This window comes from Prorops nasuta, unplaced genomic scaffold (genome assembly GCF_024137725.1).
Source record: "Prorops nasuta isolate Cenicafe-Biocafe unplaced genomic scaffold, Cenicafe_Pnas_1.2 PNAS00002, whole genome shotgun sequence".
NCBI classification, from domain to species: Eukaryota; Metazoa; Arthropoda; class Insecta; order Hymenoptera; family Bethylidae; genus Prorops; species Prorops nasuta.
The window spans coordinates 11,024,430-11,086,596 of NW_027116799.1; the positions used below are offsets into that span (position 1 = coordinate 11,024,430).

Consider the following 62,167-nt stretch of genomic DNA (forward strand, 5'->3'; position numbering starts at 1 on the left):
AATATCTTTTCAAAAATTAATAATTTTTGAAAGGCACAACACGGTCACTTAATTACTCAATTTGTGTAATCTTTATTCGCGTTATTATTTTAAGTCGTTCAATGTAGACGATTGAAACCGACTGAACGATGAATATATACATTAGCTGGAGAATCATATTATTGTTTGCATTTTCTAATAAGAGATACATAACACATATAACTGGATCATCCTCCTTAAGACTTAAGCGTGAGCCTTTACCGGTATCAATTTGGTGCGAAAGTAAACAAATATTGACAGCCCGTGTAAGGTCTGGTTGAAATAGACGTCTCATTTCCAATGGATCAGCTGGCCCGTCAGTTTAAAGCGTAAGTATTCTAACTTCATTTTGTCCTAAATATTCAGATTTAATGACAAATTTTAATACTTAAAACCAATTTATAATAATATTTTTGTTTGAGTGTTACAATTAAAAATTTTAACTTTAAAATATCAATTTCCTAAAATTTGAGAGATAATCGCTATTCTTATCAAAACAGTGTATATTATTCTTGGTTTAAAATTTCGTTTGTTTTGTTTTCCAGAATGCCATACATAGGGGAAGCCTCAGAAAGTAAGCATATTTATCTCATAATTTAAATAATTTTAAATTATAAAATTATATTCATTTTTTATTATAATTTGTATCATCAATAGACGACAACCGCAGCATTGGCGAACGGCTCCAAACATTAGAGCGAATGGTGCGCGCGTTGCTGGTGCGCCAGCAACAACAATAACAACAGCAACAACAACGGCAGCAACAGCCGCAGCTGGAGTGGCCGGGAGAAGGGCCCTCCCACCCACAAAACAATGTGGGTGAGGGTGTGGGGCAGTCGGTGGTCACAGAAGAGCGAACGCGTAAGCATACATATTTATTAAATTATTAAAATTATCATACCCGCGGTCCACTGGTTGAAATACGTATAGGTTCAGATTCATTCCTTAATGTATAAAAAATTGCAATAAAAAACTGCAGTTGTTGGAAGATTAAAAATTCTTTAAAATACTTTTAGCCATTTGTTAAAAATATTTAAATTTTGTTGAACTCTGTATACATTTATAAATAATTGTACTTAAATAAAAAAGTAAAAATTCTATTATTAAAATAACTGTTAATTTATTACAATTATTATATTGCAGGAACTTCGCGAGGGGGTAAGGCCCGGCGCCATTGGGCGCAAATGCGCGGTGGAGGAGTTGGGAGAGGAAGAGGAGGAGGAGGAGGAGGATCGAGAGGAAGGGGAGGATTCACGGAGGTGGTGGAAGAGGAAGTGGAGAGGAGGAGGAAGAAGGAGGTGCGGGGAAATAAAAAATTTTTATTTCAATTTTTAAATAAAATTTATATTAAAATGTAACCAGGTCTACTTATTCATTTAATCCTATCCCACTGTCGTAATAATTCATCGAATTTGTGAAGGGTAATGAAAGGAGGATTGTTTAGTGGGTAGTGTTTAGACCTTAAAGAACCAGGGAGCTTGAACCAACTTTGAAATAATCGGAGCAATGGTAATTCCTGGGGGTCGTGAGTCCCACACTACCAGCAAAGAGACAAGAATTATAATGATAAGTCTGCTTGTTGGTGTGCATAAAGGCATTTTAACCTCTTTAAAAAAAGAAAGCAAAATCCCATCCCAATAAACGTTAAAATAAATGTAAAACAGTTGGTTAATAAATAATTGGAAACATATATAAGTATCTTCCGGATACTGAAGCATATACTCCTTTAACTTTGAAACACAAAGGAGTTAACAAATATCAATACAGATGTAATCAGAACATGATTGTCCTATAATAACAGTAGATGTCTATGTGTCTGTTGAAATAAATACTTATTATATCCACAGAGCATCAATATATGCATTTATATCTTTAAGAAATGTTGTAACTTTCAATTGTGCTATGTTTAAAGTCAAAATGATTTTCTCCTTCCGTATGTGAATATTAGAGAAGAAGGAATCATTTTTCGATCTATTTGACAGATCAGCTGTTTGATTTCGAAGCAATTACTCTGAGTTCAATAGCCTTTGGTTTTTGCGGCATTTACCCGAATGTTGTGTGTTTATCAGTCTGTCTTCTTCTCGCACTTTAAATAGCGGGCTCTCTCTCTCTAGCGCACGCTTTAGTTTACCTGTTCGCTGCATAACACAGGCTATCTCTGTTGTACTTACTCAATATGTACGTTTTATATTCTGATAGCCTTTTAGTACAGTATATATGCTATATAAATACTTTGTTTGGCTACATCGTCTTAACTCTGTCAGTCATGCGCGTTTACTTGTCAAGAACGATGAATCGTTTTTCTATAAATGAGCTATTTAAAAATAAATTGATTGCAATAGAAATAATAAATTAAATCCCAAATACAAATCTTGGGTTACTTATTTTTAATTCCACAGCCATCAAAAATATTCTTCGTAATGTTGGAGTCACTTTTTGAAGCTACAGCTGTTAAAGTCATTAATGATTAGAAATATGCAAAAAAAATATTTTATTTCATTAGGAAAAGACATACGAAATAAATATATATACCATTATAATTGATATTTTATTCTGTAAATTGAATTTCATAGAGAAAGCTTCCATCGCTCTAACAGGCCACTAAGCTTCTAAGTTAAAAAGTGCGTCTCGTAGCGCAGATGGTAAGGCGCTTGCTTGCTACTTTCGCGGACTCGGGTTCGATTCCCGCAGATTCATGCAAACTTTTTTATTTTTTTTTTCGTCATGAATTTTTTTTTATTACCATTAACCTACTAGATTAAATAATAAATTAAGAAAATAAAATATTTTTAACAATAATACTTTACATATGAGTCTTAAGAAAACTGACCAATGTTACGTAATATCATCGCATTTCCTTATTTATTATAAAATCTAATAAGTTAATGGCTGTTTGTTTATAAATATTTTATCTTTATATTTACATTTAGCGTGTGGTCAGCTTTTATCATAGCTGGCCGCGAAAAACACATTTCATAATTTTCTTCGGCTAGCTCGGCTTCTCTCGTTTAGGCTCGTTGGCTAAACGAACGAAGGTGGTGGCGCGAGAAAGAGAGGTCCGAGAAAAGTATACCTCTCTTTCTCGTACTCGAAATATACCGGAGCTATACGAAGGAGACCGAAACATGCACGTACTGCAGTAATGGTATGCGTGCAACGTTCGAGAAGGCAGAAGTGGGGTGCTCTCACGGATGCTTCAGTAGCTCTACGTGTTAGTGAGTCTATGGAGGCAGAGTGGGGAAGCATTTTAGACCCAGTCTGGCTTCGCTGCATGTGCCGATACCGCGGTCTGCACTGTATGTACAATGACCGGCAGTAATGGCGTCCCTTGATGCGTTTAGGAACCGCATTTTAGGATCCTTCACTGTATACTCTATTCTGCTAGGCGGAGATAGGGGAATGGAACGCGATAACTATAGTAGTTAGTTTATCTCGCTCTAAATGCGTGAGTGCGAGAGAGAGAGCTTTATACGGCATAGCAGGGCAAGCCAGGCGTCCCGAGGCTTATTTCTATCTGTGCCATTGCCTATGGCTATCTCTCTCGCTCGGTAAGAATCATTCGTTCGTCCTTGTTTAGGTCAGTTCCACGCCAATGGATACTCTCTAAAGAAGATTTTCTCAGGCGACACCATTGAAGACTGCGATTACAGCGGGGATTTTAAAATACTGTGCACCTGTCACTGTCAAACGTCAGTATGAAAGATTATTGTCGCTTACAGCGTTTGGTGCAATTAACATTATAAGTCTGGATTATTATGTGATATTCTGTAATGCACATATATATACATATGTTAATTTACTTTTAATTTTTTAAACCAATAAGTTATTGGCATTATAGAAGAAACTCATTTAAATATAAGAATATACTGGTTTCCTCTTATGTAACTTTTCTTGTAAATATAACATAATTTTAATTAATAAAATTCACTCGTTTATTAATCAGACTAAGAAGAGTTATTTCTTTTAAATTTTAACATGTATAGAATAATATCCTAAACGCGCATACTTAACTAATTATTATTAGAGAAATATTTTTATAATCGTTACACATTGATAATAATATATCTCAATATCCTTCAGTTTAAAATATCATTTACATTGAAGAAATCTTGATCAATGGTCATGAAGAGTTCGTGGCTCAGTGGCTAGGTCGCTTGCCTCGAAGATTAGTTAGAGCGCTTTTGTCGGTGGTTCGAATCCCGCGGGAGATATTTTTTTTTTCGTTTTAAAAGCATTACTATCTTTTCTTTTTGTTAATTATTTGGAAGCATTGCTACTGCTTCCAAACATATTTTGAAAAGTTTATTTTGCCCTGAAAAGGGCAGTTAGTCAGACACGGCTTCTATAATGCCAATAACTTATTGGTTTAAAAAATTAAAAGTAAATTAACATATGTATATATATATGTGCATTACAGAATATCACATAATAATCCAGACTTATAATGTTAATTGCACCAAACGCTGTAAGCGACAATAATCTTTCATACTGACGTTTGACAGTGACAGGTGCACAGTATTTTAAAATCCCCGCTGTAATCGCAGTCTTCAATGGTGTCGCCTGAGAAAATCTTCTTTAGAGAGTATCCATTGGCGTAGAACTGACCTAAACAAGGACGGACGAATGATTCTTACCGAGCGAGAGAGATAGCTATAGGCAATGGCACAGATAGAAATAAGCCTCGGGACGCCTGGCTTGCCCTGCTATGCCGTATAAAGCTCTCTCTCTCGCACTCACGCATTTAGAGCGAGATAAATTAACTACTATAGTTATCGCGTTCCATTCCCCTATCTCCGCCTAGCAGAATAGAGTATACAGTGAAGGATCCTAAAATGCGGTTCCTAAACGCATCAAGGGACGCCATTTCTGCCGGTCACTGTACAATGACCGCCACTAATGGCCTGCAAGATTTTTTTGGTGCGTTTAGGAACCATACCACCCCATAGATTTTTCCCCGCCTGGACTAGTTTCTACATTGAGTGACTGGAAAGAGTATAGGGAGTGTATGATAGGCTATCCTTTTTTAAATGCCTTAAAGAGAAAGAGAGAGCCTTATACCGCGTTCAACGTGGTTTCTCCAGGCCTTCGTTTCTTATTTTCCTATCTCGGACGTCGCCATTGCTCTTCTCTTTCTAACTCATAGATTTCTATCTGCGTTTTTGTCTAAAATAATTCTACGCCAGTGGGTGATTTTTTGTGAGTCTATACCACTGGACCTATCTGTGAGTCTTGTGAGAGTAGTGAAAAGTGCAGAAATGTCAGTCTGACAGCGCGGATTTTTAATCAAACGAGTGTTAGTATAAATTGTTAAAGAGTTTTAATTTGTTGGAAAATATTAATCAGTTATAGTGAAGTTATAAAATTTTTCATGACTTTTCTGGATTATCGAAAAAAACAGGTATAATAAATTTTTTGTACTTCTAAAAACATACATAACGTATTAAGGAAAAATGTAATATAATTCTTGTCAAAATTAACTTAATATATAAATATATCAAACAAATACAGGGTGATTCTCTAAAGGCGGGACATAGGAGATTGGTGTTAGTTGATTATAGCTCTCGGAATGATGATATCCAAGAACCCTGATTGGTCAATATCGTATAGTGCCAACTTAAAATAGGCCATTACCAATAGTTTGATACAAAAAATGAGACCCATCCGCCATTTTGGTTTAAAAGTGTTTATACACTTTTCGTAAATAGAAGTAGAAGGAAATGAATGAGCTGTCGAAAGTAGTGATTCAGATTAATTTGTGATGAGTGTAACTTTGGTAAATAAAACTGATGATTGTAATAAAAAGAGGAGATAGGGAAGAACTTGGTTTTCATAAAATGTGTTATTTAATGTATTAACCATGCGTGACTCAATGAGAACTTAAATATGTTTTTCTTTGATGGAAATGGATAACATCTGATAGGTATTGTGTCCACTGGTATAACAAGAAGTTTGAGTTTGTTGTTACAAAAATACACTTGATTATTAAAGAAGATGGAAACGCTGTAATGTAAGGCTTTGGCTGAATATGGTTTTGTCATTTATTAACATAAAATTGCTTATATTAATTTTAATACAAGCAATTTCATGTTAATAAATGACAAGATCATATTCAGTCAAAGCCTTACATTACAGCGTTTCCATCTTCTTTAATAATCAAGTGTATTTTTGTAACAACAAACACAAACTTCTTGTTATACCAGTGGACACAATGACCTATCAGATGTTATCCATTTCCATCAAAGAAAAACATATTTAAGTTCTCATTGAGTCACGCATGGTTAATACATTAAATAACACATTTTATGAAAACCAAGTTCATCTCTATCTCCTCTTTTTATTACAATCATCAGTTTTATTTACCAAAGTTACACTCATCACAAATTAATCTGAATCACTACTTTCGACAGCTCATTCATTTCCTTCTACTTCTATTTACGAAAAGTGTATAAACACTTTTAAACCAAAATGGCGGATGGGTCTCATTTTTTGTATCAAACTATTGGTAATGGCCTATTTTAAGTTAGCACTATACGATATGACCAATCAGGGTTCTTGGATTTCATAATTCCGGGTGCTATAATCAACTAACACCAATCTCCTATGTCCCGCCGTTAGAGAATCACCCTGTAGATTCATGAATTTAAATAAGAAATACATAAAAAATATTATTATAATTTTTTATATAAAATGCAGATCCTTGCGTATATATTATCATATATAGTTAATTGATAAAATTACTGCTAATTATAAAGGCTCTTTTTCCCAGGTGTAAAGGTTCTACGGAAGGTCCTACCAAGAGTAAAGTGCATACGTCATGCTGATTTCAACCAGAGGAATTAAGCAACGCTAAGGAATGGAACACAGATTCAGATTACGCAGCATGCTCTCCATATCTATAATAAGCTCACCTGTTTTCTTAGATAAGTAATATTATTGATAACCATGTATAAAATGTATTCAAACATGATCCTTTGTTGTTTCTTTTATGTTTCACAGGTCAAATTTTCTAATAAAGCTGATGAGCTGCATTCAATTGGTGAATAAAAATGAGGCCAGGCTATGTGTCAATTCTGCTGCTTCGAATTTAGAATCTCCATGCAGAAACGAAATGAAAATATTAAAAAAAGATTTGTTATTCAGGTAATACTTAAATATGATCTAAATGTATCAATATGGCAATTATTGGCAGTGATTTTTCAAACTTGTTATATCTAAACTTATTTTCTTTACTGTTTTAGGTCCAGTAAATATTAATAGATTTGGCTGTCAGTATTTGGTTTGAATAACTGTCCTGCATTATAAATGGAGACTAATAAAGCTGATGAACTGTATCAAAGTGGTGAAACAAAATGAGGCCAGGCTATGTGTCAATTCTGCTGCTTCGAATTTGGAATCTCCATTGCAAAAACGAAATTGGAAATATTAAAAAAAGATTTGTTATTCAGGTGTTATTTAAATATGATCTAAATGTATCAATATGGCAATTACTGGCAGTGATTTTTCAAACTTGTTATATCTAAACTTATTTTCTTTGCTGTTTTAGGTCCAGTAAATATTAAATTCCGCCTTCAGTATTTGGTTTGAATAACTGTTCTGCATTTGAAACGAAGATGGAAGAAAATCTTATATACAGAAAGTAGGGTACAGGATAATGAATTAATCTTTCAAAATACTTTTCTTTTCTTTATTTAGATTACGTTTGTATATTGTACTGTGAATTATAAAAGATATATCGTAATGGGTATTAGAAAAGATATAAAACGTGAATGAGAATGGGCGGTTTGCAGTTCATTTGATAAAGTTAGCAAATAACTTCAAGAAACCCTTCTACTAGAGTATGGCACTCCATTAATGACCCATCACTCATTACGGCAGCGAAGTGCTAATTACCCGATACATTGGTTGCAAGGTTGCCAAGTGTAGTACTTTCGGTACTACCGTAGTACCCAAAAGCGACATATCCTATAGCGTAGTACTATTTTGGGTACTACGCTATAGTCGCTGCTGATACTACTGGTCGGCGGAAATACGTCAGAGGGTAGAGACTGTAGAGGGACCGCAATATAGATATTTCTAATTACTAATTTCAAAATACATAATGCATGGTCCGTGAGCCAAGACAAATGTTAGTATTATTGTATCGTACATACAATATACATACCGCAAGTTATAAAGAAATATAGTAACAGTTTTAATCTTACTGACAGCTGATATACTGATGGTATAAGTGAATAAATAAAGTGACGAAATTTGTAAAATGTACATAAAAATAATTTTTAAAAGTATATAAAGGACTGAACATTTTAGATAAGTATAACAATAAATTTTATAATATAAAATATAAGATATAAATATTTTGTGGTACTTTGTGGGATTTTATTTCAGATTAAATTATAGTAATGTGTTTACTATGTCACTGTGCTGAGGATGGAGCTATGCGGATTTTCAAAATTAAAATAAAGGAATAGACTAAACATAATGTGGTTATTGTGTCATCGTTGAGATTCAAACTATGTTAATTGAGACGGATAATAAAATAAATGAGTGAAAAAACTGGGTAAATACAATAATAAATAAAGAAGCTGACAAATTAGATATATAATATAAAATGTAAGATATTTTATAGTACTTTCTGGGATTTTATTTCAGATTAAATTATAGTAATGTGTTTACTATGTCACTACTGAGGATGGAGCTATGTGGATTGAACATTAAAATGAAAGGAATAGATTCACCATATTATGGTTACTGTGTCATCACTGAGGATCAAACTGTGTTAATTGAGATGAATATTAAAATAAACAAGTCAACACATTGGGTAAATACGATACAAATAAAGAAGCTGACAGATTACATTTGTAATTTCAAATGTAAGATTTTATATAGTACTTTTTGGGATTTTGTTTCAGATTAAATTATTGTAAAGTGTTTACTATGTCAATGCTGAGAATGGAGCTATGTGGATTGAACATTAAAACAAAAAGAATAGATTCACCATAATGTTATTTCTGTGTCATCGCTGATGAGGATCAAACTGTGTTAACTGAGACAGATATTAAAATAAATGAGTCAGCAATTTAGGTAAATGCAATAATAAATAAAGAAAATGACAGAATAGATATATAATATAAAATGTAAGATGTTTTATAGTACTTTGTGGGATTTTATTTAAAGTTAATATATGTAAAATAAACTTTTTGTTTTCTTTTTACAATTGTATCTATATTAATTACTATATGTTGCAATCTCTTAAAATTAAGCCTCTGCTTTTATTAGCAAACTAATAGTTCCACACGGCAGTGATGCCAGAATCAAGCTTTTAGCAACAAAAATTAAGATAAGCGCTAGCCAGCAGCAGTATAGAAAATTTAAAGGGAAGCGGTACAAACACAACTATGCCTGGAGAGCATAGGTGTGATTTGGACTTCAGGCAACATTGACGTCAGAAGAAGAGCGACTACCGCTAACCGTGACATTTTTACGTGTCATTCGAGTGAAGTGGTGCTGCGTTTACCTAAAAACTCAAAGCAAATAAAAATGCTTTTCCTAAATTGATTTTTAATATTGATAAAATGGTCAAATGTAGCCATTAATTATTTAGATTTGGTAATAAATACAGAAAATGCGTTTTATTATAACAAATGAGTTGAGGTAAAATAAACTCAATGTTTTTATATTAATCTGTTAACAAATGCATTTTTTTATTTATTATTGAGTCCAATAAATTAATGGTTATTAAAAAAAAAATTCCTTGTAATGAAAAAAAAAATGAAAAAATTTTAAACTTCACCAAGACTCGAACACGAGCCCACCGCATGACAAACGGCAACCTTACCGCCTGCGCTACAGCGCTCACTTGATGTACTAAGAGCAAAACAGCCTTTTAAAGACTGACTACAATTCTTTCACTAACTCGTCATAAACGATCAAGAATTAGCTGCGATAGTAAATACATTTATCTCCACAGCATTATTGCACTAAATTTATTATGTTTTTAATTTGAAGCATACATTTTACATGAAGATACGATACTTTAAGGGTGTTCATGCAATACTCTAAATACAAAACTATTCATATGCTCGTTTATCATAGTTATTCGACTATATATAACAAATATTATAATATTACTTAATTAATTTATGATAGTTGAGCATATAAATAGTTGTGTATATAGAGTACTGAATGGTTACCCTTAAATTATCATATCTTCATGCAAAATGTATGCTTCAAATTAAAAACAATAAATTTAGTACAATAATGCTATGTAGATAAATGTATTTATTATTACAGCTAATTCTTGATCGTTTATGACGAGTTAGTGAAAGAATTGTAGTCAGTCTTTAAAAGGCTGTTTTGCTCTTGGTACATCAGTTGAGCGCTGTAGCGCAGGCGGTAAGGTTGCCGTTTGTCATGCGGTGGGCTCGTGTTCGAGTCTTGGTGAAGTTTAAAATTTTTTCATTTTTTTTTTCATTACAAGGAATTTTTTTTTTAATAACCATTAATTTATTGGACTCAATAATAAATAAAAAAATGCATTTGTTAACAGATTAATATAAAAACATTGAGTTTATTTTACCTCAACTCATTTGTTATAATAAAACGCATTTTTTGTATTTATTACCAAATCTAATTAATTAATGGCTACATTTGACCATTTTATCAAAATTAAAAATCAATTTAGGAAAAGCATTTTTATTTTATTTATTCACTTATACCATAAGTACATCAGCTGTCAGATAGATCAAAGCTGTCACTACTCCTTATTTCTTTATTACACTTTATTTTTCCGTATACTAACATTTGTCTTCGTTCACGCCGTTCACGGTGACAGGCTGTGAATATACTATATATAATTTTTGATATATTACGTTCTGCATTTAAGATGGCTACTGATGTATTTCCGCTGGCAGTATACTTTGTGCAGTCTGCATTCCTTATATCAAAATTCACTTACTATAGAGCGTAGTACTATTCAAGATGGCGGACTTGGCAACCTTGATTGGTTGCATTCAGTAGAGACAAATGTTGAGGGATCGGTGTATGTTATTGGCTATTACTCTTAGATCCTATAATTTTATCCAATAGAAGTAGAAGTTTAAAAAGAATTACTCAACAGTTCCGCAACTGTTTTCTTTACTGAATGCAACCATTTTGAAAAGCAATTAGGTAAAGCAAAATTAAATATTCTTTTGTAATCACTGCCAATGAGATGTGCATCTGGAATATCTAAAATAATAGATATTGTCAAGGAAAATAACATGAATCGTGTTGGTAAGTAATTTAATTTGTTTTTTTATACTGACAATTAACAGATATTTAAGAAACTTTCATTAATTACTATATATTGTATTGCAAGATGCAAAGAATTTGGTGCATTAAACGAGGACAAATAGGAAATGTTCTTACTTGGGCACAGGATCAGCGCAAGATAATGGATTTATTACTCATATCGCTGATCAATTCTTGAGACGTTATGCTGATAATGGCGAATTAGAATGTCGTTAATTACTCGAGAATTTAGGATCCTGTGTGCTGGCTATTGAAAGACCCACATTGTTACGTTGGTGAATATTATACTTATAGCTATAGTATCAAAAATAACGCAAATGAAGTATATTTTGTATTGATTTATAAAACTTATTTAATTGCAGGTAAATATTGTGAATATCATCAATAGTATGAAAACGGAGAGGTCAAGGATGCAACGAGTTTGTTGGTCAACCTTTGGTTTCTAATTTAAAACCTATATAGTAAGATATTTATATATAAGTGGTGTTGTTGAACAATTTGTATATCTAATACGAATACTAATAAGCTTTACGTTTCGTCTTCTTTTCTTTCTGGCCTATTCTTTTGATTGACGAAATACCATTATTGGAGGCAGAAGACGTTCTTCTTTCGTCGAACGCGATAGTTTTGAGCTTTACGCTGTATATTGATAATCAATCAAATAAAATTCGAGGAGAAGGCAGATATTTTCAGACTAGTGGCAGCTAGAAATTTGGCGCAAGCATTAAACCTGAAAGGATATCAAGAACAGTATAAAATCAATCCTGAGTATGTTCAAATATATATTAGCTTTTTAAAATGACTCAATACGCGAGCATTAATTATTTTATAAAAACTGTTACTTGTACAAATAAAAGGAATATATTATGTGCCTTCGCGTATAAAGTATACATACCCTTTACGATATATCTTTTATAATTCACAGTACAATATAAAAACGTAATCTAAATAAAGAAAAGAAAAGTATTTTGAAAGATTAATTCATTATCCTGTACCCTACTTTGTATATATAAGATTTTCTTCCATCTTCGTTTCAAATGCAGAACAGTTACTCAAACCAAATACTGACAGCCAAATCTATTAATATTTACTGGAACTAAAACAGTAAAGAAAATAAGTTTAGATATAACAAGTTTGAAAAATCACTGCTAAAAAATGCCATATTGATACATTTAGATCATATTTAAGTAATACCTGAATAACAAATCTTTTTTTAATATTTCCATTTCGCTTCTGCATGGAAATTCTAATTTCGAAGCAGCAGAATTGACACATAGCCTGGCCTCATTTTTATTCACCAATTGGATGCAGCTCATCAGCTTTATTAGAAAATTTGACCTGCGAAACATAAGAGAAACCACAAAGGATCATGTTTGAATACATTTTATATATGGTTATCAATAATATTACTTATCTAAGAAAACAGGTGAGCTTATTATAGATATGGAGAGCATGCTGCTTAATCTGAATTTGTGTTCCATTCCTTAGCGTTGCTTAATTCCTCTGGTTGAAATCAGCATGACGTATGCACTTTACTCTTGGTAGGACCTTCCGTAGAACCTTTACACCTGGGAAAAAGAGCCATTATAATTAGCAGTAATTTTATCAATTACCTATATATGATAATAAATACGGAAGGATCTGCATTTTATTTAAAAAATTATAATAATATTTTTTATTATGTATTTCTTATTTAAATTCATGAATCTATTTGTTTGATAAATTTATATATTAAGTAAATTTTGACAAGAATTATATTATATTTTTCCTTAATACGTAATGTATGTTTTTAGGAGTATAAAAAATTAATTAAACCTGTTTTTTTCGATAATCCAGAAAAGTCATTAAAAATTATATAACTTCACTATAACTAATTAATATTTTCCAACAAATTAAAACTCTTTAACAATTTATACTAACACTCGTTTGATTAAAAATCCGCGCTGTCAGACTGACATTTCTGTACTTTTCACTAGTTCACTACTCACACAAGACTCATATAATCCCCTCAAGACAAAACTGAAAAGTTTTGTATCGCTCCCAGCTGCTGATATTTCTCTAGGGTGATTTTGTATGTGTTAATGTAACACCATTCCAAATTGCTGAATAGATAAGAACGAAAAGTATTTTACACCTTGTCATTTTTCTGAAATATAAGTAAGTTAAGTATTCTGCGAACAGAAAAATAAACTAAGAAACTTTGACAAACCATTACAAAATTAATTTACTAGCATCAGAGTAGCCTGTAACATTGAAAAACTATTTTTCTTCATCTCTGATAGCAAATTATCTTTCCAGGATGACTTAACATAGTATCATAACCTCCAAGTTGCTGTATTGGTAAATGATGAAAGCATTATGTACCTAGTAGTTTTCCTAGAATATGAAAAGTTTTTACAAAGAATAATATTCTCTTTACTATGCAAGAATTCAGGTCTGCACAATAAAAAATTTATTCTTATCTAAAAATGTTCATTTATTCATCCATAACCTCTTCTCTGTACCATTTCTGCTATTCCACATTGTTCCGAAATTCACACCAACACATTTACACAGAAATGTCAACGGAGCAGTTATGTTACAATTTAAGCGAGTGCTGACTGCTGACTACGAGCTGACTCGAGAATCACTCATATACCAAAAATGTATAGATGACCATGGGCAGTCGTTATTTTGGCCTAGTAATTTTTCGGAGAAAATTCCCTACCTATCATACAGTTCCTATACTCTTTCCAGTCACTCAATGTAGAAACTAGTCCGGTCGGTGAAGCGTTTGCGAATGCAAGACTGGAAACCTAAATAATTCGAAGCCAAAAGAACAGTTTTTATGTTCAGGATCTCGAAATGAAGTAAATTAGATAAGTTATATTGTAATTTTTCATTTTTACGTGAAATTGTCGTCTTTAGAATGATAGTTCCTTTTATGGCTTTGAATTCTTAGGTTTCCAGTCTTGAATCTGCGAATGTTTCACCAACCCTCTTAAATTGACCATTTTCAGGTTTTTCGTTTTCTTGTTGGGAATGCTGCTTTCCATCGTAACAACGTCCATAGACGGAAGTTTGTCGCTCTTTTCGTTACTGCAAGCGACAACTATCGGTAGTTAGCGATACCGACAATCATCGCTGGGAAGAGTGGGAAGTTACAGAATCCCAACACAGAACAGTTCAGAAGAGTCGAAAATCAACTATGACATTCAAAATATCAGCAATAAGAAATAATAACTATTGATAATTCTTAGATTTATTTTAATTTTTGTTCAACACAAAAGATTTTTTTACCAAGATAACTTAAAATTTTAAATTTTGAATAAATCTATAAATATACACACTTCAAACCTTCAACGATATGTGCCGTGATTCAGTAGTTCTTAATAAATATGAAATTATCATTTATTTCTTCATTTGGATTTCTGCAGTTGGCTATTCTATTTATAAAGTGTACTTAATAAATACCTGTAAGCATAAAACTAATTACACTGACACTTATGCATTATGAAAATTTTGAATTGATTATGAATTGTTTTAGATTTTGATAACTATTTAGATTTGTACAACGATTTTATTATCGGGTGGTCATGGATAGGAAGAAAAAGGGATGTATCCGATGAAGAGTGGAAAATATGGATACCATTAATGATAAATTTAATTCCTTGGATATGCATTCATCTTTTGATAGGCCAATTATTAAAAAGATTTTTTAATATTAAAGTATGAGAATGACTAAACTATATTTCAGTAGACACATCTAATACTTTATGTTCTTTTAGCTCTTATATTATTGGAATATATTCATTTCTCTTGGTTTTCTTTGCTTTTATATTGGTGTGCACAGCGCAGTTTGCATATTTCTTCAGCCATGCCTTCTATTCTTTTTAACGATTCGACATAACAAATTAGTCAAATGGCTCATCTTTACATCCTATTTATTTATTCTACATTTCTTAAAAATACAAGGTGGTATTTTTCAACAATGGTTGAATTTAAGTAATGAAGAACATCACATTTTAACTATTGCAATGTGCTGGGTACATTTGAGGAGTATCAGTTATGCCATGGATATTTCTACAGATTATGTTTTACATATAAATCAGCTTCCTTCTTTAAAGAAAAATGATCTTCTTTCTAAAATTGCATATTCTTTGTATTTGCCAACATTATTTTTAGGTCCATTAATATTGTATAATGAATTTGTATCAAGCGTAAGTATTGCAAAAGAAAATTTTTCTTAGAAGTACACGTGTCTGTGCAGTTCATATTTTCAGATACATCAATATATTTACTACTCATTTTCAGATGAATAAACCTTTCAAATACTTTACCTTAAAAGATTTGATGTGCTTTGTGACCAATGTTCTTAGATATGCTTTTTGGGGATATTTTACAGAGTTTTGCATGCACTTTCTTTATTTTAATGTGCTGCAACATCATCCAGAAGTAATTTTTTTCTTTTATTTTAAAAAGTATAATTTTATAATTATAAGCGTTTTTGCTTAATTCTCTTAACAATTGCAATTTGATATAAAGCAGGGTACCAGTTTTTAAAATAGTGATCTTAGATTTCGTATGCAAGATTCTATACAAATTTCCTCTTATATGTCTATTGAATTTTTGCATTCGAGATCTGTGTTTACAGTTTCAAGAATTATTACCCAGATGTATTATTATTTTTATTTTATATAGATCTTAAAAGACATAAATACATGGGCATTTTATGGATTTGGATATTGTACTGGCCAGTATTTTTTTAACAAATATGTTATTATTTATGGTTTAAATGGTAGTATCTGTGAAATTGATGGTATAAAAGCACCTTCCAAACCTAGGTGCATAGGACGGATACACTTATATTCAGACATGTGGAAATACTTTGACCGTGGCTTGTATAATTTTCTTGTAAGGTAATTCCCATTGAATACTCTTAAGTGTCAAACCAGCAAATGAAAAGACATTTTTAGTGTTTAGTTTTTATTATTTTCAGATACATTTACATACCAGTATCAAAATCAGCAGTTAAAAAGCTCTTTGCATCATTTTTGTGCTTCACTTTTGTATTTTTATGGCATGGAATGCAAGATTATATATTTATTTGGTCTCTACTTAATTATTTGGGAATAGTAATAGAAAATACAGCAAAAGCTATTAGTAAAATGCGGTTTTATAAAAAAATAGAGAAGAAATATTTTAGCGATAAAAATCAAATAAGAATCTATTGTGCTTTGGCAAGTCCTTTGCTAACAATTTCAGCCATTTCAAATTTTTACTTTTTTTCGGGCCGAGAAATAGGCAATTTATTTTTTATTAGGATAGTTAATGGTAAGCGGTAACCTATAATCATTTTTTATCTAGAAATATTCAAATAATTTTTTAATTTACCACACGTTTATTCTTTACAGAATCATGGAGTAATTTGCTATTTTTACAATTGATTCTGTACTGTTGCTGTCACGTTTCTTCATATATTAAAATAATGAACAATAAAAATACAAAAAGCATGAATTGACAAGAAATTAACAGCAGTATATTTAAGATTACCTACCAAACCATAAATTTTTTTAACCCTTTTAGTTCCAGAGGCCGACATATCGACTCTCGCTGCACTGGCGAGAAGTGCAAGAGCCGATATATCGGCCTGCGCCTTATAGCGCTTTACTATTCGCATTGCGGGAGAATTCTATCTTAAAATAAAATTATAATACGCTATAAATGGTCTAATTTCATTACGAGAGAATTAAAGAAAACAGTTTTTCAGTTTTACTCTTTGTGGACGACGATAATTTACAATTACGTATTTCAGAAGAGATAATCCGTCCGGCACTTAGAAATCTTACAATGTACCTTCGAGTTATTTTTTATTTTTGTTATGTAATATTACTTATCTTGATACACAGACACACAAAATATTTTGGAGATGCAAAGTATATTTTGTATATAATATATAAATAGCTTATATAAAATTATGAAGAAAAGATGACTTTTTGTATGTGCAAATAAGTTTTGTATGAGAGAACTTAACTTTTACTTTCTTTATGATCTTTTATACTTACCTTTGTTATTTATATAAATTTCTATGAGTATAAAAAACTAATGCCATTGTTTTGTTCTCTATTTCGCCTTTAAGGAGGGTTTATAGGCAATCGAAAATTTACGAATCATATGAAATTTTGAGAGATTTTTTATAAAGTAAAAACACAACAGTGCAAAACTTCACCTAAGTTGCCGATTTCCGGGAAACCACTTCAGTGGTTTTTCTATTTTAATGATGCGATTGTATACTGAAAAAACTAAATTTTATTAATCATTAGGTGACGCTACCATTGAAGCTTCTTTTGCGACTAAAGTTTTTATTCATATTACTTATATTAAAGAAGAAAAGTCAAACATTTGACAAAAAAAAAAATTTCCTTGTTTCTTGATAGTTTCGCTGAAAAATGTACAACACAGATTTTGTTCTTCTTTTTCTACAGTTTGGAAATACTTAGAATGAACTACATAAAATGCCAGACAAACGTAAACTGCCTTCAGCTAATATAACAAATTTTATCATAAATGATGGTTGGTCCAGCGGCGAATCAGAGCCCGAGGATGTATAGTTTATCTGTGCTGGGATTCTGTACTTCCCAGCGATGATTGTCGGTATCGCTAACTACCGATAGTTGTCGCTTGCAGTAACGAAAAGAGCGACACTGAAACTTCCGTCTATATGGATTCAGTAACTATTTCGGTAATTGAATCGAGCTACCGAGAGATAACCCTAAGAGCGATTCTGTAACACGAAGTTTTCGATAATTGTCGTTAAAAATGGTAGCATTCAGCAGAGATAAATGTTGAGGAAGCGGTGTATGTTATTGGCTATTACTCTTAGATCCTATAATTTTATCCAATAGAAGTAGAAGTTTAAAAAGAAATCTGGTAACGTTACTGAGCTGCTACCTCTGCTGAATGCTACCAATGGCGGTCGCTACCGAATTCTATCGTTAACTTAACGACGACCGTGATAGGCGTCGATAGAAGTTTACCGAGAAAGTAAATATAATAAATGTCACAAATATTTCTTAAATTAATATTTAGAAATCACAAAAAAGTACTTACAATAAATTTTCTTTATAAATTAAGGCTTACAGTAAAAATCGTAGGAAATAAAATATAATATTTTTCAAATTTTTATATTTAACACTAAACGCACCGAGGATTTTTTATACACGTGTGTTTACATTTAAAAAGGGTCATTTGACCCCGCTTGGTACGTTTAGCGTTAAAAATAACTATATATATATATATGTCGGAGATGATAGGTTGAGAAGTGATTGGTTGGGGGAATAGAGTGGGAGGTAGTTGGGCTATGGTGGAGATAGCAGTAATATGTTGAGAAGAACGAGTGAGCGTTAGGTTCAACGAGATGTAAACAAATCGGAGTTAGTAATATAAAGTGGGAGAGTAAATAAACAAGACGTGGAAGGGAGGGCGGAAGTATGATGCGGAGTAAATTAAGTGACAGTTTCACGGTGGGAACACGAAAAGACGGGAATATTCGGGCGGCGGTTAGAAAAATTCAAGTGTTCTCCGATATATATATATATATATAGTTATTTTTAAATATAAAAATTGGAAAAATATTAAATTTTATTTCCTACGATTTTTACTGTAAGCCTTAATTTATAAAGAAAATTTATTGTAAGTACTTTTTTGTGATTTCTAAATATTAATTTAAGAAATATTTGTGACATTTATTATATTTACTTTCTCGGTAAACTTCTACCGACGCCTATCACGGTCGTCGTTAAGTTAACGATAGAATTCGGTAGCGACCGAGACATTTTTAACGACAATTATCGAAAACTTTGTGTTACAGAATCGCTCTTAGCGATATCTCTCGGTAACTCGATTCAATTACCGAAAGTTGTCGATAACTAGTTACTGAATCCATATAGACGGAAGTTACAGAATCGCTCTTTTCGTTACTGCAACTTGCTTGCAAGCGACCACTATCGGTCGGTAGTTAGCGATACCGACATCATCGCTGGGAAGTTACAGAATCCCAGCACTGAATTTAGCACAGATGAAACGAGAGATTGCTCATGCTGTGTCCCGAAGCAATCCTTGCCGGTAGGCGGCGCTTCGATCCCATCGTTTAGCTTCCTGCAGCTTCCAGATGATTATGCCCTCGCGCCATCTATCGAAACTGATGCGAAACAACACGGCAGAGCTTCGAATAGGGTAAAACAGATCTACATTAGATAATTTTATAATTTAAGAAAATATTTTTATTTTAGCGTAGAAAGATACACGAAAATAGCATTAATTTGTTAACAAACTAAATTAATAAAAGTATTATACATATACCCTACATTATTATTACAATATCCTTCTTAAATTTAAATATATGACTTCCAGAGATGATTTGTTTGATATATATACATATATATATTGTAACGTGGTAGAAACACGTTATAGAAATGTACAGATTTTGTTGTTCTCGTCTCTCCCCATTAGCGCCTCCCGCGCCCCCCCCAGTATGCCTGCTGATATGTGAGTGTAGTATGATGAACCTTCCGTGGAGCTACCATGTAGTTTTCCGCCAAAGGAATATTGTAAGTGTCGCCCACGGAAGGAGAGTGTATGTTTTTAGGAAATGGTATGATTGGGAATTGGGCGAATGTTTGTAGGACTAGTTGTAAATAGGGTTATAGGAATTAAGAATATTTTATTTCAGCTTAAAAGTAATGTTAAGGTGTATCCTCTGCTCCCACATGAGCTAGAAAACTGTTGTTCTCCTATCCTTTATTATTCCGTTCCCGATGTATATGTATAGTGTCCTCTCCTTTCAATCTTCTCGCTGTGCCCTTCTGTTTACGCGACTCTCCTGCCGTCTCCTTACCACGTATCCCCGCTGAGCGCCCACCCATTCCTTCCCGTCACCGCGCCGCGCCGCGAGCGCGCCGAGCCGCGGTCTCCCTTGCCCGCGCTACTCCCCGACCACGCTCGCCGACCCCGCACCTCATAGCCCCGCCCGGAAGCCACCCAGAAATGTAGCAGACGACGCCGCCGGAGAAGAGCCTACGAATACTGGGAACAGTGCGAATGTGGATCGTCGCCTAATATTCCGATCGATAATTGGCTCAAGGATCTTACACATGCGCTGTTGCCCTAATAAAGGAGGAGACAACAGGAATCGGAAAATAGGACCTGGCCGATGACACAAGAGAAAAGTGAGGAGCGGGCCACTGCTAATCTGGACTTTGACTACTCCTGTCCTACGGTTAGGACTGGGGCTGGAGCTATCGCTGGATAAGAGAGCGAGAAGGGTCGTCGCCGAGATTGACAGAGAACGTCGTCTTGTCAATTCGGGCCTCTTCCTCGTGTTCGATAAGTCAGGATCGGAGTGTGGAATCGGAGAACCGGGGCTTCTCGGTCGGAGCGGTCGATTAAGTGTTCCTGTGTTAATCCTGCTGTTCTCTCCCTGGTTTCATCTCTCTTACGCTCGCCCTATGATTCCTTGCCCCTGTTGCCCGCCCCCCTTGCCCCGCATTTCGCCATTATCGACTCCCTTTCCTTTCACCTGTCTCCCCCGTCTTGTGCCCGTCCATCTTTAAGTTAAGTGCGAAATTAGGAAAACAATCTGTGTAGCGTATAATAAGTGTGCGTGAGCATCGCGGGAGGCCCCTACTCTGAGTTTTAGCGAATAAAGTGTTTGTTCCCGGACATTTTTAGTGTTGTTTAAATTATTTGTAGACCTCCAGGTAACAATATATATATATCAAACAAATCATCTCTGGAAGTCATATATTTAAATTTAAGAAGGATATTGTAATAATAATGTAGGGTATATGTATAATACTTTTATTAATTTCGTTTGTTAACAAATTAATGCTAATTTCGTGTATCTTTCTACGGTAAAATAAAAATATTTTCTTAAATTATAAAATTATCTAATGTAGATCTGTTTTACCCTATTCGAAGCTCTACCGTGTTGTTTCGCATCAGTTTCGATAGATGGCGCGAAGGCATAATCATCTGGAAACTGCAGGAAGCTAAACGATGGGATCGAAGCGCCGCCTACCGGCAAGGATTGCTTCGGGACACGGCATGAGCAGAGTTGCCAAGTGTAGTACTTTCGGTACTACCGTAGTACCAAAAAGCGACATATCCTATAGCGTAGTACTATTTTAGGTACTACGCTATAGTCGCTGCTGATACTACTGGTCGGCGGAAATACGTCAGAGGGTAGAGACTGTAGAGGGGCCGCAATATAGATATTTCTAATTACTAATTTCAAAATACATAATGCATGGTCCGTGAGCCAAGACAAATGTTAGGATTATTGTATCGTACATACCACAAGTTATAAAGTATTGTAAAGAAATAAAGAGTAAAGTGACAGTTTTAATCTTACTGACAGCTGATATACTGATGGTATAAGTGAATAAATAAAGTGACGAAATTTGTAAACCGTACATAAATTTAATTTTTAAAAATATATAAAGGATTTAACATTTTAGATAAGTGTAACAATAAATTTTATAATATAAAATGTAAGATATATATATTTTGTGGTACTTTGTGGGATTTTATTTCAGATTACATTATAGTAATGTTTTTACTATGTCACTGTGCTGAGGATGAAGCTATGCGGATTTTCAAAATTAAAATAAAAAATGGACTAAACATAATGTGGTTATAGTGTCATCGTTGAGGATCAAACTGTGTTAATTGAGATGAATATTAAAATAAAGAAGTCAACACATGGGGTAAATGCGATAACAAATAAAGAAGCTGATAGATTAGATATATAATATAAAATGTAAGATATTTTACAGTACTTTGTGGGATTTTATTTAAAGATAATAAATGTAAAATAAATTTTTTTTTTCTTTTTACAATTGTATCTACACTGCCGGTCAAAAGTTTAAGACCACTTGAGAAATTTGGCTGCAAAACAGTTGCTTCTTTAAACGCGCATAGCTTGATAAAGAAGAAAGATAAAAGAAAATTCGAAACACCATTGGAAAGGTGATGAAATTCTGCATACGATGGAATTAGATTCATTTCCTAGAAGCTGATAATTACAGAATTGCAATTAAATAAAAATGCTGCTAAATTAAAAAATTTTAATTTTTCGTTATGTCAATTCAAGCTGCTGCAGCACTTGTAATAATTATGGTAACTATGTGAAACTTTGGTGAGATAAAGCTCAAAGTTTTAGCTTTAATTTGAGCCATCAAACGTAACGATATTCATCGTATTTCCTTATTTTCATAACGTTTTTCTGAGTAATGTCGAGAAAAATGTTAGACCGAAAAACAACTACCCAAGCATTTAAGACAATTTCAGATCGAAGAATCCGTCGGTATATATATTAACGACTTATTCTACTTATTCCATATTGCACTTTTATTCAATTAACACAAAGCACTATTCAATTTTAAATTAAATCAAAAAATGTAGAGTAATAATTAACCAAATCTATTTTATTAATTCGAAGCTTTACAATTATCATATTTCTTTTAATTGAATAAAAGTGCAATATGGAATAAGTAGAATAAGTCGTTAATACCGACGGATTCTTCGATCTGAAATTGTCTTAAATGCTTGGGCAGTTGTTTTTCGGTCTAAAATTTTTCTCGACATTACTCAGAAAAACGTTATGAAAATAAGGAAATACGATGAATATCGTTACGTTTGATGGCTCAAATTAAAGCTAAAACTTTGAGCTTTATCTCACCAAAGTTTCACATAGTTACCATAATTATTACAAGTGCTGCAGCAGCTTGAATTGACATAACGAAAAATTAAAATTTTTTAATTTAGCAGCATTTTTATTTAATTGCAATTCTGTAATTATCAGCTTCTAGGAAATAAATCTAATTCCATCGTATGCAGAATTTCATCACCTTTCCAATGGTGTTTCGAATTTTCTTTTATCTTTCTTCATTATCAAGCTATGCGCGTTTAAAGAAGCAACTGTTTTGCAGCCAAATTTCTCAAGTGGTCTTAAACTTTTGACCGGCAGTGTATATTAATTACTATATGTTGCAATCTCTTAAAATTAAGCCTCTGCTATTATTAGCAAACTAATAGTTTTACAAGGCAGTGATGCCAAAATCAAGCTTTTTGCAACAAAAATGAAGATAAGCGCTAGCCAGCAGCAGTATAGAAAATTTGAAGGGAAACGGTACAAGCACAGCTATGCCTGGTCAGCATAGATGTGATTTGGACTTCAGGCAACATTGGCTTTAGAAGAAGAGTGACTACAGCTAACCGTGACATTTGTACGTGTCATCCGTGTGAAGTGGTGCTGCATTTACCTAAAAACTCAAAGCTAATAAAAATGCTTTTCCTAAATTGATTTGTAATTTTTATAAAATGGTCAAATATAGCCATTAATTAATTAGATTTGGTAATAAATACAGAAAATGCGTTTTATTATAACAAATTAGTTGAGATAAAATAAATTCAATGTTTTTATATTAATCTGTTAACAAATGCATTTTTTTATTTATTATTGAGTCCAATAAATTAATGGTTATTAAAAAAAAAATTCCTTGTTATGAAAAAAAAAATCAAAAAATTTTAAACTTCACCAAGACTCGAACCCGAGCCCACCGCATGACAAACGGCAACCTTACCGCCTGCGCTACAGCTCTCGATTGCTACACCAAGAGCAAAACAGCCTTTTAAAGACTGAATACAATTCTTTCATTAACTCGTCATAAATGATCAAGAATTGGCTGTAATAATAAATACATTTATATACACAGCATTATTGCACTAAATTTATTATATTTTTAATTTGAAGCATACATTTTGCATGCAGATACAATAGTTTAAGGGTAACCATTCAGTACTCTAAATACATTAAGCTGTTCATATGCTCCATTGTCATAAATTAATTAAATAATATTATAATATATGTTACACGTGTAATGGTATAATTTATGATAGATGAGCATATGAATAGTTTAATGTATTTAGAGTACTGAATGGTTACCCTTAAATTATCATATCTTCATGCAAAATGTATGCTTCAAATTAAAAACAATAAATTTGGAACAATAATGCTGTGTAGATAAATGTATTTATTATTACAGCCAATGCTTGATCGTTTATGACGAGTTAATGAAAGAATTGTATTCAGTCTTTAAAAGGCTGTTTTGCTCTTGGTACATCAAGTGAGCGCTGTAGCGCAGGCGGTAAGTTTGCCGTTTGTCATGCGGTGGGCTCGGGTTCGAGTCTTTGTGAAGTTTAAATTATTTTCATTTTTTTTTCATTACATGGATTTTTTTTTTAATAACTATTAACTTATTGGACTCAATAATAAATAAAAAAATGCATTTATTAACAGATTAATATAAAAATATTGAGTTTATTTTACCTCAACTCATTTGTTATAATAAAATGCATTTTTTGTATTTATTACCAAATCTAATTAATTAATGGCTACATTTGACCATTTTATAAAAATTACAAATCAATTTAGGAAAAGCACTTTTATTTTATTTATTCACTTATACCATAAGTACATCAGCTGTCAGATAGATCAAAGCTGTCACTACTCCTTATTTCTTTATTACACTCTATTTTTCCGTATACTAGCATTTGTCTTCGTTCACGCCGTTCACGGTGACAGGCTGGGAATATAATATATATAATTTTTAATATATTACGTTCTGCATTTAAGATGGCGACTGACGTATTTCCGCTGGCAGTATATTTTGTGCAGTCTGCATTCCTTATATCAAAATTCACTTACTATAGAGCGTAGTACTTTGGCAACGCTGCATGAGCAATCTCCCGTTTTATCTCTGAATTTAGGGCCGGTGTAACGGAGAAATTCAGGCAAGCCTCATGTACAACATAGCGAGTAAAAATCTGAACATGGAAATTTGGGTTGGCAGCAGTGATTATTAGGTATAATGAAGTCATTTTTCATAGAATCAGATTTTTGCCAAATGGGTAGTATACGAGACTTTTGACAGGTCCATTTGTTTACATTAATATCTTTTTAACAATGTTAAATGCAAAGCATGTGTTAACAATTGGTGAAGTAATGTATTTAATAATTATCACTACGATTTGTAGCTGACAAAATGTAATGAAATGTTATTACTGAATAAAATAAATTAAACCTTGATTTTGTGTTTTTAATTAAATTAAAACTGTAGATATTGTTATGTTAACATGTAAAAAAAATGGAAGTTGCCAGTTTTGTATAAGAATTATATAGAGCAGTGCTTTATAATTAATTTTGAAGCGGTGTGATAAATGAAAAAAAGTTTAATTTGTTGAAAGTGAATTTTATTAAACTCTTAAAGGTGTTATGTAATTTAAAATTATCTTTTAATTAATATAAATATTTATAATTCTATAGAGCGATAATTACATAAAGGTATCGTTTCCTGGTTTCATGAAGATTTATTGGTGTAAAAGGACCACAATGGTATTACGTCAGTCAAAAGAACTGGCCAAAAACTAGGAATAGAAAAAGTACAGCTTTGTAGTCTTATTAGATATAAAAATTATATATTGAAACCAATAATGAATATTATACTGTTTATGTGTTCAATTAGAACCCAAAAGGGCCACCAATAAGCTCGCTACATCCTTGAACCTGTCAAAAGTCTCGTGTACAATGACCGTCACTAATGGCCTACAAGATTTTTTTGATGCGTTTAGGAACCATACCTCCCCATGGTTTTATCCCCGCCTGGACTAGTTTCTACATTGAGTGACTGGAAAGAGTATAGGAAGTGTATGATAGGCTATCCTTTTTTAAAAGCCTTGAAGAGAAAGAGAGAGCCTTATACCGCGTTCAACGTGGTTTCTCCAGGCCTTCGTTTCTTATTTTCCTATCTCGGACGTCGCCATTGCTCTTCTCTCTCTAACTCATGGATTTCTATCTGCGTCTTTGTCTAAAATAATTCTACGCCACTGGGTGATTTTTTGGTGATTCTATACCACTGGACCTATCTGTGAGTCTTGTGAGAGTAGTGAAAAGTGCAGAATTGTCAGTCTGACAGCGCGGATTCTTAATCAAACGAGTGTTAGTATAAATTGTTAAAGAGTTTTAATTTGTTGGAAAGTATTAATCAGTTTTAGTGAAGTTATAAAATTTTTAATGACTTTTCTGGATGATCGAAAAAAGCAGGTATAATAAATTTTTTATACTTCTAAAAACATACATTACGTATTAAGGAAAAATGTAATATAATTCTTGTCAAAATTAACTTAATATATAAATGTTTTAAACAAATAGATTCATGAATTTAAATAAGAAATACATAATAAAAAATATTATTATAATTTTTTATATAAAATGCAGATCCTTGCGTATTTATTATCATATATCTAGTTAATTGGTAAAATTACTTCTAATTATAATGGCTCTTTTTCCCAGGTTTAAAGGTTCTACGGAAGGTCCTACCAAGAGTAAAGTGTATACGTCATGCTGATTTCAACCATAGGAATTAAACAACTCTAAGGAATGGAACACAGATTCAGATTACGCAGCATGCTCTCCATATCTATAATAAGCCCACCTGTTTTCTTAGATAAGTGATATTATTGATAACCATATACAGGGTGTTTCTCTAACGGCGGCAAATAGGAGATTCGTGTTAGTTGACTATAGCGCTCAGGATGATGGTATCTGAGAGCGCTGATTAGTCAATATCATGTAGTGCCAACATGAAATGGTACGTTACCAATAGATGAATACGAAAAATGAGACCCATCCGCCATTTTGGAGTGAAGAAGTGTTTACATGCTAGTTGCAGCAGAAAGAGGTGTGAAATGGAAAAATGTCAAATAGTGAGGTTACTAAAGTGAAAATGGAAAATAATGAATGGAAAGTTCGAATATTCTTACTTTCCATTCATTATTTTTCATTTTTACTTTAATAACCTCACTATTTGACATTTTTCTATTTCACACCTCTTTCTGCTATAACTAGCATGTAAACACTTCTCCACTCCAAAATGGCAGATGGGTCTCATTTTTCTTATTCATCTATTGGTAACGGACTATTTCATGTTGGCACTACATGTTATTGACCAATCAGCGCTCTCAGATACCATCATCCTGAGCGCTATAGTCAACTAACACGAATCTCCTATATGCCGCCGTTAGAAAAACACCCTGTAGATCTATTTATAAAAGCGTAACTAGTTTTATCTACCATATATACTAGATTGAAATTTTTGTCGCAGATAGCTTTGTTATAAACAAGTTCAGTTTCATTTATGAAACAATATACGTATAGGCATGTAGCATTAATACTCTGTATGAAAACAGTTACCATAATTTTATATTAAACTTTATTCTCAGTGATGTAATAAAGCCTTATTATTTTTTTAATATTACACTAGAGTTTGAAAATAATTATCGATTAAATACTTCCTTTCATCGGCATGTAGAATGTTGTCATTTTCTCTTTGAACAAAATTACAACATGTGTCAAAATCAGAGTTTTGTACAGTATCTGTTATTCTTATTATATTATGCAAAACTGCAGTTGCTATAATGACTGCCATAGTTCTTTCCATTGTTTTAAAACGTGAGCCGATTGAAAGAATAGGGAAAGTTTTCTTCCATACTCCAAAGCATCTCTCTATTATTGAACGAGTCCTAATTTGTGCTTCATTATATAAAGCTTCTGCAGGGTTTATAGGATTTTAAAGAGGTGTCATCAAATAAGGTAGGTTTCGATAGCAAGCATCACCCAGTAACAAGCAATTCCCAAATTCTCCAGAATGAAACCTGGCTTTTATACTTGAATTATCAAAGATTGTTGAATCGTGAGCTGATCCAGGCCAGCGAGCAACAAAATCCAGTAGTCTTAATTCAGAGTCAGCAATGGCCTGTACATTTATGGAGAAGAAACCTTTCCTGTTTCTATAAAATTCGGCATCATTCCCACCTATGTCATATTAAACAATGTTTTCAAACAAGAATTTGAATAAATACTTTTATGTTGAACAAGTATATCCAAGAATTATATTCTTACCATATGATTGTATTCGCACATGTGTGCAATCAATTGCACCTATTGCTCTTATAAAACCAGCTCTTATAAAACCAGCTCTTTTAAAAGTCTCTTGCTGGACCCTCAAAATTTCATTACACTACTTGAAATTTAATAAAATCATTACATAGTGCTGCAATTCGTGGAGAAACACTTTGGTAGGTGCCTTGCAAAACAGCGAGATATTTCTTTAATTATTAATGAAACAGTTGACTGAGAGACGTGTCCTAAATCCCCACCAATAATCTAAAAAATATTAATAAAAAAAATTATATTTATATAAAGAATTATGTTATACAATATTTAAACTTACTTGGAAACAATTTGAGCCATAAAATTGTAATGCTATTAACAATTTATGCATTGATTTTATGAGTAGACCTCTACAATTTAAATTTCCTTCTAAACTGCTTTCAATTAATGGATGTAAAATATTGATTACACAATCCTTACTAAATCTGTATCGTCGTTTGAACTGTTCATTATTATATCATTCAAATGGATTACAATAATCTCTACAATATCTCTTCGGTAATCTTATAATTTGTTCTTCCTCATCTTCAAGAGAAGAAATTGACGAATTTAAAAAGTCCATTTTATAAGTACTTAATTATATATAATTACAGTATAGTACACGTATATGTATAAACTGATATAATTATTATTTTGTTTTTAAGAACTCTGGGTTCAAAAGATTGGTTCTCTTATCAATTACCCATTGCATTTCTAGTACATTAGTATAAACATAAAAAGATAGGTTTAAAATCAAGATTTAATAATGTGTACATAGATGGGAAACTCAAACGTTGGTAAAGAGCCCTCGAGTAAGGGGACCCTCGGCCGAGGGTTGTCTATAAATACGAGCCCCAGTAGCATAAAAACGTAAAGCGACTTGCAGTTTGATACAAGGTGATATATCTGATGGGCTAAAGATCATAAAATACAAATTCAAATACTTGTTAAAAATATATGTATATATTTATTAATGTAGATAAGTATTAGGTGAATATACAGTTTTTATATATACTTGTTACATATAATATGTAAAAAGAATTAACTTTTTCATAATTGTTGTTCAATGAATTAATTTGAAAAATATAATAATTTTAGTTAATTTAGTGTAGGCAGTTGTTTCGCGAAAACTATATATTATATTTATGAACAGATTTCAGCTGTACAAACCATAGACTCAAATTAAAATAATGTTTAATGGAAAAATTAAAACTAAATAACTTAAAGCTCTGTATGCCATTTTAAAATTAACTTTTCATAAATTTTTGTTAAATGTAATTTACTTTACTGTTCTGTTAGATCTCAATCTTGATGCTATTCGATTCAGCAACATTAAAAATTGATCCTTGGATAGACGAAATCTTTCTTGAAATTCTTTATAATTTAAAATATCAAACCAATTCTTTCTCTTTCTTATAATTCTGGCTTCTAGACGTAAACGATGAGTTTGTGTATTTATAAGTTTTTCGTCTTCCAATTCTAGCAACTCCAAAAAAGATTGAAACAACGGGATCATTATTAAATAATTAATTTAAAAAATTAACAATTAATGTAGCTTTCCCTCTATATTTCCAAATCTTTTTCTACTTAATAAACTTCTGAATTTAGCTTAAATTTTGTTTGAAATTATAAAACTCCATGCCTCCAACTCTAGCACAAAAATAATTCTATAGCCTGGTAACTTTTTTGTAGGGTGGTACCCCTACTTAAGTCTGACTTTTCGGCGGAGACACCCACCCTTAATTCCGAACTCAACTGAGCATAATTGCCATAATTCAATGGCGGAGTTGGCAACGCTGAACGGAACACTGCCTATACCACACCGTATTTAATTCAAAATGGCGGAGCTGGTAACGCTGCGCCCGGCTGTCTGGAAGAAGAAAACGTGAGTCGTGTCCAGTCGTGATGCATAGATAGACTTGGATAGACTTGGGTAGATCGCAAATTCGCAACGCTCTTTCTTTAAAACGGCTTGTGTGAAAAGTTACTGTTGCCGGCTCTGAGTAGAAATATGCAATCACTGATCGCAAATGTTTCAAAACTTGATAAAGGCCAAAGGTAATTATTATGTTTACATTCATAGCAGACTAAGATTTATTTTTATCTCCTTGAAAATTAGTTTCAAATGAAATAATTTCCGAAGAAATGTATCTGTAAGTAGGCTCGTTCGTTAATTTTTCGCTAATTGTATATTTTCCTGGCTTTGATTTAGAATCCAACGGCCAGAAAGGAGCGAACCATCATTACATATTTCAGAGTTTCATCTGGTAAAGAGTGGAATATGCAATAAAGATGCCGTACAAATACAAGACTTAGCAAAATCATTAGGCAAGAAGGGCTATCATACTGAAATTAATAAGAGGTTAAATGCAGCTCAGAAAAAAGCGAAAGTCTTATGCAGACCATTAGAAAAGCTAGCAGCTGAAAGAGTAAAAGATTTGTTACAAAATATTTTATATTATTAAATATAGTGAATTTATCATTTTATATTTTAATGCTTTCAGTTTAAACGAATAGTTGGCTTTGAAAATACAAGTAATGAATTAAAGAAGTGGAATGCGATAATAGCTACAAATAGGGTTGCTGAAAATATTATATTTCCTTTAAGAAACTATTTGCCTGTAAAAATTGATCCCTCTACAAGTTTCTTGAAACGTTTTAGAATGCAATCAGATTTGCAAAAAGCATTAGCAGAATTGCAGCCAAACAAGGAGGAGGTGGAAGAGAATGAGGAGAAGTTTTCAATGAAAATGAATGAAATTATGGAAAAAAGAAAAGAGGCGGCTAGATATAGAGCCCAGCAGGTTAATATTAATTAGGTTTTAATTTTTAAAGATGAATAGATACTTATCAGTTGCTTCTTTTTTTTGTCTTTTCTTAGTCTTACAAAGAAAGTAAAGCTCATCGTCAAAAAAAAATTAAAAGTAAAAAGTTCCACCGCATTCAGAAAAAGGCAAAAATAAAGCAGCAATTAAAAGAATTCGAAGAACTTCAAAAGTCTAATCCTGAGGCTGCTTTAGAAAAATTGGAACAACTGGATAGAACAAGAGCCGAAGAGCGTATGTCATTGAGGCATAAGAGTACAGGCCAATGGGCGAAGAATAAGCTAGTTAGAGCTAAATATGATAAACAAGTAAGTTCCTATTTTAGAAAAATATAATTACTAAAGCAAATTATACTAGTTGTAAATTTACTTATCAGACTCGTCAAGTTCTTGCTCAGCAATTATCTATTGGAAGAGATTTAACTCAAAAAATTGGAAAAGAGGACAACAGTGATGAAGAAAATGAGGATCAGGCAGTTTTCAAATTATCATCCAGTGACAAAGAAAATCCCTGGGTTAATGGAGTAAAGTCAACGTCCGAAATCGATGAATTTATAAACGGATATCGAAAATATTGGGATGAAAAAAATAACAATAAAAAAAGTCATTCCAATCTTACTGATAAAATAAATATTCCAAACAACGACATAAAGTATTCAGTAAAATCGTCTATGGAAGGTGAAAATGAAGCGGACAAGAAATGTGTTGAAGAGAAAACTAAAACTAAAATTCAAAAGCTTAATAAGAGCAAAGAAAAATGTATTGATTCCAATTTAAGTGATAGGAAAAATGTGAAAAGTAAGAAAGTGAAACTACTAGCCGCAACATCTGCATGGAAAGTGCAATCTTTAGATGGTGATATTTCCCAATCAGAGTTACCGAGGACTGAAAATATTGATGACATGTTTGATAGAATGGTAGAAAATTTGCCAGTTATAATTGAAAATAAATTGAAGCAGGTGAAGCGAAAATACAATGTTGATATAGAAGAAACTAATAGACCTAAAAAATTGAAGAAGAAAGGAATGGATTCGGAAAATATGGAATTTAAAAATCGCAAACAAAGACCCGTGATTGACGAAGCGATGAATGAGGTTCCTAAGAAAAAGTCGAATTCGCTGGAAAACTCGCTTTCTGAACATATAGCTAATGAAGTAAAAGCTAATTCCATAGTTGGTACGGAAACAACACACACACACACAGACACGATAGACCCAAATAAATATATAACTGTAAGATCGAAGTATCTAAAATCAGCCATGCCTGATACATTTACTGGGGATGAGAATGCTTTGGATGACAGTGAGGATGATGAGGACCATCGTAATATTGTCAGCGAGGCTTTTGCGGATGACGATGTTGTGGGAGAATTTAGAAAGGAAAAAGAAGCGGAAGTAAGAATAAACCAAAGTATTTTTAATAGAGACATGTTTATCATTGAAAAAATACAAATAACATATAATCTAATAATTATAGGTGAAAAAGTCTCAGCTCGAAGATATCGATCTAACTTTACCTGGATGGGGATCGTGGAGCAGCAATGATATGAAGGTTCCGAAAAGAAGAAAGAGAAGGTTTATCCTTAAATTTCCTAAAGATGCTGAGCGCAAAGACCAAAATAAAGGGGACGTGATAATTTTTGAGGGTAATAATAAAAAAATTAGGGAACATTTAGTAAGCGAATTACCGTATCCGTTCACAACTGTTAAAGATTTCGAAGCGAGCATTAGAGCACCGCTTGGCAGAACTTTCATTCCGGAAAATGCTCATAAAAAATTAATCGAGCCAGCGATAAAAACTGAAATAGGTAAAATTATTGAGCCCATGGACGAGGATGTACTGCTGAAAGCCCAAAATATTACCAAAAAGAGGAGACCCGCAAAAATATGTAAAAAACTTGGTAAAAAATTGAAGGAATAGTATTTTCTTCAAATGATATGTTCCATGCGCAATGGAAAGTGCCTTATTGTAAATAAATTAAACTTGTTACCAGTTAGCTAAATAATTTTGTCTAATTTTTACTGACGATATGAAAAACACATAGTTTTAACGTAAAATTTAAAAGGTTAATTTCTTAGGATATTTAAGTAAAATGGAGGCTACGTAATATTGAGCAACACAGAAATTAACGGCTAAACGATTAGCTCGTAATTTGTGTACATTAATAAGCATTATTTGTTAAGGAAAGTAAGTTTTGAACAGTTTTGTGTAAAATACGTAAAAGCCAATCGTGTAGAGGCGTTTTAAGCCGCGCACACATACCAAGAGTCTCTACAATGATTGGCAAAACCATAGGTGGATGTGTTGCGTATGTTTAATTACATTTTTAAAGATAAGAAGTTCGAGAAAAAAACGGGATACGAAGAAATAAAGAGAGTGAGGATGGGTCCTACAGGAATGATTAAAGATATTTATTCATATATACTACATGATGAAAGAAGATGGAATATAAGGGGGGGGGGGGGGAGAGAGCAGAAACAGATGTAGGTGGAAGGTTGAAGAGGGAGAGAAGTGTCGGGCGGGATTGCAGAAAGCGGGGGAAAGGCTTTGGAGGGGAGAGATTGTACGGAGGGGAAAATTCGGACATGTAACGAAAAGAATGGGAGGGAGGGGGGTTCAGGAAGTATATCGGAAGGGGAATGAAACACAAGCGTAATCTAGGCCTAATGTAGGGGAAAGGAGGGTTCAATGAAAAGGATAGAAGAAATTGGCATTGGTATAAAAGAGAAGTTCGGACGAAATGCCAGGCGCGAGCCGAGCCACTGCCGTTCATGACGACTACAGCCACACCAGCACGCATTATCGCATAACGCACGCAATATCAGTCAGTGAGTAGTCAGTAGAGTGTAATAGCTGAACACTGTATGAGAATTGAGACCTGTGAGAGTTGAGTACTCCGCCGAGTCCTCCTCCTCCTCCAGCGGCCAACCAGTCAGCCAGCCAACCTCTTCCCCGATTCCCTCACTCACTTGACTCTGTCCCTCAACTCTCCTCACTGCTCAGCTCAGCTTGGCTGAGGCTCAGCTCAGCTCAGTGAAGCAAAGTTCAGCGTGGAGATCAGTTGATGTTATCGTTGGCTCGGCACAGAGCCGGAGATTCCCAGTTGGAAGCTCGAGCGTAATTAAACTATATATTTCTTCTGCACCTTAGAATCGTACGAGTGAAAATTTGCAAGAGTTAAAAAATGGCAACGACCAAAGAAACCGCGGACAGCGTACAATTTTTCGAGGGCGTGGAGAAACTCTTAGAGATTTGGTTCACCAGCAGTAATGATAAGGATAGGCTGCAGGGAGATCTTCGTATGATTCCCCGGTAAGTATATTTTTGTGACGAACAATATCAGTTGTTCTCTGTGAAAGATTAGGTGAAATTTGCATGAAGTAACAAGATTCTACGAGAGTGCAGAAAAGAAAATGTGGAATTTCATGGAAATTCTTGGATCCCCCGTAGTGTTGGCTTATTGATCGATGACGATTCGGCGAGAAACGGGGATGTCAAAGCTTACCGTTCTTCGCCTCCTGGTGAATCTCATATAACCCATTGGTGAATTCGCCTTTAATCACTTTATTAGACTGACACGTGAAACGCACGTCCGTCTGTCAAAGAACCGGCAAATACCGGCAAGCCATGAGAGATAACTTGGTTTCATTTCTTCTTAACCTAACATTTCTGACGCAAAACATTCTCGACTACTCTCGGTGTGCGCATTGACAGTCTAAATTCTCTATGAAATATTAAAATTTATCTTTCCTCATCTCTTTCCCTTTACCTCTCTTTTATTTTTATTGTGAAAATGTATTCGTAATTTTTACTTGAATCTTCTCGTTTCACCTTGTATCACGTATATCTTACACATTCTCGCCAATAGCTCTCTCTCTCTCTCTCTCTCTCTCTTAACCTAACATTTCCAACCAAAAGAAACTGACAATTTTTTGATAAAAATACACTGACAGCGCAAGTCCCCAGTCGAAACTCAAAATTAGATTCTTCTTTAATATCTTTAAGGATAGTTTTATAATGAATTCTGCATACGGGTTGACGAAAAATTCAATGCTAAAATTTGCGTTCGCTTTCAGCTGGGCTGCCATTGAAACTGCGTAGGTCGGGTAAAGCAATCGATTTCTTTAACGTAATACTAAGTACGATTCATGATTTATATGAGAATTTAGTAAATAGGCTTCGGTAAAAGGAACTTGTTGAATTTAGCATTGACAAATCAGTCATGTTGTTGCCTAAATATTTTTCTTTTATTTTTTAACATTTAATTTATTAAAGGGAGTCGAATTTTTTAGTCTACATTGGATTTTATCGGAGCTCTCCATTAAACCATACAAACTACGTATGGGTCATATTTTCCAAGGATGGATTTTCGCTATCTTCTCGTTTGACCGTATTCCTTTCTGTATATATACAGTATCTTCATTAGAAAGCGCTTTCCACGAATAACGTTATGCTTTATGCTTAAGTCTACCATGCTTTTTAATGCTTTATGAAAAAAAAGCACTATTGAAGAAACAATCTGCGAGAAATAAAAATTTATGCAGACTGTCATAATTTTTTTAAGGCAGCAACAATAATTGCTGCTGCAAAAAGCGTTGGAATACTTAAAGTAACTCACTCGAGTTAATCATTACTGATTATATCGACAATGTGTGTGACGTTATTAATAGTAATTTAGTCGTTTGCAAAAGTTCTTTTCTGATAACTATTACTCTGTCGCATTAAGAATTTGGCTTTATAATTAGATAATTGACCCAGGTGTTGATATTAACATAGGTGCCAGCAGTTAAAATGTAGAAAATGTCCGAAAGCATAGGTGCAAATTGACGTGTATCTCCGTTAACCATTATCGTTATGAAAATTTTACATAAAACCTTTCTTCCAATGCAAGTGATGAGACGCTTGCAAGAGTTGGTATATATGACAAATTTTAATATCTTTTGAAGATACGGAGGTACGTGTCTTTGCGTCTAATATGCTCTCCGGGCCTCCGGGTCACTCTCTGGAGACGCTTTTCTGTCATGTTTATATATATATTATCTTTCTAATTATACAATAAGGCAATTGTTTATCAGCAATACATCAAACTGAAACTTGTCCAGTTTGTAATTTTGAAATGTTGACGAATAAAAGACTAAGGAGATCCTCACAACTATATTGTTCCGAGTGAAATATTGCATGTTTCATGTGTGGCTTATTTGTTTGAAAGAGTAGACTGTAAATAACATTTGGGACGGACGTACATCGATCTCCAATGGAATTTTCGACGAAAGGAAAGATTCCGCGAAGAGTCGCAATATTGTCATTGGTTGTAACTGGAATCTCACTAGACGTTTTTGCGCCTGATGAGACATCGGTGTTTACAATGCTCGAGTTTGCACGAGAGAAGGAAGCTCGATAAATTGTTAGGTTAGCTGCAGTGTTAGCACTTGCACTTTATTCCTCTCGAACGAAAAATATTTCACTCTTTGACTGTTGTTCGTTTCTGCCGATCAAGCTGAATGAATTGTTTTTCCAAGAAATCTCGACACGATCGATTATGGGAATTAAATCAATTGATATATACATATATGGGGAAAAAAAGAAAAAGAAGGCATTGCACGCAAGTACAATGCTATCGCGGTTAGCTTTCATTAGCGAGTATAAAACGATGTAATCTCTCAAGTTGACGAAGAATGTTGCTTTTCAGGAAAAAATGGGAGTCATTGCTGAAGATCGTTCGATGCGAAATAATCAGTTTTTGCCGTAGCGACCAAATCGATGCCTACGTTTTAAGGTAATGAATTTTTCACATAATTCATTATTTCTATTATCCATATTTTTTTTAGATAATGTGCAATTAGCTTATCGTATAATCACTCACGCGTGTCATCGAGCGTCTCGCACGCACACACACTATACGGTGTTACCGTATATAATTAAACAATTTGCGCTTGACGATATTCCACGAGCAGGTGAAATTATTTTTAATGGTTAAGATTACTATAAATACGTCAATTCTCACATGCGCCCTATCATTATACTGTATAGTTTTTTTAATTATTTTATTATTCTCTTGATAGTCATAAGATAAGTATTATATGTATATATATATATATAATATAATTGATTACATGTAACCAGCATGATGTGTGAATAAACGTTATTATCTCATAATTTTCATTTAGAATTATTTTACGCTAATCTCATACGAACCAGACTCGAGGAAATACGTTGGTCGGTTTGAAAAGAAGAAATTCAAAAATCTACTGTTTAATCTTCCTCGGATGCTAAAAATTCCAAACAAACTGTCATAGACCACCAGCCTCTTTTCATCGATTTTGCTCGTTCGTTCGGTCGTTTGGTTTGGCCGGCCGGCCGGCAAGACTCGCGCGCGAAGGATACAAAACACAACAACAGTACTGCACTACTTGCGTACAAAGATTCGATGAAATTTTCATAAACAGTATGCATCTTAGAGCTCGGCCTCGTTGTAAAATCTCCGTATCCTTTTCATTCCCTATCTCTCCAAGACCTATGCCTATACACGACTCTCTTCACCGCAGCACCGTGAACGCGTCGACGCTGAGCGATGCGCTTTCCGTATATCTTCCAAGTTTCGCCATGCTTGTGTATGTGTGTACGCGCGCTTGCAACACGTCAAATTTACAACGTCTCTGAAGTACATTCTCTGATACTCGCATTCCATTCTCGCGTTGATCAAAATAAACAGAAACGTCAACATGAAATTAAGAAGGAACAAAGAAAAATTCGTCTTTTCTTTTTTCTTCGTAACATTCAAACTATATATATTTATATGTGTACGTAGATGCAAAGAAAAGCTCGTTCAACTATATTTTATTAGAGAATCCTTTCTCTCTCGACACTGCAAATACAATTTTCCCGTTGCAAAGATAAATCTCAGGCGCGTTGGGAATAATTATTAATTACCCCTATACATATATATATATATATATAATCCTTTTTAAGAGATTCCTTCGTGCTTTTCGCAGATTATTGCAATCGAATCGAACGATTATTTTGATTGATCGAGCAGTTTGAAAACCTACCGAATATTTCGCCCGTGGATCCAGCGAAAAATTGATCATCGATCCGTTGTGCCATAGATAATTTTACGTTCGACGTTATTATCATATCAATTATTATTACCAAAAAAGCTCAGCATCGTTTGCGTAGTCGGATCGACGATAAGTGATCGACTCTCTCTCTCCCACTCTTATTTTTTTCCTTCGTTTAATCGGCTGCGTCTGGAACTCGGCTCGGTGGGTGACCGATATTTAATCATAATCGATAACAGCAGATAATTCCACAATCAGTTTTTCACTCTTACGTCATTTTACGGTAACTCTATATATATATATATATATAGTGTCATCGCTGCTTATCAGGCGCGTCCCTCCTTGAATTCCCTTCGCTTAACGCGTGTGGATCGAGATTAACACCAAACTATAACGCTTCTTTAAAAATTAATAGCATTATTTTTTTTATTCCATTCGCATTGATTTTGATCGATCAACTGGCCACTGTTTGTTTAATAATTCAATGATCGAACTAGAGTGGGGGATGATTGATATGCGTGAAATGATTTGGGAGTCGTCAATCGGGTCGGATCCGCTCCGCAGACGCGTCGAGCAAGACTTGGAGTGATTGAAGAGTTTCAGCGATTTAAGGGTGAACACCACTTTGACGCGCTTAAAAATGGATATAGAAATAACATTGTTTATTTTAACGCAGTTTATAGATATATGTAAAATAATTTTTATTTCAGTCAAATGCAACATAATTTTATGAATAATTGCAAATGGGTAGAGTTGCGAGCCGTGAATTATGGCTAGCTGTTTGAAAATCGTCGATGGTGGAGCTTTTTTCTCTGAGGCATCGTTTGAAAAATATAAAAAATACATTTCTTCTTATTCAGAAAGGTGCTGGCTTGAAATGTAGCAGAGGGAAAAATTGAGTAAAAGAAATATATGAAAGTGACGATGGTTAAAAAAGAATCAAATTTTAATAAAGAATGTCGAGTATTAAAATGTTATAAAAAATTAGTGGAACATTCGATCAAGAGAATTCTGTGCTACATTGTACAGTTAATGTTATAAAGAATATATGGTAAAAATTTCAAATAAATATTGGTTGGATAGAGTTGGACGTATCTTGCCCTTGTACCACTTTGAAAAAAGTAGTTTTGAGGGAAAAGCATATATCGTCTCGCTAAACCTGTGATGTTGCAGCAGCCCTGTAGCAGGGTTGCTCGCTTGGTTAAAGTCGCTGTACAATTGTGGAACTAGTTGAAATTTTCAAGGCGCGGTCTTCCCCTTTAATTATTGTTGCAGTACGTTGTATGTGGATAGTCATATAGGGGAAGCCCGGGCAAAGCGGGTCACTGTCCTTACACTTTTATTTAAACAATAAGTGTTAATATTTTGATTTGGTGATATTGATACAACAGTTATGAATGTAAATTAGTAGCATTTCGTCGGCAGAGACGTATTCTATAAAAGTAGTGTCAATTAAATCAGTTTTGTTGACGCCGATAAAAATTTTAAAGGTTAGTTTTTTCTAGATCATTTAAAAAGTATTATAATTATCTCTTTATTCTTGATACTATTTCGAACCAGCGTTATTTAGCTTTAAAATAATATGCGAAAATATTGTTTTGGATAATTTTCTTAAAAGTTATAATTATTTAACTAAAAAGTGTACTCTCGGGCAAAGCGGGCCGGGCAAAGCGGGTCAAGTAAATTGATAGCTTTTTTGTTGAATAATTTACAGATGGTGAATAAATACCAAAGGAAAAAACAAATCAGGCGTCTTGGAGTCAAGACATAATGCAAAAGGCAATGGACGAAAGTAAAAAAGTTCTATTAGAACCGCCTCAAGAAAATATAATATAAATTACCCATGCAGCATATTTGACTAAACGTTGTCTTATAGACTTCTTTTAGTCATCCAATTGACTAAAAGACACCTAAAAGTTGTCTTAAAGCTACTAGGTGCTCTATGGGTACTCCACTTTACAAAGATATATCAAAAAAGGGAACTTGTGAAAAAAAGCTCGGTAGATTTCATAGGGTATTCAATGACGCTGAAGAAATTGAATTGTTGAAATATGCGTTGCAAATTACTCTGGTCGAGGATCTTATTTTTGTAATTTTTGCCAAGAATGAAATTAAACTTAGAAACTTCGTTCAATAATATACTTCATGTTACTGTTAATATTCCATTAACTTAAAATTTGGTAAAATAATTATAATATAAAGTCAAATATTCAAATTTGTTTTTTTTTTATGTATCTAATAACATTTGTATGGTTTATTATAGCGGTAATCCGCTTTGCCCAAAAGACTGACCCGCTTTAGGCCTACTTATGGGGCAAAGCGGGTTAAAAACACTTTTTTTATTCTTCGCATAAACAAAAATTATGAAATTAAATGTTGTTGATTGTTTTATTACTTTGTAGTCAGATAATTACCCTGACTAATGACACCGAGAATGTTTGATTATCAATTAAAAACGCAGTTTTCTTGATCTACAAAGCTTAAGTGGCCCGCTTTGGGCTACCTTCCCCTATATATATATATACTTATAATCAGAGTGTCTTTGGCGATCCCAAATAATTCCCTTCTCTCCGATGCGAATTTCACCTAGAAGTGAGAAAAAATAGAGTAGTATGGTCGGGTGAAATAATTGAGATCGCTGATGGGTTGGACAAAGCAACATTGTTAGCCTAAAATGTAAAATGGTGTGTAACTGTTGAATGGAATAAAGTGATGCATATATGTATGCATGTAACCAAAAAGTGTGCAACGTGGCGGTTGAAGGATACACAGCTTAGCAATTTTTCTAACGACGAAACAGCAAATGATTTTTAATCCAGTTATTTCATTACAAAATTTTTTTTACGCAATCATTTTTAATGATATATTAAAAGTGCTGCTAATTTTGCATCATGCATTTTAGCCGAATAACCTTCGATCAATGTTCATTATAAATATCATTTATTCTTAATTGATTTTAATCGTGCACAACGTGTAATAAATATTAAATTGATAAAAATATAAAATTTTCGAGTGCTATAGTCGAGTGTACAACGTGCGAAGTGTGTGAACTACTTTTATCTCGTTGTTTAGGACAGGAGGCTGCGTGTGTGAAACGACGAGTTTGTGCATCCGTGCATATTCAATTCGATTCCTTTAAAATTATCGAGCGACGCCAGTTGAAGCTTTCCACTATATATATGTACAGATATGTTGAATTATATTCCAATTGTGGACGAAACAGGTGTGCGCGTGCTTTCTCAACTACATTCACTTTTTCAATTGTTTCCGAATGAAGCAGCGTCTCGAGACGATGTTGGGGTGATTGTCACGCGAAGAAATTCAGGGCTAGAAACCTCAGAATTTGAAGACAAAAAAGCGCTTTTTATGTTCGGGAGCTCGAAATGAAGATACTCCCAAGTAAAACTAGATAAATTATATATATGATAATTTATATCACCTTCACATGCATGGTATTGGCGTCTACCTAGGATGATTACTGCTTTTTTATCTTCAAACTCTGAGGTTCCTAACCCTGATTTTTTCCATCTCGCACCGGCCCTTACACTCTCCACTCGTTCGATTATTCTCCGCCAATTCAACGGAAGAAGCTCATTTTTCAACTGTTTTCTAAGAAACAAACAATAAAGAGTATACTATGTAGTATCGACGAGTATCAGAGCCGGTATCACTTGAAGTCAGGCGAGCCTCGTATCCAACATACAGATAGAATTCCCTTATAGCCGGACAGCACCTATATATAGTATCAGACACATACAGTATCTCCGTATAAATAAGTAAAAACGAAAAAATGCCTACACAGTAAGGATAAAGGAGGAGAATAATACACATGTACTTCGCGAAACGCTATTATTTTATCATATTAACGAAAGGACAGCCATTAATTGCGATGATACTTCTATAGTAGTTGGATTGTACGGCATAATATTCATTTCCCCGAATAATTAAATAAACACAGCGAATCATATTAACATTTGCTGTTCTAAGAAGCAAATTTTATTAGTATTATTACAGTAAAACTTAAAGTTCATTCAAGCATCGAAACTATCTGTTTTTTATTTTTTATTGTGTATTTAGATCCTCTGGGATTTTATTATTAAGCATAAAAATATGAAGAAAAGAAAATTTTTAGATTGAAAAAAATATTAATAATAAAATAGCTTGTGTAATCTGCCTAAAGACGAATGACGAAGATTGGAATCGATGTTCGAATTGTGAAGAATGGGCCACTGATATTTCGGAGTCATTTAGTGTTTATATTTGTGACGAATGTAAATTTTATTAAGCCTATTCAAATTTAGATTTTTTTCAATTTTTCCGGTACAAGGGGACATACTTTGTTTTTACTAAATTTTTTACCAAAAGTTTATCGTTGCTAATTATTAATATAGATCGAATATTAATAAAACTTTCTTCATATATATGTGTTCGTAGGTTCTTTGACTAATAATTAAAAAAAAAAGAAAATTCTTTTTCCAATTTTTTTGCCGAGCTATTCTTTAAATTGCTTAAGTGTTCGGTTTTAGGAGACTTCCCCCTAAGAAGCAAAATTCTGTAAAATTGCCAATAAAAATGTGCACTTACAGATTTTAGCAGTTACATTCGATATGCAATGAGGCTTGTCAGTTTTTTCAATTGATACCGTCCCTTATTCTATTGTATACGTATAGGGGAGAGTAATCTAATTCCAAGCATTTTTATAATATAAGACCATCCATTCAACTTGTAAGCCATATATTTGTATATATATAAAATACTTATAATTGCGAACACATTAGAAAAGTCTAATGCACAACAGTCCACCACTTGGATCGTTTCGTCTCGAGCATTTTTTCTATAATCATTGCAATGCGATAAAATGTTGAATCGGCGGCAATTGTAAGGAGCAGTCCTACACTGCGCAGTGCTTTCAAGCAAGAAACGAGATATTTATTGTTGCATATACAGGGTGTCTTGCGTAAGACGCCTTAGAGTATAGATACAAAATGACGCGTATTTCTGTAACTGTAAAAGATATTAAATTTTTACATAGGACCTTTTCGAAACCTCTTGTAATTTACCTTCAAAAAGGTCATATGCAAAAATTGAATATCTTTTATAGTTAAATAGATACGCGTCATTTTGTATCCATGCTCTGGGTCGGCTTACGCAAAACACACTGTATATATGTCTAGAATGCAAATTTCTTTTTATTCAAATGATATTTTAATTAATACAGGCGCAAACGATCAATATAGTACCACGTGCAATTTGTTGCATTCAATCTCACATATATGTTTCAAAATTGTAGCATTACCGATTTTGCAATTGTAACATACCTGCAATTCTTATATAGTGTATGGATATAAAAGCAATTGATGATACTTCGATAAACCGGGTATGTTATCTAAAGGTTAACAATGCATTAAGAAGTGACATTTACTTGTAAATAAACAAAATAATCACGACTGACTGTTTCATGAAAATAATACTCTTTTTATTCACAATAATATTATTTCTTGTAATATTTGAATATTTAATTTATCAGTATTCTACTTATTGCAATATGCAAAGAATTCTTGTTAGCGTAACAAAAGAATCCACCATTTCCCTATTCAATTAGCACGTTATAAACGACACCAATTTATTTGTTACAATTAAAAACACCAGTTACAAAAAATACTGCATATTAAAATTTCGTCAACATAATTTTATGTTTTGAAATCGCTCGACCTTGAACAATTTACTGGAATAAATGACGATTCTCACAATGTTTTAAATTTTAATATTTACACAATAGTAATTAAGCAATTCGATGTTAAATAACAACAAAAAATACTTTATACAAAAGAGTGGAGAAAACTTATTTTCTCATTTCTACAAACAATGCAGGCTTAGCATTGGCAGCTTTAAACTATTGCAACTACAGCGTCTTGTAGTATTTATCGATCGAAGAAAGGTACTGCGAACCATCTTAAATTTCATTAACTGACGGAACGACAAATTTGACAATGTTTCAATTGACACGTTTTACAATTGATATACAGTTTACAAGGCACATTTTGTACTCCGACCGATTCTTCAATTAAAAAGCGTGGCAAGTTAGTGCTTTAAACTCTGCTTTGAAAAAATCATACATTAAAGCCAATTATTCAAAATCTGTTTTGCACTTCGTTCGATCCTTTGGATTATTGTTAGGCCAATGTCATTGGTGTGTACCAATCGATTCAGAATAACGAGAGTTTATTTTTACATACCTATATAATCAACAAGAATTTTACAATTACGAAAAATCACTATTTTATTTATCAAAATCTTTTGCGCAATGTAATCCGTGTGAATTATATTTTCAATATTTGAATAAAACCAATTGAATTATTGAACGTTTAAATCCATCTTAATTAAACGCGCAGTTTGTTTGGTGGGACTGAATTAGAGCAAGATATTTGCAATTTTTCGCTACTTCAAATAAATTTTCCAGTAGAAACGATCGGCAGGACTCGTGTTTGGAATGTTGTTATGTTACTTATAAAAGAGTCGTACTTTTAATTTAAAAATTGCTTGTATTTTTGTCTATCGCCAATTATACTCGGTTTACTTTTAAATGGGTGATGCATTTTGGCAGATTTCCACATTATACATGACCACCATTTTCAAACGGTTATTATTCGAAAATTAGCCAGTCTATATTTTTCCAAAAACTCCATTCTATATGTTGGATATTTATAAGTAATATACTAAATGTCCACATTTTATCTTTTCAAATCACTCGCGTGGCTCGATAAGCTAAAATGAAAGAATAATGGTTTCTTGATTTAAAGTGCCTTCGCCCAAAAGTCGACATATCAGTCAGTCGGTGGAAAAATCGATGCTTCGCACTCTATTAAATTCTTGCATTTAAAATCAGGGAGTAAATGGTTCAGGCGTTGAATTTTTCGGGAAAATCAGTACGAGCCAGTTGTGCTCTATCCACTCGAAAAATCTGTCTTTTTTATTCTTTGTAATTATCGGATTACAGATAATAAGTTGAAATGCTGTACGAGGTGCTTTTGAAAATAAAACAAGAAAAACCATGTATCGGTAAAACAGTATAGAAACACGTGTATGCGTCGCACTGCGTTCAATTCTGAAAACAAAGAAGATGATCACGTGCTTTTTTTTAAACTGTTTTGGAGAAAAGTGACATTAACCGGTTAATTGTGCTGTCGTCTCGAGAAAATTCTACACTCGATAAATTATTAGAATACTGATAACAACAAGTTGATAAAACGAGCTTCTTTGAAGAAAGAGTAGATGGTATTATCCAGCAGAATAATCTGTATTTTGCACTGGTTTAATTTTTAAAGTACACTTTAAAATATTCGTGTTTTTCGATATTGATATATAAAAATTTCTAACTGTCGCTCGTATGAGAAAAATTAATGTAGAACAATGATACTTTATAAAAAATCTAGTTTGCGCTTGGTTGAGTCGTTGAATGAGTGAATAACGAGTGAAAGTTTCGTCAAGCTGATTTTTCATCCATTAGAAAAATATATATGATTTGCAGTGGGTTTATAATTATGAAATTATAGAAAATGAGACAAGTTGTGGTGATGTTTGAAGTTTGTTCGGTAGTAAAACTGTGTTAGAGGGAAAAGGGGTATTTATTAGCCAGTTATACCATCGACTGGAGGAATCGCGTGCGTACTTGAACTTGGTCTTGCAGCCGTGTTCCATTGGTTTATTCGCTTTCCGCGCGCGACAGGCAGTTGATGCAGCTCGGTGCAGCCGGTTGCCGGTATATAGGCGAGCATCCTTCCTTCGTTCCATCAATTCCCACCACGTGTTTTGCCAGATTTGACATGTATATGTCACGACACACACATCTGGCCATCAATTTATTCCCAAACACTCTTCAACCTTCTCCAATAAGCCACCACTGCCAATTAATTGAATTAAACAAAATTAATTTTCGCGCAACTCTCTCTCTCTTTTAATATTTTTTTTTTTCTCTATAAAAATCATTAATTTTCACTCGCTCAATTCTTTCCACCAGTGTCGTGTTATTTGCTTGCGAGAAATTCGATCAATTTTAATAAGAGATTTTCTTCAACATATATATATATATATATATATAGTAAAAGAAACGTATTTGAGACACGCAGAAATTTCAGTTATCTGCCAAAGACCTTTGAGACGAAACTCACTCGGTCCAAGTTTCTGCACAGCAGCTTTCTCCAAATTGCTTTATTAACATTTATCTGTGGACAATTCAATAGGTCATTTTGCCTTATCTTGCCTTCCCGAACCTTCCTTCCACAAAATTCCAATTTACTGATTCATGGCTTATCTCTTACAGGAAATAATCTCTACGGGCGTCGTTCATTTTATTTTTGCTACTCGTCAAAGGCTTAGATAACAATTGCTTCTCAAACAAATTCATTTTTTACTCCCACATGCAATTAACAAGAGGATCGTGCTTCTATTTATTATTAAACAGACCTATACATATATACCTATAATGTATATCATTGAATACACCATTGGTAAATTTCTCGTTATTCGATTGAAAGTGGAGAAGAAACTGAATGAATTTTTACCAAATTTTCTGTGACTAATTCTTTTTTTTTTCCTTCAAGAAAATGCTTTACGCACACACACACATATCTTATATTCAAAGGCTATCTTCGATCTTCTCTAGACATTGACCCAAGATTTCCCGAAGAGTGCAAACATTCTGATAAGCTAAATCCACGAGGCTTGTAATAGCACGTTTTCAGTGAAAGCTATAGCGATAATAGAATTAACAGTTGGTGATAATACTATATAATTTCAGAATATTCTTGCCCTCTCGAAATTGTTCTCGCAAATAAGAATACGAGTATTCGCGGTGAATTAATACATTCATAGATTCATCGTTATACTCAGGTTTGTGTCTCCTTTTAAAATTCTTATCCGACCTCTCTCTCCCTCTCTCTTATCCTATTAGTCCCCAATCTTGGGACCTATGTACAATCTCGTAATTTTTAACATAATAATTTTACCGCATCAACGTGACAAGTTTCAACTAATAATGTGAAACAATTTACATTAGCGTTAGGTTATTGAATAATTGAAATGAAATTAATTGATAAATTGCTCCGACTTGGGATGTTCGTTAGAAACAGACAATTATCTTATATATATATATATATATCACGGTAGATCAAATCGCGCGCACAATAGGAATGATTTTGTTGCACGAATCGATGAGGAGCTTTCAGGTGAGGCTGACTCTTCCAGGAATGGGAGAAGTGGGTTTAAAGCTCGATATAGTACGGTTTATAACCCGTATCTAGCTAATACGTACACAAGTCAGACTCTAAAAATAATAACTCGCAGTGGAAGCCAAGTAAATATCTTTTAATAAGCTTCATACCTCGATGACCTTCGCATTGTTAGGGCTTTAGCGAAATTAAGAGAAACGATGCAAGGTGCATCTATGATCGATGGGAACACATTTACACTGGCGATGTGCTTGTGACGATGGATTATTCCTAGAGAGAGAGAGGGGGGGGGGGGGGGAGAGAATTGCGCGCATGCTGGACCAGGTATACATATACCATGTATATATATATATATATATATAACAGGGAGGAAAATGTCCTACACGTTTCACAATTTATCGATCGTTTTTCAGTGCGCCATTGAATTTGCTTCGTTTCCCTTTCTTCCGGCTAAAAATAAAACTAAAAATTGCATAAGATCTTGTAACGTCAGTTTTTTATGCTTTAATCACGATCCACGAGTTTCTCTCATCGAAGCAACATTTGGATCGTAGGAAATACGTAATTGTCGAAAGTCGAGAAGACTACGAGGAGAAAGATGGGAGAGACGCGTTGATTAACGGCGCAATTAGGGGATTGATGATTTAACGAGAAACTATTGTCATTTTCAGCGAGAGCAGCATGTTCTTGTCAAAGCGCAGACTAATCTTGAAAACTTGCGGTACGACCACTCCGCTTCAATGCTTGGAGGCTCTCCTGGCTCTGGTGGAACAGTACGCTGGATTTGACCAAGTTATGGTGAGTCTTCGAATCTATTGTCAATTAACAGACGCATCGATCAATTTTTTCGATCGGCGATCTAGATTACCAAAATTCCTTCAACGAGATAATCGAAAAGAGTCTTAGCGATCAAACGTATTCTATTGTTCATTGTGGTGAATTTTCAGGCTCCGTCGAGGATCGTGAAAATGCCCACTTTGTGCTATTGCGCGTTGAAAAATACAAGGAGACGTATAGATGAATAAAGAGGGTATATATGTATATAGGGATCATTCAAAAGAAAATTTAACCAATCAAAATATTCTATCGTTTCTCGAAGATTTGTCAGGCTCAATTAATCAAAATCGTGAAAATGTCCACTTTGTGCAATTGCGCGTTGAAAAAATCGAGGAGACGTATAGATAACTAAGAAGGTACAGGGATCATCCAAAAGAAAGTTTTACAAATCAGAAGTGTTCTATCTCGAAGATTTTTCAGGCTTGACTAATAAGAATCGTGAAAATGTCCACTTTGTGCAATTACACCTTGAAAAATAGGAGGATACGTATAGATGAATAAAGAGGATATATATATAGGAATCATTAAAAAGAAAATTTAACCAATCAAAAGTATTCTATCGTTTCTCGAAGAATTATCAAGCTCGACTAATAAGAATCGTGAAAATGTCCACTTTGTGTAATTGCGCGTTGAAAAATACGAGTATATACGTATATAGATAAATAAAGAGGGTAGAATATGCGTCATCCGGAGAAATTTGAAAATTTTGCTGCAAGTCCACCGAAAGGGGATTGCTTAGCTATACAAGTTGACCTAGTGCATGGATAAGTGACGTATCTATATATAGGAGAAACCTCTAGCGTACAGAATACATCTCTCTGCCTCTTGGTTTATTGATCTCTCTTAGCTATATAGTACGAACGCGCCACATGTAAACTCGCCAACCGTTTAAAACTACGCGTTCGAGGATCGTGTTCGATCGACGACAGAGTAAAGGGAAAATTGATGCATGGATCTTATATATATATATATGTATGTATATCTATCGTTTCGTTCATTATCAATTAGTCGTGCAACCCCCCCCCCCCCCCCATAGAACATATATAGATGTAATTACAACGATATTGGCCTGCTTGCAAAAGATGACGCAAATCCTATTCATCTCTGATAACTCTTTCCCCTTTTTTTTCTAGAACGTCTTCTACTCGAGGAAAAATTACAAGAGACCAGAGATGCAGATTTCACCCCATCAGGCGTTCGAGGAGGAAGTGGCTTTGTTGGATACTTTCTTTCCAGGTGAGATATATACCTGCGGGACCAATGAATATAGAATGTGCTAGAGGAGAGACGAGGTGGAACACTCGATCCCCTTTCGAGAAAAACAATTGCACAACATTAAGATTTTATACATATATTGTATATAAATAGGAAGAGTATAGGACAAAAGCTTTTGGTTGGAGGCAGTTTTCAGAAATCAATAAGAATTCATATATATATATATATATATATATATAGTTGTTGGTATAGTAGCATGATCGATGGTTTATTCGCAGATGGAGAGGCATACTGCTTGGGCTCGGTGGACAACGACTGCTGGTACTTGTACACTTTGAACAGAGAGAAACCTCTGGAGGAGGACACCGGGCCTGATCAAACAATCGAGATCCTAATGACCCATTTGGATCCAGACGTGATGGCTATTTTCACGAGGGACGTGTGCTCCTCGTCGGACGAAGCGACGCAAAAGTCCGGAATCGATAAGCTCATACCCAACATGAGCATAGACGACTTCCTATTCGAGCCTTGCGGATACTCGATGAACGGTCTCTCGAAAAATGTAAGCGTGGTCCGGATGAGGAGGAGATTTGCCCGAAGTTGCTTGGGACCAATCGCGTGCGAGGAATCTCTTTACGAAGAGCGTCCAGTTCGCACGTTCCCGCCATTTTCTCTTCCCCACTGATCCAACTAAATTGCGTGATTTCAGGGCAACTACATGACCATCCACATAACACCCGAGCCAGACTTCTCCTACGTCTCCTTCGAGAGCAACATCCCGGAGAGCTCCTACGACCAGGTGATACGCCGCGTGCTGAACACCTTCAAGCCAGGAAAATTCGTCGTGACGATCTTCGCGAACGAGCGATCCATAGCAGCCAGCTGTCCGCGCGATCTCGAGCAAACGGACCAGCTGAACTTCGATGGCGATTGGCTGCGTACGGACGTGCAGTACTGTCGCTTCAACAACTACGACCTGACATGCGCGTTCTATTCGAAATTCCCGAGCTGAGGGTTCATGGACGCTTCGTTCCTCCCTGTCGAATCAGGGAGCAACGAAGCGTTTAGCCCCCTCCCCCCCACTCCCCACACGAGGCAAATCACCGAGGATCGATCCAAATCGAAGGCCCCACCACCGGACACCGAGGACGCGACGGTCGCTCCTCCTCTCTGCGACGGCCCGCTCGACGATGCAACTGCCGACAGGAACAACAGGAACCACCCGAGCTCGCTCGGGGAGGACGATAGGAGGAATCCCCCCCTCTCCTCCTTCCCCTCCAGAGCCTTCCGCGAGCGGACCATCGACAAGAACCGCAACTCCACCGGAGAGGACCTGGATAACAGGTCAATACGCTCGGCATCCTCCCCCCAATTGGCAACGACCAAACCGATGACGCGGTCCAAGGTCTACAGGAAAGCGTCCCTGAAGAGCGGCATAGCCATGCAGAATCTCTCGCTGAAAGATTTTTGCAATGGCATGGATCGTCCGGGTACCAACGGCTCGACCCAGAATCATCATCGTCAGCAGCCTCGAATAATCCTCCTGGCGTCCAAGAGCAACGGGAGGCCGAGGAAATCCGACGGTCGGGCGTCCCTGAGGAGTGGCCCGAAACCGGAGCTCCAGCCCTCCGCCGCCATTCCCATCGATCCCAGCAGCCACCGGCCCCCACCACCCCCTCTACACCCTCCAACCGAGACCGGGACCGAGAAAGGGAAGGACCGATCGAGCCACCGCGAAGAACGCAACGACCACACTGACAAGTGGAACCTGGAGAACGTGCGCATAACTTGCAACCCGCTGTCCAATCCCTACCCGTACTCCACGCCTTGTCCGAAACCTACCAGCAACATCCTCCCGGAGGCGCAAGAAGAGGAACCCAAGAGCCGAAGTTGCGGCAGCTTCCTGCCGATACTCGCGCTCATTCCCCAAACGGTCATCAGTTTTCACTATCTCAGTCCGAAGATGAAGTTCTCGTGGTGGAGGAACAAAATTTCGTGAAGGCACGCGTAAGCAGCCATTCGCCCGAAGATTCTTCAAGAGTCTCAGCGCGTCGAATGCTCGATACCTTGGAAAACCTTTTACCTCGTAGTGCGAGTCTCCACTCTTCGTCGCTTGGCAGAACCCTATCAACCTTAGGCAAAAACCTCCATCTCTATTGTGTCTCTCTTATCCTGTCCTCACCCTCGCCCTCGTCCTGATTGTGCTCATAGAGGCTGTCGTGCAAAACGCATGCCGAGGTAGTCTTGATTCAGCGATCCGACACGTGCATCCTTTAGCAGTTATCGATGTCTCTCTCTCTCTATCCCCCCCCCCCCCCCCTCTGTATTGATTGCTATCCGATGAGACCGTCGACAACTTGCCAAATTTTTTTCTCCCTTTTCGATCCTCGAGGAACGTCCAATGTCCAATTGCGTGAAAACCTCTGCTCTTCAGCCGTTAAATACGTATTATACGCTCTTGTCTATTAGAACCCTTCTAGTCTAATCGTTACTTTCGCTAAATACGTAGCAGATAAAATTGCTAATTAAGCTTTGCACGCTCTACACAAATATTTATCCATATCTCTAAAACAACATTTAAAAACCCTGGAGGCTAGAAAATATATAGTATTTTCGTAAAGTAACATTGTTGAAAAGACTACTTAATGTTTACTTACAAATGGAATTATATTATATAATCACACCGAAAAGATGGCTATATATTTCTCATCGACGTTATATATACTGAGATAATCTATAGGTGCTAAAATGTAATAAAATATATAAAAATAAAATTACAAAAAAATATTTAAAAAAAAAACAAGCAAAAAAAGAAAACAGAAAAACAAGTTCATAGCTAAACTTTTGGCAATTTCGGCCAAACTTTGTAACGTTAAATTGTGAAAAAGGAAATGTGTCCCTTAAAATATTCATTTATGTCCTCGATGGTAATTCTCTCGTGACAAATCACAATTAGAGAGGGAAAAACGAGGTGAGAGATGGGTGAGATAATTTCTGATAAGAAACTTTTAAAACTGTGGATAAAAAAAAGATGATTTTCTTTTACACTTTAAGATATTGATTTTATTGTAAGATGCAGGGTCATGAAGATTGATAGAAAACACGTGGCATTATAGAAATATGTTTCTTTTAACCGTTGACTTTAAGCTTAAAATTCTTTTACATTTTTGTAAAAATGTAAAATGCTATTTCTTAAGTAGACAAAGAGACTGCTGAGAATTATTAATTATTTCTTTTATTACCGAAGAGCTAATAGGTAGAGAGATCGCTGATTATGGTGTTGGAGTTGTCACCAAATATTCATCCGTTTGCTTGATCTTGATTAGTCATTCCTGCCTGTGTGGGCGTGTGCGTGTGTGTGTGAGATATATAATATTATACGGACGTTGCGTATGTTGAGTAAACTTCCTGTTCCTTTTATTTGTCGAAATTTTTGTTTCTCACTGAGAAACGCCAAATCTGTAAAAAGAATTTGTACCAAACCTAGGAATAATGTTAGAAACTCGATTACTTATCGAAGGTGATAAAATAGGTACAAAGAGATGAGAAGACTTTTAACGGGAATCCGTATACCGACATTACAGAGCGAAAACTATTTCGCATGCAGCATCGTCATTTATTGACGGATTGTAAAGTTATTACAGGTTTTTGGAAATGCCAGAAGCTTATCTACTAAGTTACGTTAGGAAAATTAACAAAAAATGAAAAAAAAATTTTGGTTTAAATAAATATATTAACATTATTGAGAAACAACAATTAAATCGCAAAATCCCCCAACGTACTTTACTAGATAATGTTCATACGTTTCCAAGAAGTCCACAAAAATGCAAATCTGTCAAGAAATGACGATGCTGCATGCGAAATAAATAATGGAAGAATTTCGTGTGTTTTGGCGACTTCCCGAACACGAAATTCTTCCATTATTTATTTCGCATGCAGCATCGTCATTTCTTGACAGATTTGCATTTTTGTGGACTTCTTGGAAACGTATGAACATTATCTAGTAAAGTACGTTGGGGGATTTTGCGATTTAATTGTTGTTTCTCAATAATGTTAATATATTTATTTAAACAAAATTTTTTTTTCATTTTTTGTTAATTTTCCTAACGTAACTTAGTAGATAAGCTTCTGGCATTTCCAAAAACCTGTAATAACTTTACAATCCGTCAATAAATGACGATGCTGCATGCGAAATAGTTTTCGCTCTGTAATGTCGGTATACGGATTCCCGTTAAGTTTTCCTTTTATTTTCGTCCCTACTTTTTATTCATTTTCCCGTCTATCATTTCTCTTATTATAATTTGAAAAGGTTGTTTTTATGAAATTCTATAATTATACCATTATGTTTATTTCTGCATTTCTCTATCATTTATTTTATACCGTTTGATCAATAAACTTTTTTTTACACAAACATTTATTTTGTACTCTTCATTGGAGAAACTTCCATGCACATTGTGTATCAATTGGTTTCACCGAGTCTACATTACAGTATATCATAAGTGCATGCATTTCAAATTCTTTCTGTCGTTCTGCATTCTTTTAATCTTAGACACGGTGGTGAAATAAAATTAATGGTGCTCGAGCTCTCCAAATCTTTTCATTGTAAAACAAACCGAACGAAAAAAAAAAACAAAAAAAAAGATTAGTGAAGCACGATACACGTAAATTCTATGTAATTTTTCCCCATAACTGTTCTAGATAGATTATTATTAAATAATAAAATCAACTGTCCGATTAGTTGTACCAACCGAAGAATGATCGACGAGTCATTAAATGCAGTTGAATAACACTTGAAAGGATTAAAATAAAGTAGAGATAGTTGTAGCGCAAAGCGCATTCGACGAAAATATTGTACGTTGCTGTAGCTCACTATTGCATGCGAGGTGACTTAATTTATGTATCATACCTATACAATAAAGATTATATTTAGTCTACTTATATCTTACAGCATTCTCTTATTACCAAACACTATTTTTATAATCGATGACACGCAGTTATACATCCGTGATGAAATTCAAACGCACGTTTGGTACTTGTGAGTCTCTTGGAGAAGCAATAATATAGTATTTAGTTGAATATTTGATCCATGGAGCTGTCTCTCTCTCTCTCTTTCTCAAGCTACGCTATTGAAACTGGCGCGTCCTTTCCCAAATAGCGAGAATGCATTTTATTGAACATGCAACCGATTCTAGGCAAAAATCCAGCTGTTACAATTAAATTCTCTTCACTTTCGGCCTGTAAGCTTCGAGTCTCGTTCTCCAATTCCTCTTTAATTCTATCCAGTGCTGAAAAAAAAATGTTTAAAGAAAATCCTTTTTAACTATATACCCCGCAGAAAGATTTTTTGTATTATAAAGTTAAACTTACCCTTTCCCAGGTCCATATCATCCATTTCTGTGTTGTTAATCTTGGCCAACTTTCTCCTAAAATTTTTCGTCAACTTATTCCTCATATAATCAGCTTCGATCTCTTGCTTTGTTCTTGGGACTCTGAACCTGATGCAGCAGCACAAGGCAATGATGATTGTTAGTAGAACCGATAAGATTATCCCTGCGAGCTGCCAGACTCGAAAACCCGGCAGGGCCTCGTCCTCTAGCCATTCTTCGACTCCGGTCACCACACAGTCACCAGGACTTATAGCCACCTCGTCGACGGAGCAAGGTGACGAAGAAGTTGAAAATAAGCTAGAGGTTGTGCTCTCGTTCATCGTTTCAACTCTACAAATCTATTAAAAATTAATTGCAAATCAACTCCAATTATTCACTTCAAAAGGCACATTTTAAATTAATTTTCACTTATTGACAAACAGTTTTATGATATTTAAGTATGCTATAATACAAATTTCAATCTTCTCTGGCTTTGCTCCATTTTACCCGAAAGCTCCTCCAAAACTGAACTATGAAAGAATAATGGCTTGTAAGCACAATTCCAAAGGGTGTGGTCATTAATGGGAGCCCATCTGACACACCCTATTTTACACCCTTTTTTTTAACTAAAGCATATAAAAACAGATCAATACTAGAGCTATACGAATTATAAATAAATTGGCTTCAGCACAATGACAGATATTCCGACAGGTACAATCATTAACATTAGCTAGTGAGTATAACTAACCTTTTATTATTTCACAATAATTAGTAAATAGAAATAAAGAAATATAAATGAATACAAATACTTGTTACAAAAAACAGGGTTTTTTCTATATTAAGATCAATACTGCACCAGTCAGCGCACTATATAACAATTTTCATCTCATTCGGTTGTTTCTTAATTAACGGGATTCCTCGTACTGACATTGCGCAGCAAAACGCGTATTAACGATACGACGTTGTTTGGCGACCAATTTAAAATTTATAATATCCTTTCAGTGACATCGCCAACTGCTTTTCCCACTAAAATAATCGGATTTTCGAAAAAATGAAAAACCGAAAAGAAAAAAAACTCTATTTTCGTTAAAGAGACAGATATTAAAAAATTCATGTTTCTTTATTGTTTTTTCTTTTTTAAAAGCTTGACTATTTCATTGGAAAGCGCAGCTCTCGACGATGCTAAAATGATACGAGTCACGCATCAATCGTCGAATAATGTCATATTGTTAACACGGGTTTTCGATTTGGCACTGTAGTACGAGGGATCCCGTCGATATACATTTTATTGAAGCCGACTAAGGCTCTTAAGATATCAAACAGTAGATTTCCTAGGCATCGATTAAATGCAATTATAATCCGGAATGAGTGATGACGATTAAATTGGAGCTTTACCGAGATTGTATAAATTTGTAGAAATCAGTAACTATTTTATTTATCATCTAATGCCCCACAGCATAAACGATGTTTTCTTTATCTATAAATTTTTTGCGGAAAATTTAGAGACTAAAAGCTTAAAGCTTTCAAATCCTACAAGTTTCCACCCGGTTCGAAAAATTTCTTGCTAGAAGGTTGACGATCTCTAGCAAAACTATTAAATATGAAAATGAACATTCATTTCTCTCTTTACAGCTGATGTTGACACCGTAAGATTTATTAGCTATAATTCATTCTTTTCTGATAAACGTTCGTCCACTGAAACACACGGTTTTCATTAATTTTTCTTATTATTTAAAATCTCTTATTTATCAACTAAATTCATACGTACGTAATGGTTTTCTTCTCCGTATTTTTCGACTGCGCTCTCGCTCGATTCAGTACTTTTAAAAAGTCTGTAGTTTTGGTGCGCATCCGTGAATGAATATAAACTTTACTACACTTGATGTGGTAATGTAAATAATTTCGGAACATGTGAATTAAATCAATTGTATTGTCACGTGCTTCTCTATTTGTATGTCTGGGAAATAATACTGCAAGAATACATGAAGATGAATAAATTGCTTTAAAATAAATATGGCAAAAGGTTAATAAATAATTACCAAATGTTATGTATCCAACACAATCATTTACTTGTGCATCGGAGTCTTGTAACTCCAACGGTGGTTCACGGTGGTTAAACAATACTTGTGGGGCAGTTTGACTCGCACGTCTGCCCTCTTTCAGTTCTTGCAGAAACAATTTACCAATTATCATATCATCTTCATCCTTGAATAATGTACTGAAGACTACTGTCACTCTGTCGCTTTTCGCTTCCACATACCTAGACAATGCGTCTTTGTTAAAAGTATTATTCTAACAATAGCTGACAAACTAGAGTTGAATTCTTACATAGTCTCCTGATCTCTGTATTTAATAACAGCACGTTTCTGCAATTCAGTTCCTGGTAAATCATTATACTTTTCTTGGAAGTCAAAATATTTTTCAAACACACTAGCGAAACAATGCCTCTTGAGAAGACCTATTTTCCTCACTAATGGCTCATAGTCATCTGGTAAGGCTCCCTTTTTCAAATCAATCACTACTGATACACTAAATCCTTTATAATATATATAATGTTAGTTAATAGACAGTAATCTATCGATTTAATAAGGTTTTTCAAATAATTTACCAGTTTCTGGTTCAACAAGCATCAAGCCATATTCTCTCCTAAGTAACTCATCAGCACCATATTCTTGTAATTGTTTATAAAATTTGAGCAAGATACTTATCTAAATAAAAAAGAAAATTATTCTTTCAGGTATAAAAATCAGTTATAAATGACATTTAATACTCACTCTAAGCTTCGACTTTTCACCACTTATAGTGGAAACATGAAACAGTGCTCCATCAAAATCTGCTATAATAATATCCGTTGATTCTGGCTTGTGCCTAGAATATTCATAATCATTTAAAATAAATCTTGGTCTAGGCTGCCCGTTGATACTGGGCTATGCATTATAAGATTTCTAAATCACAATTAATTTTAGACATCAGTAACGCTAATTTTTAAGGCCCAGCTAATAAAGACTAGTGCAACGATTACCAGGCCAATGTAAGTTACAATGGTTTACCACCTTACACTACATATTAATCTTTAAGACTCAATTATAACATATTTAAATGGTGTTGAGGAATTAATTTGACCAGATGCAGAATGGAATTCGACTAACAGTAACAAATAAAATATATGGACACCGCCCAATCGCACAATACCCCGCCTCATACGAAAAACTAAAATTTGAGTATGATAAGTGAATTAGCTGTCTTACCCGGATAAGGCATTTTTAATTTTATTAGTCAGTATATCTTCTAGTATCCTATTGTGAATCTCGAGCAAGATCATTATCGTGTGCCTAGTATTTACTAATTACAATTTTATAGTACAATAATTAACAATTATCTATCGAATGATAAAACCATGTATACAATCCTAACTGATCGGGTCAAAATCTGACTAATTTCTAATCTCTTCATTCACTTTGACCAACTTTGACGCAGAATTTACTGTGGTGCACACATGCATGGTATAATAAGAAATACGAATATGTGAATCAACGAGAATTCAACGAATTTGACAGCGAATTTTCTGTCTCACTCCCTCTAGGCCTTCAAGGAGCGTTTGGAATGTGTACTCGGCATAAATCGGGTCTTTTCCTACATAACAGCGGAGCATAGGGGATTCGTGTTAGTTGACTATAGCACTCGGAATGATCGAATCTGAGAGAGCTGATTGGTCAATATTACATAGTATGTACCAACAGATAATAAGCCGTTACCAATAGTTGGATACAAAAAATGAGATTCATCCGCCATATTGGTGTGGAAAAATGTTTACACTGGCCTTCGGTAGGGGTCCAAGTCAAGGTTGCCAATCATACCTTCCTTAAAATAAGGAAGCAAAAAATCATATCTATGGACGTTTATTTTCAGGGATTAGATCCAGATCTCGGATCAAACTTACCGCAGTGTCGCAACTTACGAAAAAAAAATACTAGATCACCCTAGACTAATCCGGATCTAGTGATGAGGCTTTCGCGAGAGTGAATCCGGATCCAGATTTAAATAGAGTAATTAGGGCCTATTCAGGTGTGGAAATTTTAGCTGTCATTAGTGGCATTATTCTAATCAACAAAAGGTAAATATTAAATTTCATTTGTTTTGCTAAAGATAAAGAAAGAAGTATAATAATCATTAATAATTTTCACTTTTTATATAATATATTAATTTTCTTACATAATTTCTCTTAATAACATATTATTTACAGATTAAACAATGGATTATATGAATTTATGGAATACTTTATTTGAAAATAATGAGGAGGAAGATAATAATACATCATCTTCCTCCTCATTATTTTCAAATAAAATATTCCATAAATTCATATAATCCATTGTTTAATCTGTAAATAATATGTTATTAAGAGAAATTATGTAAGAAAATTAATATATTATATAAAAAGTGAAAATTATTAATGATTATTATACTTCTTTCTTTATCTTTAGCAAAACAAATTGGAAATTTAATATTTACCTTTTGTTGATTAGAATAATGCCACTAATGACAGCTAAAATTTCCACACCTGAATAGGCCCTAATTACTCTACTTAAATCTGGATCCGGATTCACTTCACTCTCGCGAAAGCCTCCTCACTAGATCCGGATTAGTTTAGGGTGATCTAGTATTTTTTTTTCGTAAGCTGCGACACTGTGGTAAGTCTGATCCGAGATCTGGATCTAATCCCTGAAAATAAACGTCCTAAATCTTCGTTACAGTTGCATATTGAAATATATACTACTCTACACTTTTTGGCCCCTCCTGGCAAGTAGTATGTATACAAAAATGATATAATAATTAATTATTTATTTACATTTTTTTAGTTGCCTAAATTATGCGACCTCAGTGCTTTATATTACCGCTTGATTACTTGTCGAATTTATAAGTGATTTCAATCCTTTATGTTGCCGCTATTTTTGTTTGGGATCAAATAATTACTTGTCGAATTTAAGTGATTTTTGTCTCTTTCCTTTTACATCAAAACTCAGTTAAATCTCAGTTATGTGACTCAGTTGAGTACAGTTTATGTTACTTAAATTGTATACAAATGAGTCGATCAGACTCACTTTAGGAGTAAAAGGAAAGCAACTTTTAATTCTTTGTGTTGCCGGTATTTTTGTTTGAGATTTATTTTGTGTAAATTTTTTTTTGATGGTATTTTATTGGTATTTTAATTTTTGTGGAGAGAAAGGACCAAATTACTTGCCGTTGTTTTTTACACGAAAGTGTTTTTTTTTGGGATCTTAGAGCTTTTTGTAATATGTGACAAAGATACATCTTAAAAATTTCTTTATGCAAATAATACAAAATGTAATGAAACTCTTAAAGAAAGAATGTGTATTCTAAAAATAAATTTTATTGGAAGGGAATATAAATTTAAATATATAAATAATTATATTGTTAACAATAATCAATTTTATTTAACAATATTAAAAAAGGAAAAGTACAACATTTTAAATACTACATTGAAAAATTATAGCTAAAAACAATGAAAAATTACATATCAACTTGTTATAAATAGTTTTGATGAAGAAAGATACAATAATTTTCTAAACAAAAAATATGTATTACGGGATTTTATTTAATTGAAACGGCGCGATACTCAGTGAGAAAGTAATTTAATAAAGATAGAAACTCATTCTGGAAATCATATAATTTTTAAATAGTTTACTCACTATAGATACATTGCAGCCGAAGGCGCTATAATTGCGGCCAATATTTAGTGAAATGGCGTTTTAAACGCAGCCGTGGTGCTAATATTGTTGAACATGTTATTACGAGTAAGACGTTTTTACCCATGATAACAACTTTCAACATTTATAAAAGCAGCCGTTAGAGATACGAATAACGTAATATTGAATTAATTAAATTTCCTCAAAGAATATGATAAACGTACCTTTTGAATTTCTGGGCCATGTTTTCTTTTGAACGATATGATCGTTCGCATATATCCATGATTTATCCTTACGTATCATAGACGTATGATGACCAGTTGCAGCATCCTTGCCGTCATGGAAAATCGCACAATTCGCTTTATAAACTTTATCATCCATTTCTAATTTCTCAATAGGTATACCTTTAATGTTTCAGTTTTTAAGAACAATCCAATCTTTAACGTTTTCTATATTTTCAGTTTTGGTATTATATAATGATAATTTAACAATTAGAACTTTTTAGTAACTGTACTAGCAATTTTCTGCTGAAGTTCTAAAGAACTCATGCAATTACTGCACAAAGAAATCTATAGTTTTTTTCCACTTAGAGAAGTTGCTTTGAATTATTTCTTTCATGTGCTCCAAGAATTACTTTTGCATAATTTTTTGGGAATTAACAAACTCTTCATACCATCAAATAGCGTAAGTAATAAAATATTATTACAAGATTGGGTAATATCTGTATGACAGCACGAAGTACTACATTTGTCCGTTTGTGTTAGATAATGTTGCACAACGCGATTCAAGCAACTTATTTTATCACACAGAGCAGTGATTAAATCACCAGCATCATACTGCCGCTTTCCAACAAATTGGATTTCAGTATATTGTCTAATATCAATATTTTTTACAGATTTATCAATAGTTTCTGTAAGCAAAAATAAAAGATTTTAGAGCATTTTCTGCTCCTATACGAAATGGCACCTCATGCACATGATATCTTTTTCTTCCATTTGAGAGGATATTGTCGACCAATACGTTTATATATATACTGCTGAGTTCATCTTGTTTTCAGCTTCAAATTATATTTTCCAGCTACAATATTTGAATATCCATTCCCAATATGCAATACTTATTTTATTATTCCTATTTGTTCATGAGACTTATCTGTCCTAAAACCTTAATTTATCCAGTCGCCATATGTATATCCTATCATTTTCAGATGAATGCATTTATTTTCTAATCCTGACAACATTATAATAAGAGAAAGGAAATAAAAGTATTCTATATTCAAACACGTAGCTGGAAAACTACTTGAAGCTAAAAAATAAGATGAACTCAGTATTATACATATAACTTTTAATGAACTTTATCTATCCAATTATTATGAGAACATATGTCACAGAAAAGAGGCCTAATTTAAATAGCATCATTCAAATGCCTATTTTACAAATTTAATAAGACAATGGTTTAATAATCATTCCAATATTTATAAAATTACTTACAAATCAGCATAATCATCTTATCTGCGTGTATTTAAAAATGATAATAAAATTATTGTTATTTGTTATAGACTAGAAGAAAATAGTGCAAATGAGGCATATAAATATCGTACAA

At 34.0% G+C, this 62,167-nt stretch overlaps 6 protein-coding genes and 1 long non-coding RNA gene across 8 annotated transcripts; 5 read left to right on the plus strand and 2 right to left on the minus strand.

Annotated features, from left to right (window-relative positions):
* The first annotated feature begins 11,150 nt into the window (after positions 1 to 11,150).
* LOC136778748 (uncharacterized) lies at positions 11,151 to 12,169 on the plus strand. Its single transcript, XR_010823477.1, has 3 exons — positions 11,151 to 11,289; positions 11,375 to 11,582; positions 11,670 to 12,169. It is a non-coding gene; the product is annotated as an uncharacterized lncRNA (long non-coding RNA).
* Positions 12,170 to 14,419: 2,250 nt separating this feature from the next.
* rasp (protein-cysteine N-palmitoyltransferase Rasp) lies at positions 14,420 to 16,818 on the plus strand. The gene is made up of 7 exons (XM_066732413.1): positions 14,420 to 14,762; positions 14,834 to 15,015; positions 15,075 to 15,506; positions 15,601 to 15,741; positions 15,988 to 16,205; positions 16,286 to 16,620; positions 16,701 to 16,818. Exons 1-7 carry the CDS (start codon positions 14,654 to 14,656, stop codon positions 16,805 to 16,807), a joined length of 1,524 nt encoding a protein of 507 aa, XP_066588510.1. The 5' UTR covers positions 14,420 to 14,653; the 3' UTR covers positions 16,808 to 16,818.
* A 13,340-nt stretch (positions 16,819 to 30,158) lies between these two features.
* On the plus strand, positions 30,159 to 33,455 carry LOC136783760 (U3 small nucleolar RNA-associated protein 14 homolog A). Of its 2 annotated transcripts, XM_066744041.1 has the most exons (7): positions 30,159 to 30,394; positions 30,549 to 30,765; positions 30,841 to 31,140; positions 31,218 to 31,469; positions 31,538 to 32,554; positions 32,637 to 32,805; positions 32,872 to 33,455. In XM_066744041.1, the coding sequence occupies exons 1-7, from the start codon at positions 30,348 to 30,350 to the stop codon at positions 33,078 to 33,080; spliced, it is 2,211 nt and encodes a 736-aa protein (XP_066600138.1). In that variant the 5' UTR covers positions 30,159 to 30,347; the 3' UTR covers positions 33,081 to 33,455. The 2 variants fall into 2 exon arrangements, with proteins under 2 accessions (XP_066600138.1, XP_066600132.1); XM_066744035.1 differs by having other exon boundaries at positions 32,637 to 33,453.
* Positions 33,456 to 33,813: 358 nt separating this feature from the next.
* Positions 33,814 to 50,509, plus strand: SamDC (S-adenosylmethionine decarboxylase). The gene is made up of 7 exons (XM_066744046.1): positions 33,814 to 33,988; positions 34,311 to 34,472; positions 36,850 to 36,936; positions 48,117 to 48,243; positions 49,416 to 49,518; positions 49,776 to 50,059; positions 50,207 to 50,509. The coding sequence occupies exons 2-7, from the start codon at positions 34,345 to 34,347 to the stop codon at positions 50,507 to 50,509; spliced, it is 1,032 nt and encodes a 343-aa protein (XP_066600143.1). The 5' UTR covers positions 33,814 to 33,988; positions 34,311 to 34,344.
* A 6-nt stretch (positions 50,510 to 50,515) lies between these two features.
* LOC136783781 (uncharacterized) lies at positions 50,516 to 54,437 on the plus strand. The gene has a single exon (XM_066744055.1). It carries the CDS (start codon positions 50,516 to 50,518, stop codon positions 51,494 to 51,496), a length of 981 nt encoding a protein of 326 aa, XP_066600152.1. The 3' UTR covers positions 51,497 to 54,437.
* On the minus strand, positions 51,746 to 55,463 carry LOC136783796 (transmembrane inner ear expressed protein). Its single transcript, XM_066744065.1, has 2 exons — positions 54,865 to 55,463; positions 51,746 to 54,782 (listed from the first exon to the last, which is right to left on the minus strand). Exons 1-2 carry the CDS (start codon positions 55,202 to 55,204, stop codon positions 54,616 to 54,618), a joined length of 507 nt encoding a protein of 168 aa, XP_066600162.1. The 5' UTR covers positions 55,205 to 55,463; the 3' UTR covers positions 51,746 to 54,615.
* A 131-nt stretch (positions 55,464 to 55,594) lies between these two features.
* Arpc2 (Actin-related protein 2/3 complex, subunit 2) lies at positions 55,595 to 58,442 on the minus strand. Its single transcript, XM_066744060.1, has 7 exons — positions 58,112 to 58,442; positions 57,638 to 57,731; positions 57,472 to 57,571; positions 57,192 to 57,399; positions 56,903 to 57,123; positions 56,632 to 56,833; positions 55,595 to 56,558 (listed from the first exon to the last, which is right to left on the minus strand). The coding sequence occupies exons 1-7, from the start codon at positions 58,183 to 58,185 to the stop codon at positions 56,531 to 56,533; spliced, it is 927 nt and encodes a 308-aa protein (XP_066600157.1). The 5' UTR covers positions 58,186 to 58,442; the 3' UTR covers positions 55,595 to 56,530.
* Positions 58,443 to 62,167: the final 3,725 nt, after the last annotated feature.

What these genes read in the sequence shown, in the direction of transcription:
- rasp (XM_066732413.1), top strand. Translation starts at nt 14,654, where the DNA reads ATGTGCCGTGATTCAGTAGTTCTTAATAAATATGAAATTATCATTTAT. An exon ending in ATAATGAATTTGTATCAAGC is followed by an intron (nt 15,507 to 15,600) that starts GTAAGTATTGCA and finishes ACTCATTTTCAG; the next exon opens with ATGAATAAACCTTTCAAATA. An exon ending in TTGTATAATTTTCTTGTAAG is followed by an intron (nt 16,206 to 16,285) that starts GTAATTCCCATT and finishes TATTATTTTCAG; the next exon opens with ATACATTTACATACCAGTAT.
- SamDC (XM_066744046.1), top strand. Translation starts at nt 34,345, where the DNA reads ATGGCAACGACCAAAGAAACCGCGGACAGCGTACAATTTTTCGAGGGC. An exon ending in GATCTTCGTATGATTCCCCG is followed by an intron (nt 34,473 to 36,849) that starts GTAAGTATATTT and finishes GTTGCTTTTCAG; the next exon opens with GAAAAAATGGGAGTCATTGC. An exon ending in CTGGATTTGACCAAGTTATG is followed by an intron (nt 48,244 to 49,415) that starts GTGAGTCTTCGA and finishes TTTTTTTTCTAG; the next exon opens with AACGTCTTCTACTCGAGGAA.
- Arpc2 (XM_066744060.1), bottom strand. Translation starts at nt 58,185, where the DNA reads ATGATCTTGCTCGAGATTCACAATAGGATACTAGAAGATATACTGACT. An exon ending in ATTAAAAATGCCTTATCCGG is followed by an intron (nt 57,732 to 58,111) that starts GTAAGACAGCTA and finishes TGAATATTCTAG; the next exon opens with GCACAAGCCAGAATCAACGG. An exon ending in GTGAAAAGTCGAAGCTTAGA is followed by an intron (nt 57,572 to 57,637) that starts GTGAGTATTAAA and finishes TTTTTTATTTAG; the next exon opens with ATAAGTATCTTGCTCAAATT.
- LOC136783796 (XM_066744065.1), bottom strand. Translation starts at nt 55,204, where the DNA reads ATGAACGAGAGCACAACCTCTAGCTTATTTTCAACTTCTTCGTCACCT. An exon ending in TGATATGGACCTGGGAAAGG is followed by an intron (nt 54,783 to 54,864) that starts GTAAGTTTAACT and finishes TTTTTTTTTCAG; the next exon opens with CACTGGATAGAATTAAAGAG.
- LOC136783781 (XM_066744055.1), top strand. Translation starts at nt 50,516, where the DNA reads ATGGACGCTTCGTTCCTCCCTGTCGAATCAGGGAGCAACGAAGCGTTT.
- LOC136783760 (XM_066744035.1), top strand. Translation starts at nt 30,348, where the DNA reads ATGCAATCACTGATCGCAAATGTTTCAAAACTTGATAAAGGCCAAAG. An exon ending in AAACTTGATAAAGGCCAAAG is followed by an intron (nt 30,395 to 30,548) that starts GTAATTATTATG and finishes GCTTTGATTTAG; the next exon opens with AATCCAACGGCCAGAAAGGA. An exon ending in GAAAGGAAAAAGAAGCGGAA is followed by an intron (nt 32,555 to 32,636) that starts GTAAGAATAAAC and finishes TAATAATTATAG; the next exon opens with GTGAAAAAGTCTCAGCTCGA.